The 71,567-nt window shown below is 45.6% G+C and overlaps 2 long non-coding RNA genes across 3 annotated transcripts; both read left to right on the forward strand.

The window, feature by feature from the left end:
- The first annotated feature begins 660 nt into the window (after nucleotides 1-660).
- LOC127020819 (uncharacterized) lies at nucleotides 661-11,726 on the forward strand. 2 transcript variants are annotated; one of them, XR_007767113.1, is made up of 5 exons: nucleotides 661-732; nucleotides 2,508-2,700; nucleotides 10,563-10,693; nucleotides 10,875-10,972; nucleotides 11,471-11,726. It is a non-coding gene; the product is annotated as an uncharacterized LOC127020819 (long non-coding RNA). The 2 variants fall into 2 exon arrangements; XR_007767114.1 differs by having other exon boundaries at nucleotides 2,563-2,700.
- A 7,177-nt stretch (nucleotides 11,727-18,903) lies between these two features.
- Nucleotides 18,904-28,357, forward strand: LOC127020651 (uncharacterized). The gene is made up of 4 exons (XR_007767095.1): nucleotides 18,904-19,093; nucleotides 20,774-21,003; nucleotides 24,665-24,818; nucleotides 28,041-28,357. It is a non-coding gene; the product is annotated as an uncharacterized LOC127020651 (long non-coding RNA).
- Nucleotides 28,358-71,567: the final 43,210 nt, after the last annotated feature.

Here is a 71,567-nt window from a genome sequence, read left to right on the forward strand (position 1 = left end):
CCAGGCAGAAACTTTTCTGAGGAGGATATTTTTGTGCCTGGCTAAGGAGAGACACGAAAAGGTCAAAGAAAATTAAAATCACATGCTCAGAACATTTCAGGGCAGGTGTTTTTCCTACGCCAGAATTGAGTTTTTGGAGGGTGTATCCCAGGATTTATGCTCCTCCTAACATTTCACCTGTTGCACTAGTACTGGAGGGCTAATGATTTCATAACCCTAGCAGCCTGGTTTCTCTGGACCCAACTCAAGAACATTGCTTTAAACACATTGCAATTTTTGCAGCTAGAACGAAGCCTCAGACAAGCGCTCCGGTCTGGCTGCTCATTGCTGCATTTCACTTGGCATGTAGGCTACGGATGAGGAATGCACAGAATTTCCTTTTCCACCCTGTCAGATCCTCTGTCTTGAGCCTGGCCCAGCCCCAAGAGCACAACGGATGCAGCTGGAGAAGGGCAGGTCCAATCTTGCTGCTAAGCTCCAGTGACACTTAACCTCCTCTGCTGTGTGATCAGCCAGCAGCTGGAGGTGGATGCTAATAAGTGGCCGAGCATCAGCTGCTGCCTGTTGAAATGGGTCGTTTGTGAAGGAAGAGGAGTTTCTTTCCCAGGCTGGAGGAGGTGATGGAGTCTAGGGCTCTTGTGGGAGAAGAAGGAGGTGGCCTTGAATCTGAATGAAGGTGGTTTCCTGATTTTGCATCTTGATTTCTCCATTGGTGTTGGTCTACTTGAGCAGGTAATGGGACTGTAGGCTTTCCCTCTGCCTGCTAAAGATTGCTGCCAGAAGTCTTGTCCCAGTGTGAAAACTGACTGCAACTAATTGTAAGTTCTTAGTGTCAGCAGTAGGTGGGAATCAATAGGGAGCTTTGAGCTATCAAATAATGAGACCAGTTAATCCCTCGTGTTGCTCCAGGAAAGGCATGAGGGAGGAACGTTCGCCCTTTGGGGCAAACTGTCTTCTCAGTGACACCTATGTTCTGTGAGACAATGAGGCTTTCCCACAGGTCTGTTAGTTTGGCCTTGGTTGCAATGGGAGCTGTAAACATAGGATCAAATTCTGTCTTATCTCATCCCTAAAAATTATTTTTCTTGGCCTGGAATGGAACATTAACTGGCTTCTTTCCTAAAGCAGCTGTACAGCAAAGATGGGATTGAATGAACCTCTTTCCCTTGAGCTTAGGAACAACTCAAGATGGGTAGAAAACTGCTATTGCATCACTGATACAGAAATAACTATAATTCACACCATGTACAAAGATACCAAAGTCTGATTACTAATAGCGAAGGTTGTACTGGTCAAAAGTATCTTTACTGCATGAGGAAAACAAGTTTTATCCCAAGGATGCTGCTAAGAAATGAAGAAGAGGGTTTGGTTTTGTTTGTTTGTTCTTTTTTTTTCGGTGGAATCATCCCATCAAACAGTGTATAAATTGCTGGAAGAAAGTCAGACTTCAAAAGGCATTAGAAAATATTCCTCTTCCTCCCCAGACTATAGATATCCTTTATTGGAAGAACAGTGCCTTGAAAACAGCCTGTAATGAAATTTGCTCTTTAATTAGTCTTAATTTTATTTATGTATTTAATTTTGCTGGAATGGTTAAAGACTACTCAGGTTGAGGGAATTTCCTTTTCTTTCTTCTGCGTATTTCCTTATCTTAGAATTTTTAGGACTGTCAAACATTCTCTTCTGATTTTGCTAGGAGGTCTTCTTTGGCTCTGTAGAGGTAGGTTTGCCTAATAATGTTTATTAACTTAATCAAAATATTAACAAAGACCTCTTTTAAACAAAGTGCTGGCTAGGCACTGGAATGAAATAACTGTTAACAAAACCTACGAGTTTAAACTAGAAAGGAACTTTCCTCAATCATTCAGCTTTGTGTTCCAAATGGTGTCATTATTTTGCTATTCAGTAACCATATAGAGCTCAATTCTCACTTGAATTTTTCACATCAAAAATCAAAGAGAAATCAAAAGTAATTTCTGGAGATAAGTTTTTCAGGCTTCGTTCTCCAGCAAAAAGGAATCTAATCTTAATTCTCCTACATATCGCTGTCTCTGGCCTCTTGGCCAATTATGTTGGGTTGGATTTAGCTTAACCCAAAGCAATCATCAGGTCACGGTGACTCTGGAAACAATTTTTTTTTTTAAACTGAACTATTTTGTTCTTGTCTTTTCCCCCCAGTTGCTATAAAGCAAAAGGCTTCAGTTGTCTTTTCTCCAGAGAGATCAGCAGCAGCATGCAAAACAAGGACTGTGCTAATGAAATCCTGTCTTGGTTTAATCTAAGCAGGGTTTTCAGTTAAACTCTGTTGTTCAGTGACCCCCCCAGCACAGAAGTGCCCTGGGGATGGCTCAGGCTATGGGACAGTCATGGAGAGATTGAGTCTGGGGGCTGAACCCAAGCAGTGGTATCCCAGTGCTGGCGTTATCCCCAGCTCCTGATGCTTTGCTGGCTGTGATGGGGATAGAGCAAAGGGGAAAATGTAACTCTGTCCTCCTCTGTATCACCAGGAATAGCTTTGTAACATGAACAGCTGCTGCAGTGATGCCTTGTCACCCTTCTCAGGGATGCTGAGCAGGTGATGGGGAAGAGGAAGGCTGCTGCCCCATGGGGCTGCCATCCTGCTGCTTGGCAGAGCATCCCAGGACCCCGAGCAGCTCACGCAGGTTGTGCGTGCCGTACCATCTCATCTGCAGCAGGCAGGTAAGAGCATGGCCCCACCTTACCAGTACGTGGTGTGGAAGATTCCCTCCCAGACTCTGAAGCATATTACAATGATGCAGGATGTACAAAATGGACAGCATTTGAAGTGTTTCCTTATAGGATAATCAGAGGAAGTCATTGTATTAAATAGCCATTTGTGTCATTAGCCTTTTATTTGGTGCTTTGTCCAGACATCCTGTTTGCTTCCCCTTTGAAGTAATGAATATATTTCCTGTGTGCCAGGTCCAATTCAAAGCTCCCATGTAAAAGCAAGGCACTGAGCTGAGATCAGTCGTGTACTCGCTGGGGAAGGACATCTCCAGACTCACCTTGTGTGAGGAGTTTTGGGATCAATCTAGAGCAGTGTTTATTGGTTGCCCTTAAAACCGCACTCCTTGGGCTACCCTGTCCGGAGGTTATAGCTACCTGCTCCCTGTGGTACAGGGGAGAAGTTTCTGGCATTTGAGACCTCACACTATTGCGGTGGGACATTACAGCAACATCACTATGTCGTCCTGACTGGTTCAGAGATCTGGTCCAGCTCCCAGGGTGCACAGAGCAAATGCTGAACCATAATTCTGTACGTTAGGAGGTATCAGGTGCAAAGAATTGGGACCTCTCTGTCTTTAAACCTGGAAAGTTGCAAGACTGCTCCACATCCTTCTCCTTTCCTCCTTCAGTTCTTGCTGAGAAAGCTCCCACTGCCTTTCACGCAGGAAGGATCAGTGTCCAGCTACTTGCTTGCAGTAATTGCTTCATACCTGCTGCCTTAGTCATCCTCAGGGGTTGAACCTGGGATCTCCACAGCTAGCAGCAAAAGCTGCTGTTTCTAAATCTGTATCCGGGAAAAAGAGATGGAGGCTTTGTATATGGGGCCTGGGGGTGGACTCATGACATATGCTAATGAATAGATTATAGCCACATCCAAGGTACACATTAAATACCATGAGGAATGCTGTGCCAGTATGTGGGATCCTGCCCCAAGAAACAGCTGGAGGAGCTGCATAACCCCTTTGAATGCCTCTTCACCCTTGACTGAGGTGGGGAGGGCAAGAGGGAGGGTAACCAACTATTTGTGTCTATCAAACAAGTGCTAGCCTCTTTTGCTGCCGGGTTGGGAAGGGTTAATCAGGGAAGCACAGCCCCTAAGGACTGGGACTGTTGTTCCATGCAGATTGGCTTGTTCTTGTTTCTTCTATTGATCGCAATCACTCAGAGCTGTGCCTGTAACAAACTGCCTTAAATCATTGCAATCATAATAAGCGCACCTTGGTAAATAATGCATGAGATGTCCGTAAGCCTATATTCATTAGAAGAAAGGCGCACATAGAGCGTGGTAATCATCTGGGCTTGAGTGGGGACTTGGCCAGTTGGATTGAGATGTAGTAGCTGCTAGGGATCAGCCCTGAACTGAGTTGGGTTTCAGGAAGGCTTCCCAGCCTCTCAAGATGTTGGAAATATAGGCAGGCTCCTTTTCATGTTCATGAATTTTGCACGAGATGTTTAAAATGCCTCCAAGGTTCACAGCATAATACAGGTTGGGCGGAAGTGGGCTTGTGGCAAGTCTCCAAATAGCATAATAGCAAGGCATCACAATTAATAGTATTGAATATATCTTAATGACAACAAAACACATAGTGGGTAACAAGTTTTGCTGTGAAAGCATCGTAAACAAGTTAATGGTCTGGATATTAGAAGCTTTGTTTTAAAATGCAAATTAAAAATGCTTAGCTTGCCATTTGTCTTGAGGAGCAAAGTGGTGTTAAAACATGGAGCTTCTTTAAGGCAACTTTGCTCCGACTGGGTGTTGGTGTAGTCCTTGGCCAGACCCCACAGCAGGGCAGGCTCAGGTGCTGTGGCCTTCATTAGAAGGTTCCCAGGGCAAATTGCAGGGAAAATTAGTTAGGCAGTAATTTCCACCTCCCTTTCATCCTAGGGAGATGATTGTTTTGTTGTTGTTAAATGACAATGATAAGGACAGTTTGGCTTTTGTGTGGTTAGAAGAGATGGAGGAGGAGGCAGAAACATTCCTGATTATATCAGACAGCTGTGGATGGTGATGGGTCATTTCACTCCATTATGGTTTCTGGCAAGTGAGTATTAAAGGGTGTGTGAGGGCATCGTTTCTCAGCGATGACTTCATTTGGCTGTCTAAACAAACAGCCGTTCCTCACCAGGTGCAAAGGGCCTTGTATTTCTTTTTTCCTCCATGAAGGGAAGAGAAATACCTAAAGTGAAAATAGCACCAGTGGATTGTATCTGCTTGACAGCCGTGGTGGTCTCTACCTCCCAAAAAACAGCAGTGATGTGAGCCACAGCAGGGAAAACTCACTCGTCCATGCTCAGCCCCGATAGGGTGCCTTCATGGCCAGATGAGTGGGTTCAAAAGCCCAGACCCCCAAACTCACAGACCTTCTGTTCACACTGGTTGGCTCTAGGTTGTCTGTATCCAACATGCAGGTCTGCTGAGTAGTACCCACAGTGGGCTGAGTAAGGTCTGAGCTTGCACAGGACATGAAGGTCTTGTAGGAGCAGTTGCTAAGCCCCTGGAGGTATGTGCCGGAGGGAGGGCTAAGCCTCTGATGTGCTTGAGCCATCAGAGATTGACTGGCTCCTCCTAAAACACAAGTGTGGGAACTGATCTTGTGGATGGTGGCTGAATCTGGCCTTGAGAATGGGTGAAGAGACAAACCTGGCGGGTAACTCAATTACGCAGCCCGCTTCTAGCTGTCCCCCTGCACCCCGTCCTTCACTAGTGCAGCTACTGGCTTCTGAATGCTTGCCCTTGCCATGCATCAAGCCCCAGTGATCCCACTTTTCTTGAAGTCAGGAAGCAGAAAACTTGGAAGTGCCAGGAAAACTACTGTCCCTGGAAGGAGATGTCCTCTTTGAGAGTGCCAGGAGATCAGCTGGTTTGGAAGAACATCTCAGCTTCGCTTCTTTCTGAACCAAACCAGAGCATTTTATAGATGCAAACAATTTAAACTTACTTCAGATCCCTAAGTAGGCCACATCTCGGATAAATTTGAAAACCCAGCTCTCCTGTTGGCAACCACATCTTAAACTTTCATTAAACTGCTCTACCTTCATCTCTAAAGCTGTATTTTTGTCCCTGATGCTCTTCCTGGAAGGCTGTTGCAGAAACTCACAGCTGGTGGTTACGGTTAAATATAAGGAAGAACAGTAAAACTTTTCCTCTCTAAAAATACATTTCTGAGTGTCAAGCTCAGTCTTATCTCCAGGAACAGTCTGAAGAGCTTGAGATGATTTTTGGGTCCTGGGTTTTCTCCAGAATCAAATCTTTTTGCTTCTTTCTAGTGTAATTAAAGAAATAAATCCCCCAGCAGCTCAGCTCCACATAAAACGGAGCCCCTTAAGAAAAGTGATGATCCTAGCTATTTTATAGTTGAAAGTACAGGAAAAAAATTATAGTTTAGCTGCATCATGTGTCACAGAAGCAGAATGACAAAGAGAGAAAGGGTCAGTAAATTTTAAGCCGGTCCGGTTAGACTGGAGAAGAAAGATCAGCGAACACATGGGAAAGCAAATAAATGGGGAAACGTTAGCCAGCCTGCCTTCCCCTTCACACTGCGCTGCCTCGGATGCTGCTTGCCTTTGCGATGCTCGTAAGAGATGTGGCAATTTGTAGCCATGAAACTGTCAGTCCGGTCAAGGTCCCCTGGAAGCGGAGCCCCAGTATGGGCATGGGGTGCTGGGGCTGTGTGGTGTGTAACACATCCCTGCTGGCCTGGCTGCTCGGGGAGGCAGCTTTGCCCTGCAGATGGTGGTTAGAGCCCATCAGACTCGCTTTTCTTCGTAACCTGAGCCAGGATTTGAGCTGAGGCCTCCAAAGGTGAAAGGCTAATACTCTCGCCTCCCTCCCTGCCGCTGAGCCCCCTTTGCTTTGTTAAGGCGATGCGCTAACTTTGGGAAATTGCTCCTGCAACCCATAAATGATGAATGAAATGAGAAAGCCCTGCTCGGTGCGCAGGGATAATGTGCTGGCTGCTGGGCTGTTTGCTCTGTGATATTCAGCAAACAGGCTGCAAAGAAAGCTCAGCAAGATCCTGGACAAAGGGAGAGGACAATCAACTGAAAAACTCACTGGGTTCAATTATGGTCTGGAATTTAATCCCAGTAGGTTTGGTAGGGCTTCCCCCCAGGCAAAATCCATCTCGCAAGTAGGTTTCTCTGAGGTCTCAGGACACCGTGCAGAGGTATTAGGCTCATAAAGGGTTTCTTATTCACAGAAGGTCCTGTAGATACCACAGAAGCTTGTACCAATTACTTCTGGGTGAGGCCATAATGCTGGAAGTGAAAGGGGCTGGGATGTCCTTGTGGCTGGGAAATCCAGGCTGCAAAGAAGAGAGGGGTGGTTAAAGCCCATAAATAGTTCTCAACTAATGAAATTGCTGGGTGGGGAAAAGGGGAAAATAGCTCCTTTTTAAAGCAGATGAGGCAAACATGCCTCCCAACATATTTTCTGCTCATAAAACTCAGTCTGGGTTTCTAGGTAACTAGTGGAGATGATACCCCAGGGAGAAGTTTCTAAGGGTTTCCCACAGTTGTTAGATTTGAATAACCAAATGCAAGTACTGGATATCAAACCTTATCTTGCACGGAGTGCGGCTTACTCCATCTCACCTCTCCTGAGGCTCACTCCTGTATGAAGCAAACCTGAAAGCCTGGGAATCCTTCACATTGGGAGACCCACTGTTGGGATCCAATATTCACCAAGTGTAAGACTAAGAGGGCCCGTTATTATGTGATCCAATCCGACCTCCTGGCTAGCTCTGCCTAAATTCCAGTTTTGTTCTCTACGTCTGAGTGTTGTCCTGGGCTCCTGGGGCTGCCCATCCTCTTGCAGAGCCATGTCCCTTGGATGGCTTGTTCACCTACTGGATGGGGATTCAGAGTCTGATGGGCATTCATAAGGTACTGATCCTGCTCCGGATCTTACTGTTTCTTTATTTTGTTTTATTTATAAACATTTTTATTTTATTTCTAAGCAGCAGTTACTTTCTGGAGCTCAAATTCTCTGCTGGTCTCAGGCTCCCCTTCAGTTCTGCCTATAGTCTTGCTGTGCTTTGTAATAAGGTAGTGAGTCAAATTAGTTATCAAAGGCACAGAGAGGTTCAGATGTGGGGATGGATTTTTTTTTTTTTTTTCCTTGCTGGCCACGCTTTGCTCGCAGGACCAGGCTGTGCCTGCAAGCATGGGGGGGATAAGCAGGGAAAAGGGGTCCTTCTTCCTTCCATTGTGAGGGATGGAGCTGGGAGTGACCAGCAGTCCTATTAAAATTATTTTGAATATTTCTCCCTGACTCTTTAAGATAGTTAGGTTTACCCTAATTAGTATTGCACTGGAAATAACCATTTGGATCCCAGCTAAGCCTTGATGTGAGCAGAGGTATTACAATGAAATCAAACTGGATGAACATTTGGTTTACATGGGCCTTTTTCCATACTGGCTCCCTGTCTTTACTGGGATTCAGACCAGTTAATCCAGTGTGTGAATGATTATCTGGTACAATGCTGCAGTCCAAAACAGTATAGGGTTCTTGCCAGTCATAAACTGAATCTCGAGTCCAGGGAAGCCTTGAATGGCAAAGCAGAGAATCCAGGTGGGTTAAATGCACTAGTGCTGTTTTGTGCACAAGGACAACTTAAAGCTAGGTTACAAACTTTACGTGTTAGTCACTGCTGTTAAAAAGCAGCTGTAGAGGAAGTAAACAGCCAGCTGATCATCCCTGCAATATAAGTGGGCCTCAGGATGGAGAAGATGGAGATACTTTTCCTGTTTGCAGCCAGTGCTGCGGTGAGCAGGCAGGGATGCTGAAAGGATGAACAGCACAGAGATCACAATGGTAAATGTTTGAATTTAATATTACTCATATGCCCATGCAAACTGGTGGCCACACATATGAAGGCGCAGGGCAGTGCCTGTATCCTTCCCCTCATGCGGAGGAAGGCGAGCTGCTGATGTGTGTGGAAAGGATAAGGTCAGAGGAAGGAAACGGCACGTGCCTGCTGCCAGAGGGCTAAGCCTGCACAGGCAGGATGGCTGAAGACGGCTGCGATGAAATCTGGTGATAAGTGCATTAAAAGAGGGGAGTCGTTCTGCAGATGCAGAGGTCAGGTGTGACTGTCTACAAAGGCTGAGAAAACTCACAACATCTCAGGATTAATTAACACAGGCTGCCAATCTCTGCAAACACAAGCTGCTCTTGTGTTTGCAGAGTAGAAGGAGCTGTAAATGAAACACAACAAACTGCGCAGCTGACAAGTGAAGAGAAGAGATTGTCTTACCAATCAAATTCTGGAAAAGATTGTCTGGCGAACTAGTTTCAGACCTATCTTGTGAGGCCTGGGACTAGCCAGTCCCTGCTGCTGGCAGAGATGCTGGGCAATCCCACCGGTTGCCCTTGCCTTTGCAATGTGCCATTTGCTGTAGCTGTTCTCCTGGGTCTCGCTCCTGGTTGTTTTGTCCTAACAGCCAATTTTTTGCTTCCCGACGTGGCTGTCCCCGCTCCCAGCCAACTTGCCCTACCATGCCAGGAAGGCCAGGCTGGCCTTCATTGTTCAGGGTCCCCCCACAAAACGCCAGGGAGTTCACAGGATGGTCTGGTATGACTGAGCCTTTCTCTGACCTCGTTCTTGCTTTGGTATACCTGCCCTGTCTCTAGTGTCTTGACTCTTGGCATGCCTGAACATCCCTTTAGCCCAGGCTTGTGGTTTAGTACAATCCCAGATTTCTCCGTTTCCTGATATCTGCTCCAAAACCAGTTCTAGTTGGGCTCTAACCACTTAGGCTACCTGCAACATTTTCTAGCTTAAATGATAGTTTGAAGCCCACAGGAGCTGCTAATGTCTGTTCAGGTGTTTAGCAGAGGCTGACTTGTGTTGCAAGGAGAGGACTGTATGTTCTGTACATCCCTCCTGCCCTGAAGCCATTGTTTTATCTTCAGATCTATTTTATTCCCCTCACTAGATGCTCTTTGGGAGGACAGATATAAATTAAAAGCAAATTATGCAACCTGATACCATCAGTCAACAGACACCTATCTCTGCCCACATACCCCGAACAAATGAAACTACCATCGTATCTGACTACAGACTATGGAAAAGCTGAGGGGGAGGTTTGAAGGTCAAAACACTCAGATGCTGTATCCATCATGCATTTGGGCAGATTTTGAATAGTGCTGCATCAAGCAACTGCCTTTCCCTTTGCAATCATGCTTGGAAACATTGGCAGTTTCAGGTGACAGCTATTGGATCAAAAAGCAGAAGCGGTGGCACAAAATTCCCTTCGGAGGAAAGACGGATGATGTGTGTTTCGGTTCACTGTACTGAGTACCTGATTCAGGCTGGGATCTGCTTCCCGTTACAGGGAATATTCTCTCCTGTAGCCACTGCTGCAGGTGCACAGACCTTTGGAGAGTGCTGACAGCCAGGCGAGGAGGTCCAGATGATGGGGTCCCGGACATCCATTCCTCCCTTATTGCGGGAAGGGGGTGCACGATGCCACTTTTCTCTCTATATTGACACCAGGTACATAACCCCCCTGCTCCCCAGGACTTCAGCTCCACCTGTGCTGGAAATTAGTTGGCTGCATCTCATTTCCAATCACCTTTTGACCAGCAAGAGATCTGGTGTGTCTGGATCCGTCCAACACCGTGCACTCCAGCCAGCCACCCCCTCCTCCCAGCTGCAGTTCACCATCACCTGTGTAAATGCGGCTCCCCATTAAGTGCATGCTTGCAAAGCTTTAAAAGACTCCAGACACTGAAACTCGACTGCTCGGGGCTGTGCTGCAACCAGCTGGGTGCTGTTTATTACCCCCAAAGCTCTCTCTAATTGCAGGAGCTAGCGAGGCAGCGCTGACCAAAGGGCTCGGCTGCAGGCTCCTGTTTCATCGGAGGCGGCTGAGCGCAGCAGTTATTCTCTCCTGCTTTCTTCCACACGAGGATTTTGTGTCTTGGGATGAGATACAGGTCTGGCTGCTCAGTGTGAGCTCTCAAAGCTTGCACGAGAGCCCACATCCCCCCCTTTCCTCTCTGCCTGCCTTTTACTTGCAGGTGGTGTGGGGCTGACCCCATCCTGACATGAGGGATGCTCCAGCTGGTGTCCATAAAAGAGATCCCCCATCTTGTGCTTCTGTCCTGTTCTCTACAGAGCTGAAGAGTTAAATTTTCCTCTGAAAACCCACTGTTCCTCTGGAGAAGGGTGAGGCCAGGCCTGTCCTGAAGCTGAATGCTCTCCCGTGGTGGAAGGTGAGGCATAAAATCAGGCAACTGGGGGAGCTAATGGAAGATGAGAGTGAGCTCAGGGGTTCAGCTTGAGGGTCCCATGGAGCAGAGACCCTGAAACAAGTGTCCTTGGGGCTGGGGACAGCCTCCTGCATGGTCTGCCCTCCGTCGGTACCTGCTAAGCTTCTCCATTCCCAATTTAGTTGGTTATGCACTGAGAAGCCATCCTTGTAGCATGTCACCATTTCTGGAGATGGTGTCACTTCCTCATGTTTGCTTCTATGGCCGTGCAGTAGGAGCAGGAGGGTATTTCTTCTGCGTGGTTGAGAAAAGCATCCAAGCTACTGTCTCCTTCATATGGCCGAAGAGTGCTGATGGATGCAGTGGGTGGGAAATACCCAGATTTTCTTTAAGTCACCAAATTCTCTGCTCTCAGTGACATCCAGATAGCACTGCAGTAACTGTCTGTGTAACTTTGAGGCACTCTTTGTCCAGAGCTCAAACAAACCTTTTGCATTTCAGGTTGGCTGGATAACTTCTCCAGTGACAATCTCAGCCCACAAATAAGGCTTGAAGGATATTACTGCATTTCCCAAGAGCGCCCAGCTTTTGAAATGCCATTTCCCCTGGTATTAGGAGTTCTGGAAGCTGAAGCCAGCGAGAAGATCAGTATCTTTAACTGTATCATGAGGATTTCTTTTGGGAAAAGGCATCTGTATAACGAATTGTCATGGGCGCACGAATGACGTGTTGAAAATCAGCTGAGGGGCAGAGTGTATGGGGGAGGGTGTGTCTCTGGGTGTGCTGAAAGGAAATGTTATCTCCAAATTGCTCATTAAAAACTTCATTTTAATGTCCTGATTCAGATCCTGTTTATTCCAGTGCAATCAGGAGTAGCTCCCCCGAAGCAAAGCTTGTGCCTGGCGATACGGCAGTAGCAGCCAGCGGGGCTGCAGCAGGAGGCATGTGAGAGCAGAGTCAAGCCCCGCATCTTGGACTCCTTATTGTTTTGGAGCACACAGCAGTTTTAACTTGACCTCAAGAAAAGCCCCATTTGAGGGAATTTCTCCATCGATATTGAATATAACCCCCAGCTGTTGATTCTTTGGTCTACCTGGCTTTGACCATCAGCTAGTCAGTCCTGGGTCTGCTGTTCTCGAGATCCAGTAACGCTGCTTTGGCAGATTTTTCGAGGCAGTTCATGAGTAGTCATTCAAACACTGTTCAAAACCCTCATCTAATAAGCTAGTAGCAAAGCAGCTTGCAGAGCTGTACTCTATTCCAGCAACTCCCTTTGCCAGCTAGAAATTACACTATTTTCCAATTTCATTATTACCTCTGTTTTTTATTATAGCATAATTAGAGTGAGAAAACTGGAAAGGAAGTGGGGATTGTATAATGCAGGAAATAGTGAATTAATACCTCTACCATATGATGGAACGGTGCAGAGCTGTGACAGTGTCAGGAAAATATAGAGCAAATAAAGACCGTGCTGGCTGGATGAGGACAAGACTTCTCCACTTGCTCTGAGGAGTATTAACTCGCAAAAAAGAATTATTTCTCAGAAATGCAAGATCTGCATTTTCTTTTTGCGTGCACATGTGCCTGCTTGTGAATAAAGCCATTACAGGGATATGGAATATGGAGGGGAAAAAAGCTTTTATGGTACATAGATGGGCTTTAGCACATCGGCAAAAGAAAGCTCATTTATTGCCTGAGAAGTCGTGTCAGGGCATTTTAAGGAAGGGGCTACATACGATGATAACAAAGAATTGTCTATTCCTTACCATGTGGTTCTCCGGTGCTAAATCCTGAGAAGTGTTTATTAGCTCTTGAGCATTTATAACTACCAGCTTCAGTGGGCTGGGGTCTGAATAGGAAAGTGCAGCTCACGACAGCCAGGAATGTGAAGGGGTTTGTCTCTTTTATTCTGAAAGGGCAGGCAGCACTAAATAGTGAAAAACACCCTGTTTTTTTCTTTTCTTTCTTCCCCCCCCCCTTTTCAAATGACATCTATATTTTCAGGCTTGCTGACCTTACGATGACAGACACAAATCAGACAACCCGTTATTTACTGTGCACCCTGAAATTTCTGGCGGAGCATGGAAATTCAGTCGTTATAACACATGGAAATGGCATTGCTTGCAGTTTCTGCGGATGCTTGGATAAAAGCCTTTGTAAAATGTATCCCTTAACACCCCATTTTGTTTGTAGTAACACCAGAAAGTAATTAAATACAGGTATGTATCATTTTTATTTTGATGCTGTCTTTTGAGAAGTTAAGTCATTAGTTAGGGTAAACAACTACGCAGCAGAAACCGTATGTATCTGTTGTACAGTTGTCAGACCTCAACAAATGTGCTTTTAATAACAGCTTGTTATTCAGTTTGCTGGATTGCAAATAGATGCAGGTTTTAGAAACAACTTCTTATTTATATACCTTCTGATCATTTTGAATGCCTGACAGTGCCACAATAAAGATGCCTCTTAGCTGAGTAAATGTCTTCAAAGGAGCTGCAGGCAAACTGATAATGGAGGGGAAAACACAAATACCGGTTGGAAAGCATCAATGGGGAAGGAACAGTGAATTTTAAAGTATAAAATCTGGATTATACATTTCTAGAGCGTCTTGAAGCTTTAAACTCTTACAGCCTGTTGAGAGCAGAATGATCTCTGACTTCCTGCGAGGAGGCCAGCGCCGGGGTGGAAAGATGCAGCTGCTTTACCAGCACGGAGCAGCTGGGCAAGGCTGGAAGCGGTGCGAAGAAGCATTTTGCATCACCTGAAAATGCAAGGAGGAGGTGGAAGGAAGCCGGTCGTGGTGACCTAGCCTGCGATGAGTCCCTGGAAAAGCAACAGTTCTTGGGCATGTTCCTACTGCGACTGCAGAGATCGGTGCGGCAGGCTGGGGCGACCCCCAGCAATGCTTTGAAGGTCCAAGAGTTATATAGGAAAATTATGGGATGTGAAATAAAATACTAGGTGATCGATGAAAAACATACATTTATTGAGATGTAACAGTCAATTGCATGGCTGTTAAACAGCTATAACTACGTATTAAATAATCAGTTCAGCTGGTATTTATTTAATATAATCGCAGCCTATTAAACCTGAATTAAGTACAGAGTTAAGTGTCTCTGGGACACACAGCTGAAAATGGTGCCAGGAACATATTATGTTGCCTGAAACCCTTTGTGGAAAACTCCCACAAACACAGGCTTTGCAAAACTGTCCTTCACTTGACAGGGGAAACACAATATGAGATTTTTAATTTTGACCTGAACTGCGGCAGAGTTATCTAGCAACTTTTACCTAGACTGAGACTTAATGTAGATGCATAATTTCTGTAGATCAAAAATACCTGACTGACTTTCTGGAACTGTTCCTTTACAGATTTTTGCATGGTTTATTTTACTTTACTTGCACATCTTTGCTCCCCTGATTGCCTGATACTTATGCAGTTATTCACACCAGCACAAAGTGAGTCCAAAGTAAATGTAAAATGCTGCTAAATCAACATGGAATTTGCTCTGACCTGGCTGGGCTTACAAATGGGAGATGTGACTAAGGAGCAACTCTCACTCTGGAAATGTGAGGTCAGAGGACCCAAGGGGACGTATAGTCCTCAACTCCCAACAACTTCTCATTTTCTTTCTACCAGCTTATGGAGGTTTGTGCCCTGGCTCACGGGCATGGGCCATCGGTGTGGTTTACTCGATGTCTGTTCAAGTGCTGCTCTGAAGGGTACTGGTGCCAAACACCTTGGAGCTAGCGCACAATAATACCTGGGATGAAACTCATATCTGTTACTTGGTGAAATTGCTGCCATTGATGTTCTGGGTTTGGGTCAAAGTATCTCTATTTTTGCTTACTTTATGCCTCTTCTTTCTCCTTTTTAGTGACAAATGAAACCAAGAAAAGACTCCTGTCTTTCAAAATAAATATCCAGACTGAATGCCACATAAACTGCATATGGTGTACGTTATAGATTTATTTTCATGAGAGCTTGCAAAGAAAAACTGCTGAAGTCAGGGCAGACCCTCACTTATCAGCCCTCAATGCCAGGGCTGTCCGTGGTATTTTACGTGCAGATTATTTGCAGGTTTTTTTTACCGGGCTTTGTGTCTTTCCACAGCTTCCTGAGCCGATATGTCATTTCACCATTCCTGGGGTGTGGGAGTGCTGTGGAGAGCTGACGGCAATTTATTCTCCCCATCAGAGATGACTCCCTGGATAGTGGCAAATACAAGTGGAGAGGAGGCGAGCGAACCCACGCGGGGTGTGATCCTGCCTCCCAAAGTCTCTCCCATCTTGCAGCGGGGGCAGAAACAAGCCGGGATTGCGCTAACCGGGCAGATCCCGGTTCCTGTGGAACCTGAATGTCTCTCTGTAATGAATGCTACCGCCGCAATCCCCGTTCCCCTCCCTCCGGCTAATTAGCCCGCGTTTAACACCCAGACAAAACCCTGCTGCACCTGCACTGCCTTGGGAAGCACAATGCTGGGGCAGCCAACAAAGCGGCATGGCAGGGACCCCAACGCACTGAAAGCCCTGCCATCCCTTGCAAGCACTACTTTGAAAAAGGATGATAGAAAAGGGAGGGGGGAAGAGGAGGAGGAGATTCACTCGCTTGGACTTTTTCACTATTGGAGAGAATGGGTGAAAGCCCCACAAAAGCGGCTTAATAAAGAGGAGAGAGAGAACAAGGCCAGAGGGGAAGTGCAGGGCAGGCTGAAAGGAAGGAGGGCTTTCCAGGTTGTATTGTCCCCTTCGCCCTCCAGAGATCCTTAGTCAACGTCTCAAAAGCTGTCGATGACATCAAGTTGATTGGTTTTGCCCCAGCCATTAAAAGTAGCCGCTGGAGAATCAATGCGGCCATCTTCCGCGCAGGACCCACTTGTTAGGAGGACAAAACGAGTCTCATTCATGGGCACTACAAAGGGGTGAGCTCTGCTTTGATGTGGTGATGGATGGCCCCTTCACCTGTTTCTTTCCTTTGGAGGAACTGTGCGATGCATTTTCATCCAGCTCTCTGGCCAAGTTCTTCTTAGAAATAGCTGCAGTTCAGCAATAGGTGAAACCATTTTTGAAAAAAATACCAAAAAGTCTTTAATGAGAAGAATACAAATAATTTTCTACCTTCCATCCAAGGAGGGTAGACTTATTCCTCCCTGGCCCATACACATATGGAAGGAAACCTTATGTAGAACCTGTGGTTTTTTACGGCCGGGTGGATGACAATTTGGCTTGCTTTTAGGACATGACTTTTAGAAGATGCTGCCACTTTGCCATAAAGAGCGGTTAAGTCTCATGTGCCACGCGGCGGGATTCAGGCTCCCATGCTGATCGCTCTGCAGTTGATGTAGGCAGCCTCAGGAGAGAACAAAGTGGGGTGCGTTGCTCACAGTCACCTGCAAGACTACCTGAATTGCTACGATTGTTTGTGTGATAGACAAGCTGTGCTACAGGAGGGAAACCAGAGATGGGATGGTTAAATGACTTCGTTGAGATTGCTGAAAGAGTAAGTGTTGAGGATGGCTATAGATCTCAGGAGTTTCTTACTTCCAGGCCAGTGTGGCCATATCTTTAGTCATCTTTTCTTGTTATTATTTGTACAGGGTGGAAAAAGTGGAGCCCACGAAGCCCAGTGGAGATCACAGGTCTGTTGTGCAAGGGTGCTCTATCTCTCCTTGCCTGAGTTAGCAGTCCCTGATCCACAGTTTGGTGCAAAATTCCTGAGAGAGATCTTACTGGAGAGAGTCAGTTCCCTGTGAATGAGCTCTCTGACTTAATGATTTACCGTTGTTTGTGCTTAGGAGGTCTGGGACACCCTGAGCACATCCACATCACCTTCACAACATCACCAGGAACGCCAAGGGATCACGGACTCGGGTGGGTTGTGTGTGACTGACCAGTCGCAGGGTGATGCCCATGTTGGTGGGATGTCTGCCATCTGGGACTGCAGAGCAAACGGTCAATTAGGAGATTGCTCATAAAAGCAGTAGTAACAGTCATTACAGGCCTCAGGCATAACATGGTTGATCTCGAAACATGAGCAGAATACATTCAGGCTTAAATAGGAGAGTGATCAGAAGGTCAGTCCCAACAAGCATCCCTAGGAGTCTAATATGCTGGACGTAAATTAGTATCATCAGTTCAAACACCTCGAAAATTGGAAGTAAATTACTTCAGACACTTAAGACAGGTGGTATCCATGCACCAGGCAGAGCCAGAAAGCCCATCTCAGGCAACGCCGGTTCCTCCCTCTCCTGTGAGCTGGACTGCAGCAGTGAGATGGTGGGACTATTGCTTCATGCTGATGTGAATTCCCTGAACCTCCTGGAATAGCAGACGAGAGAAGGGAAAAAGAAAGTGATTTTCACCTGGGAACGGATGATTTTTCTGGAAGTACTGCTTCAGTTTCATCCAGAACACGAGCAGCAGAGAGAAAAACTAGTTCACTAACCCAGTCTCCTGCTGCGTCCTCCTACAGTGATATAAATATGGCTGGAAAATGTCTGTACTGTTTATTACTTTGAAGTCAAATGTGCACCAGTTATTTTCAGAAACATGGGAGAAGGAATGCTTTCTGGCTGGCTTTGAGTTGCTAGGTCATCTGACAAATTTCCCTTTGCCTGTCCCCCTGCTTTTATATACACATGGAAATGCAGACATGGATATTTTAATGTATATATTAAAACTAGACCAAACGTTGGTGTGCTGTTTGGAGATGTGTGGCATAGAAATAAATCACTGAGGAGAGCAAGGAAGGAACATATGCTGCTCCCTGGCAGCTTTGGTTTGCTCAGGGCTGCAACAACCGAGCAAGACACAGCTCCTGAACAAACAGGTAGGCAGGTGGATGCAGATCAAACCCTATGGGCAAAAAGACCATGCACTGTTTTCCTGTGGGTTTGACAGGGGATTTAAAGTGTGTTTAGGGAGTAGCTGGAGGGGGTTCAACATAACGCTGACAGCTTCAAGTGGGGAGAGGGCTCGTGGCAAGGAGAGGGGAGAGGAGGGCTGGTTTCTCCATTCCCCAGGGCTATGTGGTTGAACAGGGGCTGCAGCCCTGGGGGACTCTGCAGAGGAGGCTGCTGTGGACGCAGTGGAGGAGAGGACATAGAGGACAACTGGGCCAGCTCCCTGCCTCGCCCAGCCGTGTGAAAGTGTCCCAGGACATCAGCTCCAAACAGCCAATCGAAGTGAATCAAGACTTTAAAGAAAGCATGAGGTTAAAGAAGGTTATTGAGCTCTTTTGTTTCCCGTGTGTCAGGTTGCTATTATTTGCTTTCTGACCCTTATGATTAGGTAAAACAAAAAAAGCCCTTGAAAAGATTACTTAGGTCTACCCAGGGCCATGGAAGTAGAGGTGCTGTTCTCACAAACAATGAGATATTGGACCTAGCGCATAGCAGAAGGCACTAGGGACTGATCCCCCACCTGATGCCACCAAGAGCAAGCTAGCTCTGCATGGGAGCACCCCACGCTTTCCAAATCTCTGCCTTTCCCTCAGAAAGCTGGTGGTGTCCTGTCTGCGACGTGGGGGCAAGGCTAATTGCATAGCTCGAATGCTAGGAGAACGGCTATGTGCAAAGCTCCCTGAGAACATGGCCTGCTCATTACACTCATTATCATTATCCGTGCCTTTCCAGACACGCAATGGATAGACAACCACATGGCCTCGAGAGGGTATTGCGTACAGACCTGTGCACTGATAGAGAGGAGAGCTGTAACGGGGAGGAGGGCAGGGCCTGGGGGTTGTCTTAATTGAGTGTTAATGGGTCCCAACTGGGAGACAGGCTCAGCTGGGTGCCAATTACCCTAACTGATAAGAACCTCTGATTGGATCCTTGGAGGAAGCTAGTTCCTTGCTGAACTTACTAAAGGGAGGCTGGAAAAGGAAATAGCTGTTGCTTAAAAGGGGGAAGGTTTTAGTTATTGTTTTTTGTTTTTGTCATTATGATTTGGAAATTTGCTATGAAGCAAGTGGAAGGATTGAAAAACAAAACCAAGAGACCTGGGGTGGGGGAATGAGGCTGCAGTGGAGCAAATAAAAATGCTTAGAAGAAAGTTTCCCAGGACAGCTAGGAGAAGGGAGCCTTGGCAGGGCTTCCTGATGGGTGTCTACTTGTTCGACTACTGGTAAGGAAAAACTAGAGCTGCATCTTTCTGCTTCTGCTGTGGCGCTTCCCCAGCAAGCAAGCGGGGCTGGGGGGGGGAGTGCGTGGAAGCTACAGGCTGTAGGGAAGGTGCTGTTATGGCTCTGGCTCCCTCCTTGCTTGGTTGCAGCTGCAAGATGCAGAGCTGTCTGTATGGCTTGCAGGGGCTGGTGTATGCTGGAAGGCAGGGTCCCCAGAGGCCTGCAGTAAGATATGGCTCATCTATATGGTAGGATGAGGACGCCTATTTGAGCTTGGGATCACTCTGTACTTGCTGCTGTATGAAGTATCGGGCTCTGTGTCAGTGTTGCGTGAGAAATGGGGTCAGGGGAGAGCAGCTTTTTTTCTATATGTCTCTGAGCATGCTGGCAATACTGATGTGAATGACAGGTTTTGCTTTAAAATAAGACGGTTTCCCTCCTCCTGGGACCTGGTTATTACAGCTGTTGCTCACAGTTGGAATAGACGGGTCCAAAGGAAATAGGAACTTCTGGTTGTCTTTGAGTCTGTCAGAGTTAACCCTTTGCAAATAAGAAGGAAACTGGGGCACGGAGAGGTTGTGCACCAAATGCAATCCAGTAAGTCTAAATTAGATCCATTCTGCCAGATAAATCAAGGCTGAAACCACACAAGCACATCTGGTGGTGGAGACTCTTTGCTGTTTATTTTGCTTTTGTGTGCTGAAAACATTAGAAACTTTTCCTTTGCTTACCAAATTGATCCATGGCCCTGACTTTCTGTTGAGAGATAGTACCTTCGGTGTCTCAGTCAGAGCCCTTTAAATCCTTCACACAAAGGGTTTTCCTTTCCTGTAGGAGGGAGGAGTGTAGCAGGCATTGTACAGCCTTGCTGCAGTGCCAGGCACTGGTAATAACCTCATTAGAGGATCCCCTCTTCCTCTCTCTTTTTCTCTCTAGGACCATAAAGCACTTGCAGATGTGAAGGCAGCTTCCAAGCATGGCTCACCTGCTCTTTGCAGTGCTTGGTCTTGATGCAGCTCCAGGGAGCTCTTTTGAAAGGCCTTGTAAACGTATCAAATGGATGACTGGATGTTTTTGTTAGGGTGGCTGTATTACCTCTGATTCGGTTTTCTGGCCTAGGCTTTGTTGCATTGTTAAAGCTTTATTCTTCTATGAGCAGCTAAGGTACCTGGGCAGACCAAAGGTCTAGTTTGCCCAGCACCCTGCCTCTGAGGCTGTACTTTCGTACTGATTAGTACTGGCTTTGTGCATTGGACTAGTCAGTGATACATCTGATCTGGGTTACCTGTTGGCATGTACAGAACTTGCACTGGTTTTATGCTTGTATGCTGAGGAAGCAGGCATGTAGGAAGTCGGATGCTATTTAATGCAACACAGAATGCAACATAGACACCTAATCTGTCAGAATTAATCTGCGAACATTTTAGGAGCTGGAAAAATGAGTTTTTATTGGAATGGTACTCTACACCATTTTTTATCATGTCTTTGAGCTATAACTGGGCAACAAATGTTGGACTTGATGTATTTTTTGAATCACAGCCTTAGATGGGCAATATTAGATGCTTTTGGAAAGAGGATCAGAAGGGAGCAAGTAAGGAGTGATTCTCCTCATACTATTCTCTCAGATGATGTTAACCAAACAAGACTGGCTATAACCATATGAATTTTATCTGCCTCTGCAGGTGAAGAAGGAAAAGTACAACAGACATCAAGGAAACCAGCACAGTCTCATCCCTGAGTGCGCACTGCTGACTTATCAGCTTTTAAATTGCTGACAAATGACAAGCTCCTGTAATGATCCAGTTCAGAGGGTGTCGTCTTGGAGGAACACAGGGATGCTCCTGGCAGGGTCATTACTGGAAGTCGTTAATCACTGATTTGATATTCAAAGCTGATGGCGAAGTCAAAGCAGGTCAGCATGCTAATGGTCATCAGCGGTGGCAACGACCAATTTCCACAGAATTATTGTCAATGCAGGCAGCAATAAGCAGCTCAGAAAAAGCAATCTTTTATTTTTAAATGAGAGCCAGTATGGGGTGGGCTGTAGGGGCAGAATGAACTGCTGCCTGACAGGAGGCAGATTTGCTTCTAATTGGGAGAGGCGAGCAGTCAGGTGAGATGCAGCTGTAACTCCAGGGGCAAGCAACATTTCCCAGCTGAGACCATCTGCTGTCACTTTCGACAGAGAAATTAAACAAGGTAATGCTTCTGGTTAGCATGAGGGAGCTGGCGTGTGTCATGGGTGAGCATCGGCTGGGGGATGAGTCTGTCCTGCTGACTGGAGAGCAGTCCTTCCTCGACTGCCTGCTCCAGTGTGGGAGTTTGGCAGAGCTGTGTGTCGCCCTGTTTAAAGGTGGAAAATAAATGCTGGGAGCTCTTGAAGTCATTGCTCAGCCCTTGTCCGGGAGCACGCTGTCTGGGAAGACTACAAAATGCCCTTTTGTATCCAGTACAGCTGTTTTCTGGCAACCCTAAAGACAGCCCAGGAACAACTAAGGCAGGTTCATGATGTGTTTTCCCCTAGTCCCACATGGTGGTATGGAGGTACCATCTGGAGCACAATTGGCGTGAACTGTTGGTTTGCTAACATGGACAATTTGCTGTGGACCCTCTTGTTTGTGTCCGGTAGTTTCCTGCTCTGTTAAAGCAGCTGAATGTGTTTTCCATGAATGTGAGTTTAAAAGTATTTTGATATTTAGTTTTATTTTTTAAACACCTTGGTGAGTGGCTTTCCCTCAAACGTTTTCATTTGCTTTCTTTAAAAGAGAAATGAGAGCACTGATTCTCACTGTGAGCCAGAAGCGGTGCTGCCTGGTTATGGTTCAAAGCAGTGAGAGGGTTCTCCACCCTGCACTTATTCCTGTGCTTGTGGGTGAGGAGCTGCTGTGCTGATGGCTGTGCAAAATTGGAATAAAGAGGCTGTCCCTTGCCCTATAAATCTCCCCATCTAACTCCATCCTGTTAGCTCAGACATTTTTCTTTGGGAAAGAAAGATTCCAGCATCATGTTAGGGGTTACTCATTACTCTGAATTATTGACTCAGGGTATGTGAATCTGAAATCTTGAAATTATTTCTCTACAAAAGCATATGTGGTGTGAGAACAATACCTCTGGAAATGGAGAGAGCAGGACAACAAGCGCTGTTTGATCACACTGACCTTTGCCGAAGGCGGGTTTCCATCTGGGTATGAGGCAGGATCTTCATCACCCTTCACTTCTCTGCCCCTGTGCTCGAGTGGTCTTTAGCTTCTGCAAGTTTTACTGAAATGGACACACATGTACTAGGAATTGGACTTGAGACCAGCAATTAATTTCACATAATACCTTTGTTGTCCCTGACTTGGACCAGATTTGAACTAGTGACCTGGAGATGAAAGTCACCATAGTCCCTTAATAGTCCCCTGAGGCGGGCAGGCGGCCTTCTTGCTGGCTGTGCTAAAAAACCATGGCCAGGCTATTTCCCTGCCTCCCTCAAGTTTAACCCTCTCTCACCCCCCTTCCTTCTCCCCACCTCCTCCAGCTCTCCTTTGCCTGCTGGGCATGACCAGGATAAAAGGAAGAGCAATGAGAGCCATATGCGAAGCCTTTTAACCCCTCTGCAATGGCCTGTGGTGAGTCTGGCTGGAGAGTGAGTTGTGCAAGTCCTGGGGTCCTCTGGGCTGCTTGAGCCTCCAGACATGGCTTTGAGGGCACTGCATCAAGTGGAAATATATTTGCTGGAAAAGAAATGGGAGCGTTCAAGAGTAGAAGACCTGTAACTGGCACCCAGTTGTAGAGCACAAGGCTCTCCCTGGTTCCTTTCATTCTTTATCTGATGCTCATACAGTCTTCACCCTGCTCTAGTCCCCTGCTTCTCCCCATGTGGTGGCAATGGCTGCTGGGATGAATTGGAAAGCAAATTCCCAGCATCTGTGGTGTTGCAAGTCTGAGTGCAAACACAAGGAATTATCCTTTCCCATAACACTATCTTCAGTCCTCTTCCTAATGTAGACTAGGAAAACCCCTCTGGCCTTGCATCTTTCAGACAAGATGTAAGATCATCCATTTTCCTGTCCTCCGTCTTGCTGAGCCATAAACCTGGAGCTCCAGAAGCCAGTGTAATACTGACATGCCCTCAGGCGGGGACGTAAATTGAGTGTGGTTGGGTTTCACTCTTTAGCCAAGAGGTTTATAGCTGAAGCTATCTTGCCTTGAGGACCTTTGGAAATAGTACTTGAAATGTATTTCTAAAAGAGGATTAGCCAAACCTGAATGTATTCCTGAACAGCTCCAACTGATCAGAGCAGGCAGGGAGTGCCTGTTTGCATGTCTCTTACCTTGACTTATCTTTGGCCTGTCTCCCTGCCTCCTCTTGATGTCCCAGGGCTCCTCGTCTGACCCTGACTTTGCAGGGGAAAGGCAGGAGTGTGATGTTCTAACTGAAATCCAGGCTGGGTAAGGAGTGAATGGAGACTGTTCCCATCTGATGGCCAAGAAGTGCATGCCCTTGTGAAGTATCAGTAGCTGTCATGCTGTTCCCACCAATGTCCAGGCCTCCTCTGGGATGAGAAGTAACCCCTCAGCACTGGTGGGTGGTCTTGATTCCACTTGCAGCAGAGGTGCCATGTTTTGGGCTGCATCCTCACCACTGAGAGCCGGATCTGCTAAGTGCCAAGTCTTGTAGCTGTGGTTGCATGGTGGGGAGGTGGGGTTCTCTGAGGTGTGTCTTATGAAGCCTAAAATCCATGTGAGAAGAAGGAAAAGTGGACTACATCCTAGGAAAATATCTCATTTTGGTGCTACCCAGGAAGTTTCTTGCTGTGGTCTGGTGAACACCAAGAAGCGATGGGCGTGCTTTGGCAGCAGAAGGCGGCAGTGAGGTTTGTGCTGCAGAAAACTCCCACCTTGGAATGCAAAGGATTTTATGGGCACTAATAAATCAAACCTCATGTGTTGACTCTAAAAATGCAATGGTAACGAACCAGCCTGAATTTACAGATAAGGGGAGTGGAGCACAGAGTAATGTGCTCATTTCTCTGAGGCTGCAGGACCATCCAGCAGTATGGGTGGGATGATACCTAGGAGCCCATCTCTCCTGCATAATGGCCTTTCCTTCAGGCTCTTGCTCCTCACCACAACATACCCAAATATTCTCTTCCACAATCCCCCCTCTGATTTTCGTCTAGCAGTACTTGGGGTACTTGTTAGTACATGGGGTACTTGTTAGTTTTCTTTGACAGGTTCCTCAGAAAACCAGGCTTATTGTCATTAGCCTGGCATTCTCTATCCAGAGGAATGCCTCTTCACTGGAAAAAAAAGAGTTCTGGAAATTAGAAAAATGCTGAAAACTCCATATATCCCACTCTGTCTGTTCTCCAGAGCTGTGGCTGCTCAGCAATCCCCTCTTTGAGGGCTGGCTGCCAGATTAGTGACATGAGTTCGTTAAGAGGGGGAACACGTTTCTGCAGGTCCCATGCTGAGGAGTGTGCAGGCAGGCGGGAGCTCTGCAAGGCCTTCCATGTCTCTCCACCAGCTGACACGGAAACAGGAGAGGCACCCTTTCCCCAGCTAATATTTTTTTTTTTTCCCCTCAGTCCTCTCCCTCTTTCACAGATGTCTTGAGGACCTTAAAAAGTCTTGCATGTGGGCTCATGGCCCTGATGAAGCAGAAGCTGCCTGCAGGCACAATAACCCCCCTCTTGGACAGCTGGATGAAGACATCACTCATCAAGCATCAGCCATCTCCAGGTAACAAATCTCTTGCTCCTGCTTTGCAGGAATGTCTGCAGTCACACGCTCGCACCTGAGGCTGTCAGCCTTCAAAGCCCCTTCTGCTCCGCACCCTGTGCTCTCCCGGGCTGACCCCCTCCCCGCTCCCCCGGGAGGAGGGAGGGTGCACATATGTGCTGCTTTGGGGTCTGGCCACGTGCAGCCTGCATGGGCTCCAGTCCCAGCCAAGCACCTCCCAGCTCTCAGGGTGGTGAGGAGATCTCAGCGCAGGGCAAAAGGGAATCGGGTCCTGTAGGAAGGGAACAAACTTCCACTTCCATGCTGGAAAGGGTCGTGAGGATCCGGCACTGCCCTCCTCCTCGAGCTGCTCTGCAGGCTCCCTGCAAACCCCTTCTCCTTCCTGCCTCCTCCCATCCACCCAACTGGGCTGCTCCACTCAGCCCACATTGCTACCTGTGCCTTCTAATCTCCCCTACTATATGATAATGGTATTAATAATAATGAATGCTTTATGCTAATCTTTTTTTTTTTTTTTCCCCTGGGGGTCACAAAGTGAAATGGGAGAGCATGAGAAAGGATTTACGTGAATGTGAAGGACATTAGTTCAGGAGGTTGGTCCTGGTCAGTGAATTAGTGTCCCTTAGTTTCTTGCCACAGGGAGGTGATGAGATGACAACTCGGTCATCCTGCTGTCACACAGGAGAAAAATGAAAGGGTGTTCAGCAGCAGGAGTGAGGGCTGGCAGTCCTGAGAAGGGACCATGCCTTCCTTACATTGCATGACAACAGGAGATGGGACCAGCTATGAAGGCTGTGGCTGAGCTGTTTAGAAACAGATTTGGGGTTTAGCTCCATGTCCAGAGAATTTTGGCTCGTCTGCTCCATCCAGGGATCAGGCAAGAAGGTTGTATTCCCCTTGTGTAACAACATGAAGTGCAGTAAAAAGGAGTATATTTTGCCTTAGAAATTGTGTTGCAGTAGATTAGAGGATTGACTTGTTAAGCTTTCTGGCTCTCCGTAGGGTTTTCGCTTTGTGTGGTGTCAAAAGCAAATTTTTTCCGAGTACTGTATCTGCCTTGTGTGCTGTGCTGTACATGGGGAATGGGGTCTTTGAAGCACTATTATGTTTTTTTGCTAGAGAAGCCTCTCCTTGGACCAACAGGAAATATTTCTGCAGTCCTTGCCATGTGTCCCAAAGCATGAATTGCTTCTAGCACATGGGGAGGGTGCTGAAAATAGCAGCATGCAGACCTTTCTTGAAAAAAAAAAAAATTTTAAATGGACACATGGTAAGCACCAGGAGAGAGGCAGTGATGGAGCCCTTCCAGGGAAAACAACCCTCCGTTATGGGTCATGGAGTAAACACAGATGTCTTGAATTGTAAGTAGCTGGAGGAAGCAGAGCAGAGCCATCGCGTGGTTTGCAGGAGAGGGTTTGCCTTACGGGCAGGCCTGCTGGCATGTTGGCCGCAGTGTGAGACAGCAGAGCCCGACTTGGAAATTACCTCTGGAGATGGCACGGCAGCCCTGCATCGCACTTGCCAATCGTCCTGGCCCCTTGGCTGCCCGGGAGCAGGTCCCAGGTTGGCTTTCATCCTGTCCTGCAATCTGAGAGCTTTCTGCCTCCAACTTTGCCTCCCTGCTCACTGTACAGAGAATAGTTTTGATTTTTGGCTTGAACTTTTGGTAGGGGCAGGGAATCTGTGGCACAGGAAAAAAGCAAGCAACTTGGCCGAAATCATGCCTCATACATGTTTTTATCAGAGCGAAGAATCAAGACTTGATTTCCCATACATCACTGGGCAATCCCACCTTTGCTCACAGCCTTAAACCTTGAGAAAGAGGACCCTTAAATCAAACTCATTGTGGGTGGGAATTGGGAATGTGCCCTGAGAGCAGAACAGAGAGGGACTATCCTTCCCACACAAACCTGGGTCCTGCCACTGGGTTAACCTCTGCTGCAGGAAAAATTGTTTATATTTCAGTTACTTAGATATGAAAAATAAAAGGAAGGAAAAACCAACAATGACTTTAAAAAAAAAAAAAGCATTAATGAAGCAGCGACAAATAGCTGATCCACTTCAGGGTGAGCGGTCAGGGAGGAGCACCGTGATGGGGTGTGCAAGTGCATGGCAGTAGTCTTCCCTCCTGTGCTCTTGTGAGCTCCTGGCTCCGAGGGCTTGGCCAGCTGAAGGCTGTCCAGCACTTTTCACCAGTTGTCCATTCATATTGCTTGCGTCCTTTGTAGTGACAGAAAAAGAAGGGGAAAATAAAATTGGAAAAATACAGGTGAGATATTACAAGGGCATCATCCTTTTGTTAAGCATATACTTGGACGTCTCTTAGCAAGGTTTCCTTTTGAAGCTGAATTTGACTATTTCTTATGGAAGGGAAACAAGAGTTGCAGCTGCAAAAGTGCTGTGCAATGAGACGTGGAGCAGCTCAGCTCACTGCAGCAAAAAGGGACCTGGATTCTGACCTCACCCGGGCTGCAGGCAGTTGCAGGAGGAATAAAAAGTAAATCTGGGCTTATTGCCATGAATAATATGATGTCTTTACATCCTGACCTAATTGTATTAATTCTTCATGGCAAATATCATATGGAGGTGGCTGATTAGTACCTAGCAATGAGAGTGGTATTGGCCATCTGGTGTGCTTGGCTTGGAAGAAAAAAAAAAAACCATCAAGATGAAACAAAACTGAAACACATAAGTCTTTCAAATAATGAATTAGCCGGATTCATTAAATTTCAGTTCAGATTTGTCTCTACTGACACTTGTGTATGGGCAGGGCATGAGGCGGTTGCTTGGCTGTATCTAGGAGGAAAGTGACCCCTCCAAGCTGACGATGTGCAGTGAATTGTGAATTTTGCAAGTAAGACTCCATAAGAAACAGTGGTGTCAGCTCCGTTTTACCTGACTTACTGTCAGGTTTGCCTTTCTTCTGGGCAACCCTATGTTAAGTTTCTGTGGGTCCTTACCCAGGGAGTGCAGCTCACTTATAGGCAAAATTAATTAAAGTCAATCTCTTTCCTTCCATGAGTTAAAGCAGACAGGGAAACTGATCTTTTTCTTACGTTTTACCTAAGCTTGGAAAAAGCATCTGAGCCTGGTTTGGCAAGGCAGTCATATAAATCCTTTCCTTTAAACTCTGCATCTGGCTGCACAATGATAGGCAGCTCAGACAAAAGACCTGTCTGTGCTTTTGCTCTTGTTGATTTTTTTTTTTTTCCTTCCTTCCAGTCCTGGGAAAAGGTGGTATGAGAGAACGGCACTCTGCATTGACCTGAGGAGCACTGCGGCTTCTCTTGGGGTTTGACAGCAAAGATGTCCCATGAGATCTACCAAGTCTGAGGGTCCTCTTCTGAGGCATGCATGCTTACTAAGTGAGATTTGACTGCAGATGCTAAGATATCGGGACTTTTGCCGAAGAAATTTTTGTTGTTGTTGGAAGTAGCCAGGAGGAGCCCAGCTTGGTTCGGAAAACAGGGTGGGAAGCTTGAAATGAGTACTAGAGGGCTCCAGGGGGATGACAAAGTGGCTGGGTTCCTTGGATGGGTGGGGAGAGCAGTCAGGGAACCTGGGTTTGAGTCAGTGGTTTCCATCTGTGTAAGGGTTGGCCAGAGGTGAGCTTGAGCTTGCTCATCAGCCAAATGTCCTTGCTGGACTGGCCACTCGTGAAAGACCTGGGTGCGCCAAAAGTTTGCTGTGCTCTGCAGCGTTTCCTCCTGGAAGGTTTTGGGGAATGGGTTTCATTTATTTTTGTTACCAGGGACTTCCCTGCACTGCACCTCTGTGGGCTGGAAACAAGTGAGTAGTGGCAAGTTTGTTTGGATGGTAGGGCACTGGAACGGGTGGTGGAAAGGGGATGAGACCTCTTCGCTGAGATTGTAGAGACCATGTCTGTATGCTTGCACCCCACAACTCAGCTAATTCCATGCTAAAACTCTGGAATCAAGGAGGTCTTGAAGGCAACATCAAGGATGGTAAAAAGTGGTGGATAAATTTCTCAAGCAATTGAATCTGAAATATTATTCAAGAAGAGCTCACAGAGCTTCGCTTGAACAACATATGCTGCTATAGACTAGATTTAGGTTCAAATGTACAGACTATTATTCCTGTGGTTTTGACTGTTGGTCAGACAACACATCCCCTGTGTTGGGATGCTGCAACATTTGTGCAGTGGTCTGAAAGTTCAGTGCCACTGTTGTGATGATGCTAAGAAGGGAATAGGAGAAAGCAGGCACGCCATGAGGGCTGGTTCTCACCTCTTGGAGGGGGTCATCTGTGCGGTGTTTCTACCTTGAGGCATCAAAATGGATGGTTTGGGGTAGTCCATTTATGTTTTACCTAAAAAGTCACCATAATAAGCATTATGAAGAATCACTGCAAGTTGCTGCTGAGTTGCAGAAGACAAACAGTTAGGGAAACATCTTTCCTCCCTTCCCCAGACTCAGCTTCAGTCCCCACTTCTCCTCCCCCCCTCCCTAGTCTCACCTCCCTGTGTCTTCGCAGCAGGACCACATGCTCCCGAGTGGCTGCAGTTTTGGGGTGCAATGGGTTGTTTTCTGTGGGTTTAAGAGTGATTGGGAAGAGGCAGTGTTTGGCCCAGGGTGGTTCACAGCCTCCCCACACACAGGACACCCTGCAGCCCCAAACCCTGCTGTTCATGCCTGATGAAGCGTCACATGTGAGCATCATCTTCAGCCACAGACTGAAGGAGTTATCTCTGATAACAAAACTGCTCTTCTGACAAAGAAACAGGGCCCTGGATGTTCACAGAGAAACAGAAATGTGAAGTTACTCACTGAGCAAGAGCAGCACTGTGAACCGGCATGAGAGCCCTGATCCCTTGGTCCCAGGTATGGTTATAGGGAGGAGCTGAGTGCCTTTGTCTTTATGCCCTGTTTACTATGTGCATAATGAACTCTAGTTTTGCTTTTAATTTAAGCCTGCCCTTCTTCCCCCCTCCCCAATAATTAATGATCAACACCATAATCCAGCCTGATTGCTCGACAGACCAGGAGTGCTCCATAACCATGGCCTTTTTAACAGGCTCCTTATTAAGTGTGCTCGCTAGGTAAACAAGCTGGGGGGAGACTGCTGCGGAGTAATATATTTCCCAAACACTCGAGAGTTGCCAAAGCTGTGGACCAAAGTATGTGTGTTCAGAGCCATGAGAGAAAGTCATTTGTCACTGGCTCTCCTGACAGATGCTCTTAATTGTCCGCACCTTTCTCTGAAGGATGAGTCATGGTTGCACTGGGAGAGCCGCAAGGGTTTTTCTTCCTTGGGTTTCAGAATAACTGTCAGTGGTAGATGTATATGGTTATTGCAAAAAGCCCTAAATTTGTGATATTCATGGAGGAAGCAGGTTCCCAGGACACAGCAAGCACCTTGTGTCCCCTATCTAAACGGATGCTGGAGGTTTCAACCTGATGATGTTGCAGGATGAAGGCTCATGTGCTGTGGGCTGGGACCGTGCAAACATCCTCCCATCTTCCCAGTCCTGATCCACTGTGACTAGATGGGGTCTTTCCCTGGATTTATTTTGCTTAGGATTATAATGGTGGATTTCAGACTTCTGCTGTAGATATTAAGCTGGTTCCAGGGAAGTATTTCATGTCTGTGGCTGCTGATAGTTGCAGTGAGCTGGGGTGCGGTGACCCCGGCATGTCTCTCACTTGGACTGCAGGTTTTGTTCTTCTCAAAGGTGCAGGGCTGCCACTGAAAATCTTGCTGTTGAGCGCTGAAAGGTGGCTGTCAGGCTGTGGGCAGCTAAGAGTTGGAGTGAGACTTTCCTATTTATTTTACTTAAAGGCACAAACAACAATCAGGCGGGAATCACTTTTGATCATTCACAAAATCCGTCTGGGTTTTGAACCAGTGACATGCAGGTCAAAGGCTTCATGCCCTCTTCAGTCTCCGGAGAATCGAGTCTATTGTTGTCCACGAACTGCAGGTACAGCCTGACTTTCAGCGACTGCTTGCTTTTGAAGCCAAGTATGCGGCTCCTGAGTGTCCCCTCATTGTCACACTTCAGCTTTTCATGTCATATTTTCATTTCATATGGCTAAAAAAGTGGGATGGGAACCAGCAAGCCACACAGCTTGCGATGGGCCAGAACCAGGCTCCTTCATCCCTCAACTTCTTCCCAAATTGTTGTGGCTTGGGTAAAGCTCTACCTAATGGCAGATCTGATCAGGCTACCGTCTTCTGCAGCCTGTCTTGGAGATCATCTCATGAAATACACACCACAGGTCCTCCCCATCCCCTGCCAACCTGTTTCTTGTGTAGCTCCTATGTATGAACCTGTGATTTCATGCCCTGGGGAAGCATCTTTGTGATTACATACCCAAAGGTGGATGGTATGTTGAGGCCAAACTTGTATGTTATTCAGTTTTTTTGGATGGACGGTGTGATGTAATGAACAGTTAGGTGTTGTCTCTGCACTGCTGCTTTCAGTGACAGCACTAAGGACAAACATTTTGCTCTAGGATCACTCCATTTCCCAGAGAAGCGGTTCTCCCTCTATTTTTCCTATGGACTCCTGATGTTTGTTCATTACTAATCTAAAAATAAACAGCATCTTGCTTGAAAGCAAGCCTTTGCCAGCTGATTATGGGAAACCGAAAATATACTGAACTCTGATTCATCAGGGCATGATAAGATTTGATCCTTTTATAACTGGTATGTGGATGACTGATTGCTTTATAAATAATATCATGTGATTAATATGACACATAAATTATAATTAATAACAACATTCCTTGGGGTGGGAAGGGTGAATTCAGCCAGACACCTTTCCCACCTCATCCCCATCTGAAACAACATGTCTGTGGCAATAAAGCAAGTGTTAAAAGTACACCTGGCATGGCACAGCATATAATAAATGCTGCAGAATGAGTCACCAATAAAAAAAAACAAGCTTCCATTGATGAAAAAATTAGGAGAAAGATAATCAGCAAGTGACATCAGCTGCAACTGACGGCACTGTGCAAATATGCATAATTATGCAAGCAATTTGCTTAGCATTGATGGTATCTGTTATGAGGTAAAAACATCCTGGTGCGCTGTGGGAAGGTCCATGCAAAACACAACAGGGCCAGTGCTTGCTACCTTGATTTAGAGCTTCACTGAACTATGGATAGTCCCTGAAACTGCTTAGCCTCTGGGGAACTGCAATGGTTTCTGCTACCTGCATTTTCCAAGTGTTTGCTACAGCTGTGACCAAAGCAGAGATAACTCCCACCTCCAGGGATCAGCAGACTAGGCAAATATATACTTGCATTTATTTGATTAAAAAAAAAAAAACAACAAACAAAACAGCACCTTATACCAACCTTAATATATGTTTGTTCATTTGTTCCAATGTTAGCAGGACCCAAACGTATTGTTTTCAAAATATTCTTGCTTCTCTCCAGCAGTTTTACTACTTCCAAATATGTTCTGTGCCCCAGCTCAGCAGTAGGTAGTTATTTAAAACAATACATTTCTCTTACATGCAGTGCTTTCTCAGAGGTCTTGGCTTGTTCAGACTTTAACACTAGGTTTTTGCATGCAAATTTGATGTGTCATTGTGGCATACTTAGGAATAATTAATATAGAAGGGTTACTTGTAAATTAGTACTAGGGACAGATTTGTGAACCCAACCCCAGCAGTGTTTTTCCTTTAAACGCTCGAGCTGATGACAGGTTTGATGTGAGAGTGTCAAGTGACATTTACTAGCCAGGAGTATTTATATTTTGGATGTGTGTGGTGGGAGATTTTTTTCCCCTCACTTTTTTCTGTTCCCAAATTTTGCAGCTGTGCTTTGATTTACATGAAGCGGACAGAGTTGCAAGTTTACAGTGTTCCAGTTCCTTCCCTCATTAGAAACCAGAATGGCAATTCCAGCAACCCCCCGGGAAAGGGGTTGCGATATTTTACGTACAATATGAAGGCAGCTGAACTTATCTCATGAAATCTTGGCTAAGATACGGCAAATATAGATATATCTGCTATAGCGTGAAGCTTTTCTCTGTTAAACATGTCACAGAAGGCTGTAAATACTTTGGGAGTGCAAGAGCCAGCTCTTTTGCTGCCCAGAAAAGCTGGCTGACTCCTTATTAACTGCAGTACCTTTCTGAAAGCACAATGTAAAATATTTGGGAAATTTTTGTAAAATGTAAAAAAAAAAGAATTGGAAAGCTGCAAATTGTCTCTTAAAAGCTTGGAAGGGAGGGAAGCCCTCCTGTTTCAGGATGCAAACTGGCTTGTTACAGAAGGAGACTGGGAACAAACCTCCCCTGAAACAGCTGGGGCCGATCCCCATCGGAGTCAGGATGCAGGACCAGATGGTCAGATCTCCTTTGACAATTCTATTTTTTATTTATGTGAAAACACACTTTTAGTTGGGGGGAAAAAAACCTGTGACCAATTCTGCTGTGAACAAATGTAATGTAAATCTTCTCTATTCTGAGAAGTTCACTGACTGTCATATCACTAGGAGTATCAAATAAGGAGCAAGCAGATCAGGAAAGGAAAGCATCAGCTCTTTTTTGGCTTTCAGGGACCAGCAGAAACACAGAGAAAAATTGCTGGTAGTTGATATATCGACCTGTTTTCATTATAACTTCAGTGTTTCTTTCAGCTGAAAGAGAAGATATGATATGTCTTGATTAAATGAAATGTCATCTGAGTGTTGAATTAATTACGTAGAACATGGACAAGGACTTGGTATTGCATTAATTTGGCTGCTCTGGAGAAAACATCAATAGGCTGTTTGCGAATTATAACTTTATACTCTGTCATCTTCTATGTAGGAATCTCACAGCTCTTTGCAAACACTGATGTATTAAGCTTGGTAGAGGTAGGAAAGCATTAAAATTTCCCTTTTATACAAGCTTGAGTAGCACTAAGAAAACTTTCAGGCTTTTCCTCTGCAGTTCAAAGGCAATGGGAGTTTGATATGCAAAGGTGTGTAGGACTGGACCCTAAATAAACCACTAAAAGCCTTTCTGGTGCCTCAGTCCTACTGAGTTGCACAGGACTGGCAGAAGAGCTGGTAAGAGGAGACCAGATTTCCATGGTTTTCAGAACTGAAGTTTTTAAATGAGTATTAAGCCGTTCCCTGCCTGGTGGTTTATTAAGAACCAGCCACAGCTAGGGTTTGGCAACGATCAAGATCATTTTTACAAGCCCATGTTGACTCAAGTGAGTTGTCACATACTGCTCTCTGGGAAAAGGCAATCATAACTCAGGAGGTTCTGATTTGAAAATTATATTGGCAGATACATTCTTTTTTAATATATTTATGCATACTAAAGTAATAGTGAAGATAAGGTGATGGGAAAGGTGAATCAAAGCAAAAGTCTGTTTGAGCGGGATCATGTTTTGTTTCAGAGATGTGCTCAAAGCAAATGTGAAGACACTCCCTGGACTTGCCACCACGTTTAATAGGTCATTTAGGGCTCGAGGAGGGGCTGAATCCGACCCCTGGAATTTTGTAAAAGTGCTTGAAACCTGCCTTTTTGAAAGACCCCATGGGCAGAGATACAGTGACTGATCTACCCACAACATCTCAGCCTTGATTTGGGTTATACTAGGGGCAAGGCAGGATAATAGTGCTGGTTCACTGCCTGCTCAACCCTTCACCTTCTCATAAAGATGGCTAAGGCAGATTCTGTTATGTATCTAAGCGCAGAGCCCTCCCCAGCCAGGTAGCATATATAAATAGCAGGCATCGTTACTGGCAATCGTTGTGTGAGATTTTATAGTGCAGACGTAGTTTTATGGTTATTATTTGTTTTTATGGTTCATTGGATCAAGGCCCCCAATTTACTTCATAGCTCTCCAATGTCAACAATTATCAGGCAGCTGCTAATTGGGGCTGGATCAGAATCAGCAGCCTATCGCTGAAAATCTCCGTGGGTGACATTTCTGACACCCCTGAAATCAATGGCAACAAGCCCAACGACACCAACAAAGCCAGAAACTTATCCCGCTCCCTCATGCCCATCTCCAATGACAGCTCTGCAGAACTCAGAACGAATCCTGATTTCCGTACTGATAAAAGCTAATGAAGCATGGAGGAGCGTCATTAAGTCATAAGCAGTTTTTGCATTAGTGGCTGGATGTAAGGAGGGATCAGAGGGGTTGGGTTTTTTTGTTAGTGGTTGTATAACTGAGTAGGACAGTGATCTGGAGAATTCAACCTTTGGGTAATGATGAGAGAAAGATAAAAGATAAGGGAAGAAGCAAGAATGATGGCATCGTTAGAAGAAAAGGGAAAAGAGTAAAAATATTAACTTTTTGGACAACGTTTCTTAAATTTCAAATTCCTACAAAAGTAGCAAAAAATGGAAAATAAAATGTAGACTTGGCCACAATTTGGTTCCAAAAAAACCCCCCAATGACAACAAAAATGTTAGGCACAATTTTTGGTCTCAAAACTTCTTTTAAGCCTTTAGTTAAATTCCGGTCTTTCTACGCATCTTCTATGGGACAAAATATTAAAAAAATAGTGTTCGCCACCCGCTCTAACAGTGGCAGAAACCAACATGTGCTACGTGATCCTTGCTGTCCCTGTTGCCCCCTGTCCCGTTGCTTTCAAGTGGCAGAGCCTGCAAACCTCGTGACAGCCGTAGTGTAGGAGGGGCGGGAGTTTGGTACGTCCAGCCTGCCTCTTCTGCAGGCTTCGGTGGCAGATCACGGTAATTTTTCTGAGCTGTGCAAACAATTGACATATGTGCCCTGAGAACAATTGAAAAATGTGCATTTGATAGATTTGTAAAAATAAGGCACTCTTGTTCTGCGGTGTTTTTCTGTCTGAGAAACCACTAAATCTATCGTGCTCTGCTTGTGTGCCATGCAGGGAGGTTGCAAACCCTCCAGCACTGATTCCCTCAGCCCTATATTTCACTTTCCTTTTGATTGCTCTGTCATTTTAAGACTTTAGATAATAGGCCATTATTCTCAGAATTGCTATTATATTTTATTAATAGGACGGGGGGGAAATTTATTGTCACAAACTCTGAAAGATTTGCACTTGGAGCACTCACAGCTCTTGAAAAGGGCAATTCATTTAGTTGCCTCATTTGATGGATGTAGACTCTCATCTTTTCCTCCCTACTTTTCCAGGTCCTACCAGCATTTGCAACCCGTGCAGGTAGGTCCCCTTGGAGGTCAGTGGCAGGACCAGCAGTTTGGTCTTCTGGTCTCCAAGCATCGGCCAGAGCCGATCCGCTGCCAGCCGCAGCAGCGGGTTACGGTGATGGAGGCTGGGTTAGTGCTGGTGGCTGGAGCCCAGAAGATCTGAGTTTTCCTCTCGCATCTGTGCGTGTGGGTGTGTGTACACGTACATACAGCCAGAACAAGTCTGTTCCTGTTTGGGAGATCAGTGTCAGAAGTGTATTTTGTAAGAGCTGGCCAGGCTCCTGTTTCCACATTACTAACCAAAAGCAGTTAGCTGTTTTTTTGGGGGCCTCTGCTTTTCCAAATCAGTGCACGGCTCCGTCTCTTCCTGTAGAAAAGGGAAGGGAAGGACATGCTCCAGAGCCTTTTTTACAAAAAGCCTCTCCGTGGAGGTGCGTTAGCAGTTTGTCCCGGTTTGGTGGGGCTGGGCATTATGTGACAGTGTGGACATTGTGTGACCGCAGTGTAAGGGAAGAAAAAACCTGTGCTGGGGGATGGGGACCAACTTGCAAAAAGATTTCTGCTCCCCTGGTGCTTACAGGAAAGGAACAAGTATGGACACGTTGGATCTAGCTGTGTCTCTCCCTTTGTCTCTGTACAAATCATACCTTCTCCAACCCTCCAGAAACTTAGAGCAAGGAGGGTTTTTGGTTTTTTTTTTTTTACCCCAAAGTGCCTGAACACCTGAGGCTGAAAATCCTGTTCTTGCTTCTGTCTCCCCTTGTTGTTCACCCATGCTGGGTGTCTCCTTAATTAATTGTCCTTGGCGGGGGGTAAGCTACTAATTGCAGCGTCTTGCAAGTGTCCATAATTTTGTCCAGTGAAAGCATCTTCTGGGGGTATTTTAAGCATCGTTATGCAGTTAGGGATGGGGAAAGGAGTAAGGTGTGTTGGGTGAAAGTGGTTTTGTGAACCCCTTGGTGGCTGCAGGCATGTCGGTGGCTGGCCTGCCTCTGCTAGCAGGAGGAAGAGGAGGGGGGAAGGAAGGAGAGCATGACTTGCTCTAGTCAGTGCATTAACCCATTCCGCTGCCTCCTGAGTTGTGGCATCTGGGGTGGGGGTGACACAAACAGCAAGAGGTCACCCTCGGGGGAAATGAGACACCTGGGGGGGGAATCAGCTTTTAGTTACTAGCCATTGCCTGTGGTTTTTTTTTTTTCTTTGACACATTTTTCTCCAGCTCCATTTTCTGTCAGACCCAGAAAAAATGGTATTTAATCTGCAGATACAGCCTACAGCTGGAATAAATGTATGCATACCTGCACCTTTGACTAGGTTTAGGTATTTGTTGGGAGGGGGAGCAAAACTGCTTCCATATTCTTGGATAAGGGTCATGCATTTTATGCAAAGGAGGAATATAAATTCATAGCTACCTGTTACAGATGTGGCAGCTGGTCTTATTAGACTTGCTTGTATCCTAAATGATCTGTTGCAGTCATCAAAGTGCTGGTGTACAGTCTGAAAGAGGATGTTGCAGTCTGGCCTGTGACAGCCGGAGCACGGGGGGCCGTATGAATCACCCATGGCCAAGCTCAGTGGTGGTGGGTGCTGGAATATAACTGTCCTGACACCCAGCCTCTGCACTGAGCTACTGGGGCTCCTGCCTTTTGCCTTATTGATGCAAAGACTTCAATGTCGTAAACCAACATTGACAAATTGATATCCCATATGGAAGGATTTGAAGACCATCTTTCCTGTAAGAAATGCTCCCAAATATTCTTATTGATGGAGCTGGAAATAGAAATGGGAATTATTGACTCCCTGTTCAATCTGCAACCAACAGATTCAACTGTTGAAAGAAATCAATTGGGAAGTCAGCGGGTGCTTTATGATAGTTTAGTGGTTAATTTCCAACATTTCTAGTCATACCCTTTCAAATCTCAAGCTTCAAAAATCCTTGACTGGGCATGAACAGTATGGTTTGGTTTTCAGAGCTGCTGAGCTGTTAAGAATATTTTGAAAATTGGAACAAGGATGTTAGATGCCCAAATATATACTCAGAAGCCCAGGTTTAAGCATCTGCATTTGCATGCTTTGTTTCTACTATCTGCACCTTTAAAAAGTAGAAAACAACTACCATGTTGCTCACTACCTATCATTAATCCAAAGAATTTGAAGATAGTTCATTTTGTTATAAATCAGTCATTTAGTTAATTCTGTTTGTTAATTCACTTTGTTACAAATTATCAGGCTATAGAAATTTTCTGTAGATTAACACAATAAATCTTGCTTTGGCACTGTTGTTTTCTGTTACCGCTGTGTAACCCACAGCTAGCAGCAGTCAGATTTATTTTTTTTTCCATTTTGAAGTTTTCTCTGGTTGAGTCCAGTTCTTATGCAGTTTCTTCTGTCTCTGCTGACTCCTCAATTTTTAAGGTCCTGTCACTTCTGGGGATGGGGTTCAAAAGGTCTTTGGGGAGAGCTGGTTTGCATCTTGAATGCAGGAGCAAGTGTTACAGGTCCCAATTTGCAAACAAGGAACTGCTTACACTAATTATTTTTGTTGCTTATTTATATCTTGATAGTTACTGCAATCCAATTAAAATCATTGCCGTTCCTTGCAGGTGGCATATTTCTTCATTTGAATTTCAGGAGACGTAAACAACAGTAGCTTGTGGAGAAGGTCCTTCTGTGATGGGAAAATTCACTTTTGAAAATTTACTGTGAAATTCACTTTTGTTTAAAAAAAGAAAAAAAATGCAGAGACTATGGAGTGATCACAAACCTCCAGCAGTGGAGATTTAAGATGGTAAATATTGTAAACCTTCTAATAACCTTTATATCATGACTCAATTTTAATGATGTTGAATGAATGAGATCTTGAATTACCAACAATTTCTGAGAAAATTGTCAAGAGAAAGCACATCTATGCATGCTGGGACAAAATGTGTGTTAGAAAAAATATAGTTTTGTTTTTAAAAAAATATCACCATTGTCTTTCAAGTGGTTCCTGAGAAAATTATCTTTAAATAACTGCGGGAAATTGGCATAATGATTTAAAGTCGGACTGGAAAGTTGCACGCTACATGTGGGTCCTACCAGCGAAATTAGAAGTAACATATACGCTGAGCTATGAGACAGATATTGGTTTAATGAAAGGCATAACGGTGACACTGCATGAACTTAATATTTAGCCAGTGACGTTTACACTTCGCAAGAGCCCAGGGGAGGCAATTAGGAGGGCTGCAGAAGGAGGGAATAATTTTACCTGTCAGGTTTGTAAGTGGGCAGCTCTTTGTATGTGTGTGCGTATGTATGCATATTTGTCTGTGTATGAAAGATCCAGAAACTAATGAAATAGAGAGGCTTGGCGGGGACTGTCAAGCCTGTGGTTAGAGGTGGGGAAGGAGCTATTTCCAAACCCACAAGATTTATTTGTGGAACTGGTGGGTAGGTGGGGGGTGAAGTTAGCAGACTTCAGCCTTCAGGGCTTTCATCTGCTTTAAATTCAGTTGAAGAAATTGCTAATTGTCCCAGCAAGCAGGTAAGTTACCCACGTACATCTTACAGATGACTTCATTATATTTTTATTTAAAATTTGTTCTCTGCCCCCTCCCCCCCCCTTCCCTCCCCGATTTCTCAGAACGTGACTGGAGAGCGGTAGGTGGAGGAGGCTCCAAATTCAGCGGTTTCAGCTCACGGGTCTCCAAATGGCACGGTTCTGCCCAGAGTTAAGCTGGCAAACCAGAGCTTTCCTTTTGGGATGGAAAATTAAATGGTGCTAAGCTGGTGTTAAGAGCTGTACAAAAATGGTCCTTGCTCCAGGAGCTTGCAAATACCAGAACTGCAGTGCAACACACACGCGCTCCTGCGCTTGCAGGAAGGTTTGGCTGAAATCTGATCTCAACTTCGTGGTCACCTTGGTCTTCAGCTAGTGCTGAACCCCAGATCTTTCGTCTCCATTGTTTTGGGAAGGTGTGGATCTACAGTTTTTCATGCCCAAGGCAGATAAAGCTGATGAGGGACAACAAGAGCACAGAGCACCAAAATGCCAAATCCAAAGAGCCATTTCAGTGTCAAGTTCTAAATGATTTTCCATTCTCTCCGAGATGTTTGCAGGGTGATTTTTTTGTTTTGTTTTGTTTTTTTCTCCTCCCCAAACAAACCTTTTGCCCCATCTCAGTGCTCACTTGAGGCACCTCTAAGTTCCTTGGTGTGGAAGAGGGTGCTGGGGACAGCACTGTGGACATAACCAAGACTTCCTCATCGCCACGCAGTTGCCTGTGCCAACCAGCCTGAACCATCTGAGGTCCCTGCCTGAACTGCTGGCTGGTGCAGCTGGGGCCAACCCCTACCACAGGCGCTGGGAGGGATTTCAAAACAGGGGCTGAACATCTCAGGAACTCGGCTCTTGTGCCCTGAAGCAAATAGCAGTCATGGGTCCAGGTGCCATTGCTTCTCTTCATCACCCACCTAGGTACCTGCCCTGCCTCTGCCAGAAGTTATTGGCCCATGTCAGCTGGCAGTGTGAATACATGGATCAACTGCTGCAGCAGAGAAAACTCATCATCAAGCAGTGCTTAGAGCTAAAACACTACTGTGACTCTGAGGCAGTTATTTTTTGCGGAATATGTATGCACTAGAGCTTAAAAACTTGGCTTGAGCCAAGGGCGGAGAAGACGCCTCACTTAGCCTGAGGAATGCTTTTGACAGAGACATGTTGTTGCCATATCTCTTGGCTGGGGAAAAAGTTGTACCTTTCCTGCAAATTGAAAGATTTCACTGAAGTCCAGCTGCTGTAGGAACAGCTTGTCTCTTGATCGCTTTTTCGGTTTTAAAACCCATCTCTAGTCCAGAAATGAGGAGAAAACCTAAAGCTCATTCAAACAAGCTTTTTAACGGAAAAAGTCACGTTAAATCTAAACCAATTTCATGATCTTGTCTGAGTCATGACTTTTCAAAGACCAGCGACTGACGCTGCAGTTAACTGTGTTAGCAATGCTCAGTACTTATCTATGAGTAGAAAGGTGATGGTGGGGATGTGGTGTTATTTTTCCAAGGGCCTGATCGTTTAGCTGTCTAATTTGGGAGTCAGTCTCTGACTGACTCTTATCACCCTTTCAGCGGGGCAGATAGCAGCCAGCGCATTACTCACCGTTACCCCATAGATATCTGGTTTCTGAGTATGTGTTACAAAATGCGGCAGCCGAAACGGTGAAACCTCTCGGCACCAGGCGCGGGGAGGTGGCTTCAGCCCCATACGGAAAGGGGTGGATGGATTTGTCCTCGTCACCTGCCGCAGAGGCTGCGAGAGCCTCGGTGGCTCTGATCTGTTGTCACTCAATTAGTCACTTCTCCTGGGGATTAAAGGGTGGGGAGGGGATAAACCGTGATATAGGAAAATTCCCTAACTTACGTTACTGTTGCCAAAACTGCAATAATAAGGGCAACTTTATTGTAGTTAGAAAAGAAAAAAAAGTCCTTCTCTATCTTCTCCCTGACAGCTGGTTATGAGGCACCAGGAAGGGATTTAACCTCTTACTAGCACTTTGCAGCTTTATCTTCCGCACGGGGCTTCAATGTGCTTAGCTTGTGTAAGTAATTATTATTCCTGTTTTGCAGACGGAAAATAGAGCCACGCAGTTCAGAGGTGCCAACAGCTCCTTGCTGGAAATCCAGCATCCCCCTGGTTTTGGGTGAGTTAGTGGTACAGCGCAGAGTGCAGCCTGGATCGCCCTGCACTCATCCACATTTACCCCTTAGGATGCTCACATGTACTGGACTTTGGTGGTGAGTCTGGACATGCAGCAAATCCTCCCACCCTTGGGAGCACTCCCTGTTTTGGTGCTGGGAAAATGCTATAAGATCGTGCTCTTAAATGTTCTTCCAGCGTAAAAAAGGGAGTTTTCAGAAGATGGGCTGAAGCTTTCCCTGCAGTTTTGGAGAATGCACTAGGCTCCTTTCTAGCAGAAGTAAACTTCCTTTTGCTCTCGTTGGGGGTTTGGGGGAAGGACTAGATGGAATGGAAAGTGTTTGCCATTTCCTCCAAGTACGGTAGAGAGATTTTAGGATTGCACAGAGCTCTGATACCTGCTATGCCACGGTGCTGAACTTGCTGAGGGTGTGACAAATACATAAAATACATATTGCACATAAGCTCCCTGCAAAGATGAAGAAATGTTGATAGAGATTTTATTTTTGGGTTTTTGTTGCCAGTGACAGAAATGGTTGTTTGTAGACAGTCTTCTGACTTGAAACAAAACAACAAAACCCCCAAAACCACTCCAAAATAATTTAGCGAGTTCTCTCTATGCCTTCTGATGGACCCTATGGATTTTCAGATCTATCTGCTCGTGGATGCCTGTGATGTGCAAAGAGTGAAAACGGACGTTGCGGAGGTTGGAAAGGCTGGAGAGCCGTGGGCAGAGCCGTGAGGCTGGGTTGGTAGGAGGCAGGTGCAGGTTGCACTTGCTCATCGTGAGGGGTGATGCATGCCACCCTGATCAGTGTTACTGAGGAGCACCTGTGGCTTTGTTTCATTACCCTTAAATTTGTCCCAGTGCAAACTGGCCTATTAACCGGGAATTCACTGGTTTGTGTGTATGTGTGTAGCGGGGAGCAGAGACAGAAAAGAAGTAATATTGAGTCAGCAGTCAAGAAGGATCAAAGATTGGCAGTTTTTGACACACAAAAGGGTAAGTGATGCTGAACTCTTTCTAGACTGATTCCAGTTGAACACAAAGCATTTTAACCTCTTAATCCTCACTTCTGAGTTATAGCTCAGACATTCAGGGCTTTGTGGCTTTTTGGAGATTCTCTCCTGTGTGTGAACCCAGTCCCAAGGAAATAGCAAGGCACCCTTGACTGTTGCACAGAGCATGTTGAACATTGAGCGTGGTGTTAATCTTGCAAGCTTTTTGTTTTTTTGCCTCCCTTACTGACCGTGAGGGGAATTCATGGAAATCCTTACTGAGAAAGAAGCAAACCTAAAGTAACTGTGGATGAAATATCTCATTTCCCATTTTGATTTGTGGAAGCTGAACCCAAGTTGCACCTCACTCTTCTGAGGAGACTCCTAACCTTCCTTGTGCTGTCTTCAAGGAAGCTGTTCCTGGGCTCTCCTCGATCATCTTCCCACCTTAGCTGTTCGCTTATCTTCTCACCAAATGCTGAAAGGTTCCTCCATGCTTCCCAGTACGTGGACTGTCGTGACTATGAATCCGTATCTATTGGTTGTAGATATGAAGGCACTATTTTGTTTTGAGCCTTGCTTGTATTATTTTTGGTTTGCATATTTGGGCTTGACATAAAACCCAGCGGAGAGACTGTCACTCAGCCAAGGCCATTTCTGCATTCACTGCAGACGAGCGTGGTGCTCCAGGGAACCAGTTTTATTCCAGGCTTTGCCAGTGATTCATTTCTGGATGCTGTCTGCGTGATTCCCTCTGGGCCTCAGTTTCCTGTTCTGTAAAATGGAGATAATACCCTTTTATGGCACAGGGCTGCTTTGAAGCCTTTAAAAAATACTTCTGATGTGTTTGGATGAAAGTTTCTATAAAGCAGATTTAAAAAGGCATGCAGCTCTCATTGAGGGGTTTGTATGAAGTGATCAGGACTCCAGAATTACTCCCCAGGATGAATGTGTCTGTGTCGAACCCTCAGACAATGCTGAATGCTGAAACAATATTCGTGTAACTTTTCTAAAAGCATCCACTGTTGGTGCCCGTGGCAGGGTTTGCTGCTATTCATTCTTTTTGTTTATTTTATGTAAATCCTTTTTCCTTTGCATTGAAAACACAAACAAAAAAAGGGGATGACAAAAAAATAAAGAATTTTGCTCTGTAAGCCCCATAAAATTGATTCATCTCGAAGAAGTTTTTAACAGCGCCAACCCTCTGCCTATCTGTCCAATTTTAAAAGAAACTCTCTTCTTTCTCCTGACTGTCATATTATGGGGGAAAAAAACCCTGAAAGCAGAAATGAAAGAGATGCAGAATTTTTGTCTCCTCGCTTTTCTCACTCGGGTCCCTTTATGTGTGCTCTCCCACCCCCCCCTCCTCCATCGCCCTCCCTCCTGCTCTGCCTCAGTTCCCATTGAAATGTCAAATGCAGCAGTTGTCTGCAAGTGAAAGAGGGGCTCCCTGGTGGGAACAGGCTGCCCTTCTAACCTGAAGGCCTCGGCTGTTCTCTTCTCCCCTTTTTGGTGTTTCCCATCCCACTTTCTCAGCAGATGTTGTGTGGGGCAGCACAGGCTGTAAAGGAATGAGTTTCTTTTCACCTGGCCATGTGAATGGGCTGGCACAGAAACGCTGGCTTATTCTCTCAGACTCTGGCAACGGCTTACACAGAAAGAGATTGTTTCTGAGAGCTGTCTTTTTCCTTTCTTTTTTTTTAGAAAAAGATAGGGGAAAAAAAGCTGAGAAATGCTGGCTGTATTTTAAGCTTCCTCCTTGGGTGCCAAAGGAGTCCATAGAGTTTTGTTGCTGCTACTTTTGTTCCTTTTATAGTTTCAATTCAAGCCCCAGGCTTTCAGTTCCCCTTTGTCTTAGCCCTGCTTTTCCCAAGCAGTTGACATGAGAATCGGTTCAGCAAGATGGTGGAGGTTCATCCAGGAGCGTTGCCCGGTTTAGTCCAGGGCTGTAGTTTTTGACTCTTTCAGCAGCTAAGTGGTGGAAGTTTGCAAAAGAGTGACATTTCACATGCTTCTCCAGGGAAAATATTTAGTTTCGGAAGAGTTCTGCCTGAAAATATGTGACAATGGGGTGCAAAAATGCTCAAACTCTATCCTAATGTTTGAGGTTTGTCACTGTGCTATTTGAGATAGGAGAGGCACGTTAAAGGTGGAAGAAATAGAGGGTGTGTGAGTTTTCACCCCTTGTCCCCTTTTTGGCTCCCTGAATATCTGACTTAATGTGGCTGGTTGTCCCCTGTAGCCTGCTCTCTCTCCCTCACCAAGACCTTGGGCATCTAGGGTTGGTCAACTGAGCTGCACCAGAGAGGTACCTAGAAGAGATATTCCCCTCCCCTGCGTGGATGTCTTCGCTTGGCACCTCCAGAGCACTGTCACTTATCAAGCCCACTTTTGGCCATGTCTCTGTGTTCTGAGCCTAACTCATTTTATTAAGACTTGATCTATATTCAAGAGCAAATTACGTACCTGGGATCGTGGATCATTTGATCCCTGAAGAGAGAAATGCACGTGCTGCTGATCCTGAAAAATGGAGCTGTCGTTTACTGATTTAATGAGTAAATAATGAGCTATTCTGAAATACTGTAGGGATATTATGCCAGTGGTTCTCTTTGGGTATTTATACACATTTTAACTCCAGTTGTTTTTTTGTTGTGTGTGCATGTGGTTTTTTAAAAATCTGAAGTTTATTTTTGCAGTGGTGCTTGGAAAGCTGTAAATGATCCACAAGGAATTAACAGACAAAAGTCCCTGGCTCTGCTCCACCCTGTTGAAGTCGATGGCAAAACTCCCATTGACTTCAGTGGAAGTAACAGCTAGGGCCTGTGAAAGTAAACAATAAATCAGTTTTATAATCAGAATATCTTTCTAAGTCCTGTTCTTAGTGTTTTATGTGGCTGAGGTGTTAGATGCTTGTATGATGATGAAAGGCACAAACAAATCACAAGCATCTTCTCAGGTGAAATACAGACCTGTGAAGGTGAAATTTCTAAATTTGAAAGCTCTGGGTAGGCTTCACCTTTCAGGCAATATTTTGGAAACCTGCACTCAAATTCTGTTAACAAGAACACATGCAATGTGTTTGAGAGGTTGAACTGACTCTCCATCCATCATGTAGCCAGCAAGTGTATGAGAACATTTTCCCTTTCCTATTTGTAAAAAGTGCAGTTTTTGGAGACGTGGGACTGGAGGAGTCAGCAAATTGAACCTCCTGCCTGGACAAGTGGACTGTCGCAAATCCCATTCAAAAAACTAACCAGGAGGCGATGGTTCATCTCCAGCCAGATATCCTGTACATGTGATGCTTGTGGTTAGAAGTTTGCAGAAGCATTTTTCCCTGTGTCTGTTCTGGCACTTCTATCAGTGTTAAAACTATTCTGTTAAATCATAGGATGGTATAAATAACTCAGAGGTATAGTTCTTATTTAGCCTGTTCTCTCAGTGGACTCCAAATGATTTCGTGAAGGAAACAAATATCACTATCTTACATTTTACACGGGGGAATCCAAGACTCTCTGGCACGGCCAAATATGCAAGGATAGAGTTCAGCCCTTTCCTAAGTCCTAGTCTACCATCTTATCCCCTGCCTTTTAAAGGCTTTATCCCTAAAACATGTCTTGAGCTAAGGGCTCTGTATTGTAAAGTTTTCCTATTGATTCCTTCCCTGGAGTTTGTGCCTTTTGGAGGAGATGGGGCATTGCTAATTGCTTCAGCTGTTCTTGACTGTTACAGGGCACTTGAGCAGAACTATGTAGCCAGAGTGTTTGTGCTTTGTAAAATAACCCTTCGGCCTTGCAGAACGGAAGGATTAACAAGTTCAGCCTTCTTGATTTGTTTTGAATTATTTTGTACGCGATATTCATCTAGGGTACAACATAGCTGAAGGTAAGGCAAGGTTGTCACTAGATTATTTGAAGATGAGTGCCATGGAAATAAAGCGCTATTGTTGCTCTTCGAGTAATGACACTGACTGAAATAAAAGACATCTGGGTAGGAAATAGCAGGCTGCTTCCAGGGAGCATCCATGGTGTACCTCAGATTGCCATGAATGCTAGCCCTGCTAGGCAACCAGTAAAGGGAGCTGCAGGCAGCCGTAAGCCAGGCCAAAAAGAGAAAAAGAAAAAAAAGACTAACCCTGAGAAAAAGGGGTACGTTCTTCCTAATTGTGCTTTGGACTGGAAGTCTTTTTATTCTTGTCTTTTGTTGCATTTTTCCTCTTCCTTTTCACACCCCAGCAGCAGCCAGTGGGTCTCGGTGCTGGAGAGCGTTGGGTGGCCATATCCCACCCCTCCTGCTCTGCCTGACCTTCAGGTGGGTTTGGGGCTAGTTGTAGAACTGCAGCACGTCTGAAGGGTGGGCTGTGCCACACGGCATGCAGCCATGTGAGCTGGGTCAGCCTGCAATGTTGACCGTGACCCTTGGGAAGGCAGGGTGAAACCCACCATCTGCTGCAGGACACAGAGTCCGACTCTGGATGTTGGCAGAGTTGCGGTTTCACCTAAGGATAAACATCCAGCCGTAATGGACAAGATTTTCTGAAGTGGCTGGTGGCTAACATCACGTTCAAAGTGTTTCCAGCCTTTAACAGATACCTCTGAACAGTACTTTGAGGAAGGCAGTGGTGGACAGAAAGAGGAGAAATAGTGTGCCCGTGGTTAGATGTGAAGTCAGTGCAGTGGGGGGAATTGAATGTGACTCTCCCCCGCCCAGGCTATCACCCTCACTTCTGGGCCGTCTGTTCTCTCACCAGTTGGTGCAAGTAGGCTAAACCTCAGTTAAAATCGCAGTGTGAAGGACAACAAAAAGGAAGGGTTGCTCAGAGGAGAGAGAAATGGCTTTGGGCAAGAGCTGAGGGGAGCTGCAGAGCTGGGGAGCTGGAGCAGCACAGGGCAGCGGGGTGAGAGCGGTGGCAGCACCAGTGGAAACTGCTCCGAGGCCATGAGGAAGTGGGACCAGGAGCTGTCTGGGCAGGGAGAGAAGCTCCCCGTGGTGATGGTCTCACCTTTCAGACACATTTCTTGCTGTCTGTTTTGTCTTTGATGTTTCCCTGGGATCTCTTCCTTTATTATAAGATATGGACTGGCAGCAAATTGGTTCTCAAATATTTATCAAAATTCTCGATTTGATTAATCAAAATTTATCATATATGCCTCCCATCTTTAAACACTTGGGCCGTGTCACCAGAGCAGCGATACCCTCTGGAGATCAGGAGGTGCTGGAAGTAACCTGAGGCACCTCTTGCCTTTTAGCACAGGCTCAGGGCTGAAATGCAGGGAAGGCTGCTAGCATGGCCAGCTGTAGCTCAGGAAGCAGCCTCAAGAGGGAGAGAAGGCTTTCTCACAGCCTTTTATGACCAATGTTCAAAGAGAAATGCCTTTAGAGAAGTAAAAGGCTGGGCTTTCTGGCTGTATAAAACTCAGCCCTGCAAATCTGTTCTGTGGCTATTTTTTCCTTGATGCTCCTCTTCTGCCTGATCCTTCCCTTCGCTCCTGCTGATGACTGGGGACTACTTGCTAAACCTGGGGACTATAAAGCTTAGCCTGGGATGAGGAGTCTCACCTAAATGGATGCAGGTCTGCGCCTTTTCTTCTCGGTCAGAGATGCATCATCCCCATGTGCGACAGGACAAATAGACTAGACAGGAGGGGAACGAACTGATTAGTTCCCTTGAACTGAAGGATGCCCTGGCACTGTTTGGTTAATCACTGGACAAGGCTAGCACAATTGGACAAATGACCAATATAATAAATAACAAATGGAAAACACTCTACTTCCAGCAAAGGAGCTGGCAATTTAAAGGCAGCAAGAGGTTTGCAGCACCAGCCCTAGCAACAAGGACAAAAGTCATCCCAAACACGTAAATGAAGCAGAGCTCCAAACACGTGAGGCCAAGCAACCATGAACCCGCCGTATCATGCTGCTAATAGGAAGGGGGCCTCCATTAACTTCTTAAAGGGTGATGCAAAAGCATCAGAAGAAATTTGCGGTGTATGTAAAGAAGCCTGTTGCACCATATCTAATTGCCAGAATAATTATTTTCTGCTATGCACATTACCAGGAGCAAATTCACTGCAGTACATTTATGTGTATTTAATTATCATCAAGAGTTGGAGTTGAGGGACTAGATTTAATATGTTCGCAATGAAATAGCCAGAATTTGTGTGTGTATTTGCAGAGAACTCGTTATTTTACCACAGCTGGATTTGTTTATTTTAAATAAATCATTATGGCAGATACAGTTTCTGCGTGTTTGCCCATTTGCCGATTTATCGTAAAAATTGTGGTTGCATTTATATGGGTGGTTTCTATCAAACACACATCACCCCTCTTGCTTGCAAGCTGCATGTTTCTGTATGTTTTAAGGAGGAGCTCAATGCAAAGAAAAGACCTTAGTTCATGTATAAACCCAGAGTAGAGGAGTCGGAGGAATCAGGATGACCTGGATGGGTTAAGGTTTTGTAATGGGCCGTGGGCCTTCATACTTGTAGGCTGAAAACTTGAATTCTAGCTTCACCCATTTGTAAGCAAAAGCTGTTATTGTTCAACGGTTATTTGATGATGTGCATAAGGCAAGTTAGTGCTTTTGGTTTCGAGTGAATATTTTATATTTTCTTATCACAACAAGAAACAACAGAAGTGGACGTGGGATGCAGGATTACCACTTCTGAACCTGAGGTGGTTCTTCCCCTCTTAAGCTTCAGACTTTCTGGACCAGAGCTTTACTAAAGATATTTGGATATTAATGCAAGGCTCAAGTTATAAGAAAATACTAAAATTGGGAAGAAATACTTTTGCCACTTAAACTTTCCGTTTTGGTTGTTGTCTGTTAATGGAGCTCTTGGAAAGAAAGATCTGAAAGCCAACAGTGTAGGTGGCTGTTCAGCCAAGAAAAATCATGTTGTGTAGTCCCCAGGAGTGGTGTGTGTGACCTGGTCCTGTTGAAAACTGGGGTTCTGCAGCTCTGGAGATGCTGCTCCATAACGGTCCAAGCTCTCGTCAGGAAAGGTGATTGTTAGAGGACTGATTTATTTCCTCAGTCTCCTGCCTTGTAGCTTTGCTTACCTTGATCTGAAAGCAGCAACCTAGATGCAGTTGGCTTCTGCTTAACACCCAACTGTTTGTTGTGGTCACCGTTTCAAAAATAAGGAGGGAGTCTCCCAAGCTGGCCGGTTCACTGCGTGCCATGGTGGTGCCAGGTGAAAATGCGGTTGCAATGCAATTAGAAACACAGACCATTGCCAAGCCTTGCTTTGTGTTTCTTTGTTTCCTCTTGTGGATACCAACTCAAGTTACAAAACACAATAAACCAGGGGTAACAAAGGGTCACGAAGGTACCGTGCTGTGTCACGAGTGGTGGGATGGGGCTAGCTTCTGGTGACATCTCCATGAGTGTGCCCACAGGACCCTTATTCGCAGTGTCCCTGAGCTGGTTTGTGTATAATTGATGGGTACCCTGAGGTTCTGCCTCCCCCTCCTCCCCAGGATGTCCTTTTCTGTGTTAGTTTATTTTTTAAATAATTAACAGACTTTGTGACTGCCTGTCTATCTGTCCCCCTGGAATTCCTCTCCAGCTGCTCTCATCCCTCCCCACAGCCCCTCCCTCTCCTCCCCAACGTCCTTTTCCTTTCACTGTATCTTAGAGGGATGCCTTTTGTTTTAACTTCGTGCAATGAAACCTCCAAGCACTTTTTGCATGAGACGCCCTTTGCTGCTTGCTGGTATCCTGAAATCTTCCTTTCCCTCCCAGATGCACAAGGGAACCTTCCGCTCCTGAGAAAGAAACTGATTTCAGTCTGAATAATTCAGTGCAGGGTAACTCTCGTCTGACGGGCACCTTCTCTCTCTCCAAACTACCGTTATAAATTGCCTGGCCCTGTAGCATGAAGGGGTGGGTGCAGTTGAGGATGGGCCACCATTCCCACCCTGTTTGTCCCCTCCTGCGCACCCTCCCTGTGGCCGGCGGTGGCTGCAGCTCTCTGTGGTCTGATCCATGCATGGGTTGGTATGGCTGATGTGGACATGAGGTTATTCAAGCAACCCTGCATGCATCTTCTGCAGCTGTTGGTAGCAAGGACAAGAGCCTCTTCCCTCTCTCTTCCCAGTGCATCCGCCTTGCTAGGGTGCTAGCAATGGTACGGGCAGCAGAGAAGCTGTAGCACATCTTCATGCCACTGGGAAAATCAGCTATTGAAGGTGCTGGCTTCCCTTCTGCTGCCACGCTGGCCTCTGTTCCCACACAAAAGTCCTACTAATAGGAGAAGAGAAGCCCCAAAGCACAGTAGAGCTACTGGAGATATTTCCTCTATGTTTTGGGCTTTGTATAAGTGGTCAGCAGCAAGGGTGGATGCTGTGGCCCTGGTGGAAATGGTTATTTCTGTGCAAAAGCCCAGGATCCCAGGCAAATGCTGGTTTCTGGGCATGTATTTGAGAGTGAGAAATGCTACCATTATACTTGTTGAACCTGGAGCTCTTCTCATTGTCAACAGAAGACTTTGTCAGATTGTTCCTCTTCTACCTCACATGAAGATCATCTACTTATTTTAATAATTTTATAAATAACCTTGCTTCCCGTCTTTACTTGCCTAGGCTTGCTGCTCTCCAGATCCACATTTTAATTGACACACAGCTTGTGGCGTGGCTGGAGGCTATGCCAATAATGCACATATTCATGGCATGGCAGGCAGATAGGTTCCCCCCCCCCTCCAGACACCATCATTAAAAGCAAACATCAGACAAGCAGCAGGCTTTGATGTGGGTCCTGGGTTTGCAGCCTCAAAAGAGGAATCTTTGGAGCCCCGTTTGCACTGTTCCTTGTGCCAGACATTGCAGCAATGTCGTAACGGCCAAGGAACTGTGTCCTCAGCGCGGTGGAGGGAGTATTTTGCAGTTCCTCAGCAGACATGGTTGTGCTAGAGAGTAATCAAGAGCAGCCTGGGCTTTACAGGGACGGGTGCTGTGAAAATAATAATAATCAGGGACGGGGAGTGGGGCAGGGAGGGTGGGTGATAAGGGCTGGGTTTGGACCATCTGAGGCACTTGTCAGAGGACATTAGCCCTGCAATTAGGAGAAGCTGAAGAGGAGGGAAGGGAAGACAGCAAGAGAAATGCTGCAGCGGGGAGGGCTTTGTGTCAGCGTACAAAGCTTTTTTTTCTCAGCAGGGCTGCTGGGATTTGCTCAGGTCTCCTCCCAGATAAATTAACTCAGTACAACACCTGCTCCTTTAATATGGCCAGGCTACCTCCACTGCAGACCTGGCCTTTCTTTCTCTCTCTCTTTTTTCATTTTTCTTTCTTTTTTTTTTTTTTTTTAAATGACATGGAAGCAGCCTGTGAACTCCCTTCTCCTGTTTTCTTCCCCCCTAAACCACCCTTTCTCATGGAGGGTGAGATTGTTTCCCCCAGAAGAATGACTGGAAAAAAAAAACCCAGTTGAAAGATTTAGAACAAAACCCCACCAAAAAAACCCCCAAGCTGGCAAGAGGTGAAGGGTATGTAATTGCTATTCCTTATGCAGCCCACTAAAGCTGCATGTTTTAACCATCTGAGGACAGCAGGGAATTTTCTCTTCCAAGAGAGTCAAATGTGGGGTTTGCATTTTCTTTCTTTTCAGGAGGGGTGAGGGGAGAAAGAGGTGGACTTCATTTTCCTTGGGATTAGCTAAAGCTCCTTCCACTTTTATGTTGGCAACATGAGGTTTCATCAGACCTCTGATCCTGCACTGAATAAAAATACAGCATTACCATCAAACTGCAAAACAGAGGGCTTGAACTAAACTGGATTAAAGCGTATTTGAGACAGCATTCTTCGCTTAATGGAGTGATGGTTTGGGGGGCTGCTGCTGCGGTGCCCAAATCAGCCCACGTCTGTGCTGGACCATAAGGGGGTCCTATTCACTGCTGCTGACCGGAGAACCTCAGGCTGAATTTTCTTCCAGGAGATTTGTCTTGATGCTCAGATGCCCCATTGCTGCAATTCTGTGGATTTATTCTTGACAATGCACCATTGGCAACAGGCTCGCTAATCAGTAGGGTGCACCTCATATTCACAGAGATGTATGTATGAGCTTTAGTTGCAAATAAATGCGCTGAGCCACATTTGCTTATAGTTTGGTGTTTGTCTTTCCCATATGAATAAACATCCCTGGCTGCTCGTCTCTGTCCTGCACACACTCTTGAAAGCACTTTCACAGCCTGTTTGCCACCGTTGGCTCTTGGTTTACTCTTTGGACACTTTTCTTGCCAGATTTTGCAGGCTTTTTCTGACCTCCACTGATGGTCCAATGTATTGTGGATTTAATGGTATATTTTACAATGGAGCAGAAGCCTGGGAGAGTCCACTCGTGCCATGTTGTGTGTTGTGCCTCCTGTCTCAATGAGTGCCTGCATACTTGGATGTATCCCCATATGTCCAGTAATGAGCATGGGCTAATTGCCTAGGCAGATAGAAAAATAGATAGGTAATTTGTAGCTATTTAATTTTACATTAGGCAGAGGGATGTAGGGGCAGAGGCTAATGTTGTTGGCATTTCTTTTCAGGGTTGTTAACCAGATATGCTGCCTCTGGGGCATAACAATGCCTCCCTCGGTAGAGCTCTCTAATACTTTTATTACATTCTTATTAATTTAGCAATGGCCTAAAGTCTGCGAGGAACCTTCCAAGGCATGATCCCTGCCCTGAGGACCTTACAGACTAATTCCAAAGCATGATACAACTGGGGATTACTCAGTGAGGGCAAGGGCCTAATGGAGTAAGAAATGGTCTGTATTGGATAAATGGATAAGAATGAATCAGTGGAAGAGTTAATCATGTCGTTCCTTGAAGGCGTGCGGGGATAAGCAGCTCCTTAGGAGGTCTGTGGTGTGGCTAGTTGGCTTAGCGAGGCCTTTCCAAGCAGTGAGCATGGACGAAGGTTGTCTTTCATCTCCCAGCTCCATTTTGCACCAGCTCCACATGGATGGCTGCTCTGGGAAGCAACATGCTCCAAGTGCAAAGAAGCTACGCGAGTAAATGATCTGGTCAACCAAAGCGTTGGCTGTAACCTCCAAAAGGGGACAGGTCCTGTCCCCCCAGGGACGCAGAGAGTTCTCACCCCATTTCCCCTCTTAGTCCTTTAGACGCAGAGGGCTGGGGGAGTTTTTTTGATTTGGAGTGAAATTGCAAAGCTGTGTTTTTTTTGCCACGGATTTCAGTTCTTGGGAAGCCACAAACTGACGGTCCCAAACAAAAGAGCTATCCAGGAGGCTGGAGAAAGGGCCAGAGGGGAGCGGGGAAAAGGGAAAGGGCTTCTGCTCAGGGGTGGCCGAAGGGCCCCCCCGCATCCCCCAGCACCTGTCCTCCTCGTTTGAAGCCTGTAAGCTGCCCAGCGCGGCCAGCGGCTCGTGGGACAGATGGGTCTGCAACAGCTGAGGGAGCTCAGGGCAGGAGGATTGAAAGCGAGACGGCGAGCCCTCCCCTTGGTGCCTCGGCAGCACAGGCTGGTGTGAGCCGGTGGGGAACATTTGGTGTCCATGTGGCATCTGGCAGCAGAGTTTGATTCTCTGGCATTTCCTTTGGTGAAAGGAAGAGCAAAGCAATTCACTTCCAAGCAGCTGCTCTGCTCCGCTGGGAGGGAACAGCATCATCCTCCTCCCTGCCCCGGCCCTTCAGCAGGGTGCTACAGCACAGTCCCCTAAACTAACATCCCCAGCCCCAGGTAAACATCCTTTGCCCTCATTTACTCTCTCATATTTTTTTACTACTGAGAAAAGAAAAACTCTCTGCATCACTTGCTTTAAAAACTAGTTGCTGTGACAACTGGACGCCGGGTTTAAAGCGGCTGGCTCCTTCTTCTTGACATCATTGTTTGACTTTCAGTTGCTGGAGCAACAGATCACTGGGAAGAACCAGTGAGGTCGAGGTTTCTCTTTCTTTCTTACTCCACGTTGCTTTTCTTTGGGGCCTGAGAGCACCAGCGATGGTTTGCTTTTCACTTGAAGACACACACTGTTAACATATGATGGGAAGATGTCAGGCAGTATTAGAAGAAATGGAGGTTAGGTCAAAGGCTCATTACAATGGGAGAATTCCTACAAAACTGAAAAAAAAAAAAGAGAGAGAGAATGAATGAGTCATTATATTTCCCAAGATCAGAGGGTTAGAGAAGATGTGGCTCCAGGACGCTTAGTGTTAGGCTGTCGCCACGTAACATTTTTCTACCAGTTGTTCTGAACCCCAAGTTTTTCCAAAGCAGAGACATAGCTGGGGTGATAAGCAGAGAATGTAAAATGCCATCAGATATAACTATATAAGTCAATACCATAACATAGCTCCCTCATGTCCTCTTAATGAAATGTTACACTTATAGCTTCCTTCCAAAAAGTTTTTCTCTCTGTCAGTGTCATCTCTGGCCACGGAATAGCTGTTTAACCCATCCCAGACAGCTTTCCTCTGCAGTGGAATACAGGAGGAGATATGGGACAGCTATTTACTTAATTGCTGCTCTCTGACAGTTACGTGTCCTCCACGCTGATTGTCCAGGGCTCTGGCTATAGCCACAGGGGTGGTGGGAGGGTGCTGCCAACCAGATGCACCAACGTCACCCTGTGCCAGGAGCGCAGAGGGACCTTGTCCCCGTTGGGACAAGGGTATCTTGAAGGTGATGCACCGAGACTTCAGTAAGCAGAATACTGTCCTTTATCAAAATGCTTATAGCCAGGAATGCTCAACTCCATTTTCCTAGGCTGAGACTGTCTCCACTGGTTTTATGCACTGTGGTGGCTAACAGCATCCCAGTCCTAGCTGAGCTCTTTGGGTGAACAAAAGCCGTGTTCCTGCACAGAGCTCTTTCTTTGTGAGATTTGGCTGGTTTTCCTCTGGGGTTAGTGTTTGCAGAGCTTGAGGTGACAACAGCTACTGGCTTTTAAGCTGATGCTGAATTTGCAGTTCTCTGGGTTTGAGTTTTGAATTTCTTCCTGGCATGAGGCTGACCAGGCGTGGTGTAAAGGCCAGAGCAAGGGGGAGGCTGGAGGTAGGATGATGCATACACTGGAATACAGTTTTGGCATTATGCATTAAATTAGTAATAAGTGAAATGTCAAAGCAGAGGCTGGTTTTTGGCAAACACTTCATGCTGAAAACCTAAATGATAAACTACTGCTCTTTCAGGAGGCTAAACATGTCCTTGATTACCTGACAAAATATCCATAGGATTTCAGTTTGGATCAGTAAATCAGGAGTGGCCTTAAGTGATGCTGTTGGATGGAATAGGATAAACGAAATGTAAAATGCAGTTTTTAATAAAAATGCAACTGGAAGTTAAAAGTAAATTTTGAAAACAAAATTAGAGAAATACTTTAAAAAAAAAAAAGTGAAATCTGTTGGTGTCAAGGTAAAGGAAACTGTCATTAAAAAGTACTTAAAAAGCTGAGCTTTTCTTGTTCTGAGAATTCCTGCTGATGTATCTGACTGTCCAGCACATTCCAGGTTTCCATGTATATATAAAAAAGTGCAAACCTTTTCACAATGAAGTTATGGTTTCAGTATTACACCCTCATTGCCCACAAAATACACAGATTTCAAATTAACAAATATACATGCCTCAAAGTCTACACAATGTAAGCCACAAATATGCATGCAAGAATGCTGGTTGCTAGAGTTTGGAGTTAGCTATTAGCGAACATTTGTATGGTGTTCAGATAATTTGTTCTTAAATGCCACACACGTACCACATGGTTCAGATGTGGTTTGAGGAGCTATAAAATGGGATTTCAAACTGGTTCTGTCCCTACACTTAAACCCATGGCTCAATTAGGGCTCAGATGCATCTCAGCTATAGGGCTGGCGTCCTGAGTCTGGGATATTGTGACTAGCTGGGTTTTGTGGAGGCTAAAAGGCATGGATGCAGCTGCTTATTAGTGAATTTGTGCACGTGCCAGTCTGCAGTGAAATGTACTTGAAATAACCTATCCTAGATGCCTCTATGAGGATGATGGCCCTGATGATTTAGCTATTTCGGTTCCAGCTTGAATTATTCATGTATTTGAAAACACTCATGAATTATTTGTGTTTTCACTAAATATATAATTTAAAACCCCAAATCTTTCCGACAAAATATAAAAACGAAATTTATTTATTTATTTTTGCTGCTCTGAGATGCTGCCCCCACCCCGAAACAGCCCTTCAACTGTAGGCTTGTGGGGAGCTGCGGTGTCAGGGCACAATGATGTCTCGGGCATCACCATCCCTGCCTTAACCCCTGCCAGCAGGGGATCAGCCCCTGATTCAGCAAGAAAAAGGAAGACTCTTATAAAACTTAGATCTAACCCCAACTTGTTTTCTTAACTTCTGGGTACTAGGTTTTTGAGAATGGCGACTGTCTTGCAAACGTGGGTTTAGGACTTAGAATCTGCTTTCGCAAGCTGATGCATTTGGATTTAAGGTGCCCAGCACTGGATCAAAAGAGCTTGATCCCTGCGATGCAAAGTCCTGATCTGGTACAAATTCACAAGCTGATTCAAATGCATTCAGCTGTTTTGGTGACATAACTTTACCCTGGCAACCTTTATGCCAAGTCCAGTACTGTCTATCATCTTCAGGCTGACATAATGTGGCCAACTAATTTAAAACTGGAGCACATCATATCATGTGCTCAGGCTAATTCAACAAAAATGTGTTTGTGCTTGATCCAGATCAAATCTGTCCTGCCACGAAATCTAGGAGTACAGCAGATGTGATATTAATAGACATGGAACCACAGCCTAAGCCTCTCCCCCTCCCCAAACATCTGCAGCAGAGGGGGGATGCAGCGCTGGGAGGAGGCATCCTATAGGGACAGCACTTCTGCTCTCGTTTAACTGTGTGAACTTCCCAGTGCTTACATTAATTTTAAAGAAAGTACTTTGGCATAACTGACATAAAATCTGGTCCCTTCACCTCAAGGGATTAGTTTCTTCCAGGGGAAGTCTGAGTAGCTGCACTCTTATGAAGCATCTTAACATACGATGTAGTTTTGCTCTTTTTTTTTTCCTTACAACTCTTTCATTGCAATAGAACTCCTTTATCTAGCTACTATATAAGTAGTTTTTAACCTCTTTGGCCTTCAGATTGTCTGAAAGATCTGGCTGGGCAAGAGGCCTTGATTTCACCTGGTTGCAATATTGCCCCGCACTGCCCAGTGGCACTGCTGAGCCCTGTTAAAAATTGTCTCTTCCATTTCATTGCTTCTGTGAGACCGAGATCTGTGCTTTTCCCTGGTTAAAAAAAAAAAAAAAAAAAAAAAAAAATTGCCTCATAGTTTTCCATCAGATTCCCTGGTCTTTTTTCTCTTGTATTGACTCTACATTCCACTAGAAATCTTTCACTTTCGCGGCTTCTGTCATAAGAATTTAGATCCCCCCCATTAGCTGATTAATGTGCTTTCATTTTGTCTTAAGTACGAACTGCTTACGCTGACTGCTTGGGGGGGGACGGGTGCGTGAGTGTGTGTGTGTGTGTGCTCAACAAAAGCCTTTTCTCTCTTCATCTCTATGTTCTGGGACTGAGGCCAAGTTGTGATTGTAATAATGTAATCTCTTCTGAATACTTGAAGTGATGGGAAAAAATGAGATTTTGAAAATGAAATAGATTAATCTATACAGCTAGAGGGGGGAAATCATGCATTTTAATTAGCTCTTGAGAGTAATTTTCCTTAAAGTAGTACAAGCCAGGTGTGCAGAAGTATTCTCCTGCCTTGAGACTTGCCTCTCCTTCTGGAGTCCTTGGAAAAGATGGTGACAAGTGACAAGTTCATTCGGGATGCTTCTGTTGAAGGGATTGAACATAAGGCAACTTGACGGGACCTGATTTTTCAGAGGTTGCACTTATGGAACTATCTAAAAATCAAGCTGCTCTTCCCCTAAAAATGTCTTGAAAATTGAAGCAGCTGCTCTCTTCAGCATGCAGGAGGACTCTATTTCTCTGTGTGCTTGTGCACACGGGGGAACGGTGATTTATCAAGTTATTTTATTTAACTTTTGTTCAGGATGAGATCATTCCCTAGAAGGTGTTTGCAGTTTATTACCTTGCTGACTGGGGCTGCTAGCTGTTCTGCATGCAGGAGAGCAGAGAAAGAGGATACCACATGCTTTTCACCGGCCAGGGGCACAGGGCTTGTATTGGAAGAGGAAGGTTGACCCGCTGTAACTCACCGTATGCCTGCTCCTACTCTGCCTCCTTGTGAAATGAAAATCGCTTGCCCATGGCATGGTGGTTGTGCCTGTCCTCACAGCCTGGGCTGGGAGAACACACCCAGGTAATAGCCATCACTTGGCTGATGAACACCATCTATTAAGCCAACATAATCCAACGACTTTTGATTGTGCACCAACACTCTTCAAAAACCCTTCTTAGTTGTGAAGCCACCTAATATTCACCCTCATTTCCTTTTTTTAATGGGGAAGGGTCAGTTATCTGATGTTATAGCAAATACAGTGTAAGTGGCTGGGACTGGAGAAGTGTTTGATTCCTTGACAAAGATGTTTATTGACTGATTGAGTCTGGTCTTTGCCCAGAGCCTCCCCCACTTCCCCCCCCCCCCCGCCCCATGCCAGGTGCATAACAAAAATCTCCCATCCTGGAGTGCTAACAAGCTCTTCAGCCTCCTCTTTCAGCCCTGATCTACAACCCACTGCAAAGGACACATGATTTTAGAGAATGTGCTGCTTTACCTCAGTGCGAGTTTTATATCCCAGCTAGGCATACTGAAATTTTTCGTACTTCCTTTTCAATCAGTCACTTTGGCATCATAATGGCTTGGGTTGCTCTTTTCTTAAGTCTGTTTTAATTCTTTACCTTTGTATTTTAGCAGCAAGTTGCCTCGAATTTACAGTTCCTGTTGAATTCCTCTATGAATAGCACCTAGGTTTCCTACTCTGCAGCTGCAAACAAGGTTTAAAAGCTTTTGGGATTTCTTGGCAGCTAATAACTCCCAGACTTCAGCATAGTTCATTTTCGAAATGTTTCTCATGCTTCAATCTGGACAGCGTTATGCAGGTCAGGGAATCCTGTCAGACTGGGGGCCAGGGGAGGATGTTCCATCAAAAGCTTTTTTGGCAAATTAAAAAAAAAAAAAAAGGCCAAAAGGACCTTTAGGAATACTGCTTAATATCCTTTCCATCCAAAATAGGAAAAGCACCTGTAACTGATGCCAAGCACAGGACAAAATAAATAAAAAAAAATCCCCAAGCAAAGACCTCCAACTGGAAATATTTCCTGAATGATCTCACTGAGAATCCCGTAAGTGGCTGGATCAGTTTTAGGGAAAAGGGAACACGGGCTTGAACTCCTTACTGAAAGACAAGAAAAAGCTTCAGGAAAAAAAATGAGCCAAACCCAGATGCAAGCCGTCAGAGGTGCTAGGATTTTTTTCATTCCTGATTGGGACCTCTTGACATTTACACAGAAAATGTCATAGGGATACAGCAAGACTTGAGGTGAGGAAATAGGTCTAAAAAGTGACATAAAATTATGCTTTCAGCTTTCATCCTGTGCCCACCCTGGTATAGAGGTAGAGCTGAGCAGGGGCAGAGCTTGAAGGGTGAATATTGTCTTTACAGACCTGGTATCAGTACATGAGGGATGTGGCATGTGATGGGTTGAAAGCAGAGGACTTGTTTCATGTCATCTTGGACTTAAGCAGTTCATTCAGCTGTGCTGTACAGTAAATGCACATGTGTTTGGTGTGCTGCCCCACAGAGACAGGACCCTTTTAGACTTGTGCCATCACCTAGATTTCAGGCTCTCCTTTATTACAGGCTTGCACTGTTAGCAAGAACAAGCTGCCCCATCAAACTCATCACCAAGTTGGGGTTTGTCCTTAACTATGAGTGGATCTTTACTTGCATTTGACCGAGAGTCAGATACTGTCTCTCCTTTTTAATGATGTGTCTGCAATTAGTATTTATTTTAGATTTAATCAGTCAGTGCATGTCAGCTAATACCTCAATAATTATGATCTTGCTGTCAGGGAGGAAGGAAATTAAACCTCAGGAGGTCACATCAAAACTGTGAATCTGATGTCAGTGTAACAGGGGTCCTGGGCAGGACCGATCGTATGAATGAGGGATAGGTACTCAGCAGGTTTAGAGGCAAGGTCCAGAGAAAAATGCACAAGATTTTTTCTGTATATTTGGGCCACACCGAGTCACTAAGAGACACATTTGGATGAGTATTTTCACTTAGCAAAAACACCTGCTCAGAGCTGGATCTTTATTGTCCAGAATTTCTGTGATTCATTCTCCGCTTCACTTCTACTCTTCTTAATTTTATCCATTCAAAGAGGTTAAACTGGATGTATCTTAAGATGCAAAACCACCAGTCTTTGCTTCCAGCTGCACTGAAAATATTGCACGGCATTTTCTTGTTGAGGGTAAGAAATGTAAAACAATTGGATCATGCAGATCAGATGTTTTCAACCTGTAAATTGCAAATGTATTTGAGAGGCCTCCCTCCTATTTTAACTGCCAGGAAAAAGAGTCTTGAAATCTTTCTTTTCCATTGCAACATAGGATCATGAGATAGAAGAGACTGAGACCTGCCAAAATAAATCCTCATTGAAAGCTTGCTTGGAGCTTTAGAAAAGATTTGAAGAACTTATCTGAGTTGAATTAGTTTGCCTAATCCTAGTGATAATTTGGCTGAAGATGTTCACTCCTCTCAGATATACTGCAGGCTGCATGTTGTAGTGCTTAGACACAGGCTGAACAAGAATAGAGAGTCTCAGTGAACTTCCATACCACCATCTGAACACCTTCAACTTGCCGGACTGATGCATTTCATCAAAGTGGACTTTTCTGTCACAATACAATAGCCGAATGCGAGGTACGAGCCTGCAACTGCAAGTGTGTTTAGAAAGGAAAGTAATGCATATGCCATATGGTAGAAATTGATGTCTGGTAATAGATGTTTCATATATTCCAAGAACATCATTTGCTCCAAACGAAAATTCATACTCTTTAACTCTTTTTTAACCTACAGCTTGTTTTTTAAGTTGAGGTCTTGGGTAATTCTGGTTCTGTTTTAACGGTTCTGCTTTCTCTGAGATTTCGTAGCATTCGTACAGAGCACTATACCCTTCCTCTGCAAATGCTCTGTGGTTTCAGCTTCACGTTGCCCTTCATCCCCAGTGCCCCTGCCGGGAGGGCTATGCAGCGCTGACAGCTTTTAATGAGCTGCAGAAATCCAGGGCAGAGAGGGTTGCTTTCAACGGTGGAGGGTGAGCTTATCTCTCTATTTACAATCTCAGAAATACTCTCGGGTCCTGGGAGATGAAGGGCCTGTGCATGTAAATGGAAAAGACAATTGCAGTGGTGTTACTGGCAAGTGAAGATGATTGAAACACCGTGACAGAACCGTCCCCTGGCAAAGCTCTGGTTGGAGAGTGCACTTCTGTCCCAGGCTCAGTGTGCTCCAGGACCATGCCCATTTCATTGAACGCTTATTTAGAAGAAACAGAGGAAAGAGGTTCCAGCATTATCGCATAACTCAATATTTCAATGGGTTTGGAGTTTCATGTTCTGATGCTTCATTTCAAAAAAACCTTTTTGTTTTAAAACTTCTATAGTACTCCGTTGTAAAAAACTAAGTTAGTTATTGTGCTCTTAAGAAAAAAAAAAGGAAAATTACTAAACAATTTGTAAGGCTCAGAGCAAGGCTGAATCTTATTTTCAGGAGAGATGTGATCCTTAAGCACTTGATAAGAATGGCATTGATAAGTTCTCTCTGGATAATTTAAACCTGACTTGGTTCAGCAAAAGCAATGCCTCACTCTTTTTGGGTATCTATCTTCAGTAAAAATCACCTCTGAATCATCTTTATGGAACACCCTTTAGGAACAAATGTAGAAATGCAGCAGTGTCTGGGGTGGAGGATGAACAGTGTTCAAGACAATGCTGGCACTGCTCAGGACTGAACTTTCCTTGGCTGGAAATGAACAAAAATACCATTTTTCCCTGAAGCTCTTAGGGGCATGCAAGGTAGCAGAGTATGCTCAGCGGGTAGTTTAGGAAGAACCATGCAAGTAGTGGCACTGGAGCACTGGCTGGGGTCTCCTCAGAGCTTCATACAGTGCCTTATTTAGGGGGAAGTGTTCCCCACTGCTCCCTGACCCCTCCAAGCTTGTCCAGGAGAAGAGGGCATCTACCAAAGCCCCATCCCAGCACTGCAGCCTTGCATGGACATCTTCAAAGGCAGCAGGGCTCTGGGTTCCAGACCTGGCATAGGATGGGCCAGCAGAGGTCTTCGCCTAGGCAGAACAGTCCTTCGGCTGCTGCACACCCCAGAGATGTGTGTATATATATAAATTTATATATGTTGTGGTTTAATCCCAGCCGGCGACTAAGCACCACGCAGCCGCTCGCTCACTCCCCCTCCCCGGTGGGACGGGGATGAGAATTGAAAAAAAGTAAAATATGTGGGTTGAGGTAAGAAGAGTTGAATAATTGAAATAAAATAAGATATAATAATAATAGTAATAATAATCATAATTGTAATGAAAAGGAAGATAACAAACAAGAAAGAGAAATAACACCCAAGAAAAACAAGTGATGCACAATGCAATTGCTCACCACCCGCTGACTGATGCCCACCCAGTCCCCGAGCAGTGATCGGCACCTCCCGGCCAACTCCCCCCAGTTTATATACTGGGCATGACGTTCCATGGTATGGAATATCCCCTTGGCTAGTTCGGGTCAGCTGCCCTGGCCGTGCTCCCTCCCAGCTTCTTGTGCACCTCCTCACTGGCAGAGCACAGGAAACTGAAAAGTCCTTGACTTAGGATAAGTGCTACTTACCAACAACTAAAACATCAGTGTGTTGTCAACATTATTCTCACACTAAATCCAAAACACAGCACTGTACCAGCTACTAGGAAGAAAATCAACTCTGTCCCAGCTGAAACCAGGATAATATAAAATATGTATATGTCCTGGACACAGTTATACTTTTCTCCCCGACGTGTTTCCTTTTCTTCCTCACTGTATATGACTCTGATCAAGCTGTGTAACTGGAAGTGCATATGTGTGGAGGTCTTGTGAGGTCTTTTAACTCCAGTGAGGCAAAGGACCATGTGGTTCAGACCCCCATCAAATAGGGCAACAAATGTTGTATCTGACGAAGACCAGGGGGGCACGTCATCGGTTCAAAGCAAGGGAACAAAAACAGAGCAGAGAATTGCAGCCAATGTGCTGGGAAACACTCCAAGAAAATAGCAAAGCTGCCTCTTTGTGTGGACGAGACACGTTAACTGGACAATGGAGTGAAGAGACACCAACAAAGAACAGAGACCTTCATTTGCAGAGAGAGACCTTATCCGGTGTCATCTTCCTTCTGGACTGGTGCGTGCATGTTTTGACTGGTGCCAGGAGAAGGTGCAGAGGAAGTCCTGGCATTTTGTGACAACCCTGAAGACTGTAGTGCTCTGCTTTGTGACACACAAATCACGTATAGCAACAGAGTAAGGTTTTCAAGTCGTCTTTTCCACCATTTTATGAGACTCTGGCTACAGCAAAGAGAAGAGAGTCCTGGGCCTCTTCCCATGGATTGTTTGGATGTTTTACTGGAACAATATTTGTGATGCACAGACCCACCTTTTTTCCCAGGCACGAGGGGAAGAGAAATTTAAGGAGAGGGAGAAAGGAAATTGCTGGTAAGAAGGAGAAAGCCTGCCTATTTTTTACTTTATGAGCATATAAGCCGCCCACAGTTATATGAGGTATAGGTGTTGGCTTGTCAATTCTAATATGGTGAAAAGGTGCCTAGAATGATGGATGGTCTCCTGTTAATGGAAGAATGGTTTGTATGAATGGTAGTAATAAATAGATATGTAAATCTCCAGCAAACTTAAAGGCACTTTTAGCTGCCTGTGGAAGGTGTTGTTGGTTTAAAGAATTTTTTTCCCAATGACTGTACTGTTTCCTATCAAAATAAGATCTCTACAGGGAAGAAGACTGTGAAGAGTGTTCCTTGTACTGAGACAGTACGTGATCAAACTTTCTGTATGGTTACGGAAAGAGAGACATGCCCTTAGCCTAAATCTTTTAGCTGGCCATTTAAAAAACTTCCTCTACAGCAACTGTCATAGACACCGGCACAGATGATGAGCTGCATCCTATGTGTCAGAAGATCTGGAAACTGGAATGGATGAAGGTACCTGCTTAAAACCTGTGTTGTGCTCTTAGGTGACTGCCACAGGATGGAGAGCAGCAGGGAGTTATTTCATGTTCTCCTGAAGAAGCTAGACAGGTCTACCAGCAGGAAAGGAGGCGGCTGCTGGAAAATACCCACTCCTCAAGACATCAACTGGCTTTTGGCCTACCTGGTGTGACCTTCTGCAATCACTCTTCTAATTTCTACATTGACTTAACCAGTCAGTCCAGTCAGTGCTGGCAGGTTGCATTTTCATGTCATTTTTCTCAACCCATGGGCCTGGGATGAGATGAATATCTGTCTCACAGTGGCACAAAGAAGAGGAGCTTCCAGGACTTGCAGCCTGCAGATGTACAGATAAAGATGAGAGGACATCTGGTCTCACCCGCAGTCTGTTGTTAGCCAGCTGCGGTACCAGAGAGACAACCTCTTGGCAGAGGTTTCTAAAGTGGCTTGAAGTGGGGAGGAGGGAGGGGTTGCTGAGGATTATACGCTCTTATTCTTTTGAAAAAGCAGGAGGGTCCTGGGGAGAGGGCTGGGTGAGAGAAGCTGCCAGATGTGAAGAGATGCTCAGCCAAAGGAAAACTTCCAAAGGCTGAATCTGATTTTCTAAGAGGAAGCATGCAGAGGTACTCCCATGCAAAACTTCCATGTGCATCTCCAGACCGGTCTCTCCTCAACACTGCTCGCAATAAGAAAAATTTTCAGGCTAGTGGTACCCTTCCCTGCCCTCAGCCCCCACCAAATGCACATATCAACCAAAGATATACAAGTTCTGGCTTTTTTTCAGGTTCTTGTTATTTAAAGAAAGAATCATCTCAAATAAGGACGATCTATGATCAACCTGTAAAGATACTTCAAGGTTTTGCTGTATGATAAGCACAAATAGAGATTGACTATCTAAAATTCACATATCCCCTTGAAGCCCCCAACTCAGAAGTACAAATATCTCCCACACACAGAATTACCTAGGGTCAAATTCTCTGCTGGTGTAAACTGGCAGAAATCCATTGAATTCTCCCATAAATCAATTTAATTAAAAGTGTCTTCTGATATGTCTTTGTTTAGCAATAATGTTCATTTGAGAAGGTGTTATGGCAGGAAAACAAATCCCTTCTTTACGTTCCCTCCCCCAACCCCCTGGCTCAATTTTAATGTTTTTAAAAAATATTTATTTTTTAAATCTGGAACAATAAATGTATTGTTCACAAAGAACCTTTTGTTCTGCCAATACATTCGCTCAGAAGAACGCTTATCTATGGTTGTGTATTAGAGAGGGAGGAGAGAAAGAGCCGGTGCAATTCACAGGTATAAATTGTCCATATATGTAACGAAGATGAGTTCACTTGATAAAACAAGACCACCCTCCCTGCAAAACTATACCTGAAGCATAAAAAAAATAATACTTTTCTGAACTGCTGAAATAATGTGATTTATTTAAGAACTTTTTTTTTTTTTTTAGTTTTTCTACAAATCTGACTATTCTACTGGGACAAACCCATTAGGCCCAATTCAGCAAAATGCTCCAGAGCTTAAAATCACCAGCAAATCACTTAACCACACGCTTAACTTTAAGCAAGAGCTTAAGTCTCAGGCATTCAAACCATTCGTGTGTGATTTATTCCCGGCCTTTTGGAAAGCAGAAGGAATGCAACGTGGCCAATCCACAGCCGATAAGGAGGCAAAACTGAAGTGACAGACTGAGGTGTTGGGAAATATTTGCTTGACTCTGAACGTGTGTATTGGCTGGAAAGGCTTCAGATGTTTTCTTGAACTCTGTAGGGAATCCTCATGATTTTTTTCCTGCTTTTCACATGGGCTTTGGTCAACTCATGGGCTCCTAAGCCCCAGGTGCTCTTGCTCAGCGCTTGCACCGTGACAGCATGTAGCATGCAGGCTTCAGGACTGCTTTGGGAAAAAATTAGGACAGATGGCCAGTCTGCTAGATTGCTATCGTTGTCAAGGATCAGCTCTCAAACAGGTCTCTCTCCCTTTCAGTCTTCAGTGCATCTGTGATTTTAGATTACCTACACTGTATGGTGTATATGTCTTCAGCGTTTTCTCACCTTTATGTCATATGGGATCTCCCAAAACCCTGAAATGTCAAATGTCACTATGCCTGTCCTTATTTGTCATGTGCCAAGATAGTCCTAAAAACAAGTCGTGCTGGAGACTGTCTGTCCAGTCATTCTTTTAAGCATCTTTGTGATCATTTCATTTCCATATTCAACCTCTTTCCTCTGGTGAAGGAGCCATCCAAGTTGTGCACTTAGATACCAGGTAAAAGTGCATGTCCCTGTGCAGCAAAACGATATGGTATATCTGCATTGTACTTTCTTCTTGTTTTAGCTTACCCGGGATCTCTCCCTCCTCATCTCCCTCACCAGGGAGGAACTGTCACTCAGCCATCCTTTCTTTTCAAAGCACCCCCCAGGTTCACAGCCCACGAGGCAAGCAGGTGCTGTAAGGAACGGTATCCTCCAGTGGTTTGCAGCAAGAAGAAAGTCCTGGCGTACTGGAGACTAAAGAAGAAACTTGGGGAAAAATCCAGACATTGAACATATACTCTGACTAGGAGACTAAAGATATAATGTGCTAATGCAGGGATTTTCTTGGAAGTACGGGAGGCTTCAGCTCCGCTCTGGTTGGCTTTGGTGGATGGGCTCCAGTCCTACCTCACAGCTCACCACTACCTGTGGTTTCTCCTCCTAGGTAGATAAGGGCTACATATTCCTTGATCATCCCTTTTGCAATCCTCACTGAATACAAATGTGCAGTTCTTTCATGCATGAAAAAGAAGGTTGTGTCAGTGCTGCTATAGTGAGACCATCCACTGAAACCATATTTGCTTTATTAAATCCATTTTTCTCTGAAGTTTCCCCATCATATGCTGGCTGTGTTGAGCTGATGAGACCTCCTCACCTCCTGGGATGTTTATAGGCTTTAGTAAAGAATTTGATGGACAATTTCATCCTTCGAGAGCAAGGATTTAAATTTTAGCCTGCATTAAGCAGGGATATATTGGAGGACAAACTAATATTTCTTACTTAAAAGTCTTATTTCATTTGATCCAAAGCACCTTATTTTTCAGAGTTAAACATTACTGCTGGAAGTAATTTTAAATTTGCACAACAGTGAATCCTAAGAATAGTTCTGAATTGACCTTAAAACGTGTATGTCCTTTTGGGGACTGAAAGAGGAAAAAGAATCAGAAAGGGAGAAAAGAGAAAAGACTGCAGGAGCTAAAATAGAAAAGACAATCCCTTCATCACCTAAATAAAACCCACTAAGTGTTGAAATGAGGTCGAAAGATATTCGTTAAGACTGTGGAGTAGAAAGGCAGCAATTATTTCTTTGGAAAGTCTCTCTTAAGGACTTAAGTAGAACCCTGGAGGAGGCTGCCTCCAGCTAGAAGGAATTGCCCCTGGCTTTACCAGGAGTGAGGGAAAGAAAGGAAGCAATTACCCACTGAACAATGGCGCATTAAGACGCTCCTTTCTGTTTTCAAAACCAAGCTCCCTCCCCAGTGTGTTTTCCAGCTGGGTAAGAGGAGGAGATGGCCTCCTGGGGAGGCAGCCAGCTGCAGGCAGGGAGCTGCTCTCTGCGGGCAGGGAGCCGCTCTCTGCTATCTGGCAGGGCCCCGGATGGCTGGGCAAGGGCTGGAGATGGAAGGGAGGAAAGTGCTGTGGGACCTCTGAGGTTTGCTCCTTCTTTCAGGACCAGGTAGCTGGAATAGGGTTGTCCTGTGGACCCAGTTTTGGCAAGCCTTTCATCATTCCTGTTCCTCTCCACGCTGTCTCCTCCCCACCCACCGACTCCCTCAGCTGTCCTCCATACCCAAAACTCATCCAGAAGCTTCTTGCCAAGAGGTCCTTGCGTGCTGCTCCCTCCTCAGTTTCCCTGGTGGTTTACCAGCTGGCCGAAACGCTGAGAGCACGATGCGGTTTTGCCACGTCCCCATTTCCCTCTCCTTTCCCTCCGCCCAGGATGAGGATGGACAATGCATGGCTGCCCCATGAAACCAGCCCAAACCTCGCTGCGGCTCAGAGGAAGCAGAGGGAAGATGGGCTGGGGGTGAAAATATCACTTCAGGCGGATTTGGCTCAGGCCTGGGAATTGGCTGAAGAGGATGCAGAGGTACCTGACTGACCAGAGGGAAGAGGTGGGGGACATAAATCCTCCAAAGCTGGGGCTGAGCAGTCGTGCAGCCCTGTCCTACAAGGCACTGGAGTCCCTCCGCTGCTCTGGAAGTTAGCAGGAGTTGGGGAGGATCAGCTAAACATGCCAAAGAGGCAATCCTGAGCCCATTTAAAAAAAACACCACCTTTTTTAGTTAAAACCCAAGCCAAACCAATGCAGACCCCCTCTCAAACCTGCCTTGCTGTCAGAGCAAATTGCAGAGTATCTTGCATGCAGCAGAAAACTGCTGGTTTTTAATGCATTGCTACAGCAGTGTCCTTGGTGGGGTAAAATAAATCAGCGGCACACACGGCCCTGTGTAAAGGTCAGCGAGAGGCGTTAAAGACAAGAGGCCCTTCCAGCCTCCACCGCTGCTTCCAGGGCAGGCAGTGGAGGGAGGGACCGCTCCATTAACCGCCCACGCGGGAGCACTAACGGGGTTTCAACACACACATGTGCTCTCAGCCGCTGCGCTGCACGTTCGCCTTCCAGGAGCGATGGGGTGTTCACCCACCTCCGTCGCACTCGAGTGCTTGGCTTTGCAGGAACAACCCTGGGCATCGGTGTGTCGGGCTGAGCCCGGCGAACAGCCGGAGCCTGGTCTGTTTTACAAGGTCTGTAAAGCTCTCGTAGGCGTTGGCAGCCCTCTCTGCTCCTCCTCTCCCCCTCCAGCCACATCTCCCCCTCCTTCCTCAGCCAGGCACCCAGCCTCGGCCTCTGGCCCCGGGGCTGCGTGCAGCTGGACGGTATTTTTGGGCTGCTTGGAACAGCAGATTCCCACCGCCTTTCTCAGCCAGCCTTGTTCCTCTTTATATATAACCTTAAAACCTTCTTCCTGTTTCTCCTCCTGTTGCCGTATTCTTACACTTTGCCTTCCCTGACCCATTTCTGCACTTTTTCTTTCCCCATCCTTTTGCGGTTAGGTCAGAAGGATGCTTTCCCATCTCTAGGACACTTATTTCTGGTTGTCATCTGTGAGTAGTGTTTCGCCTCCTTCCTCATGACTCTGTCCCCAGCTCTGTATTTCTGCCAAGGTCACATGAAGCACGTTATGAAGGCATTTCTGCAGCCAGGGATTGGTCTGCGGGCTGAGTGACTGGAGGGGTTTGCTTATCTCGGTGGAAACCACCCCAATGCCTCGGTGATATGCATGCGTCCTCCACACCTGTCAGGCTGCCAGAAGCTGCTGCCTCATTCACTTGTGTGCTGCCTCGCATGTGTTGGAGGGCATTTTCCCCCTTTCGTTCTTCCTCTGGATATTGCTGACTTCAAAGGGATTTTGTTCTCTATATCTGTAGGTCAAAACACTTGAGCACATGATGCGAGCGGGGCTGACCCCTGTAATGACGGTGGGTCATGAGGTCAGCAAGGAAACCGGTTTTGTTCTCTGGTCAAAGGGAACTTGTTACAGCCCCTCTTGGAGCAGCCTCTGCAGGAAGAGGTATAATGAGAAAACCAGTCAAGGTAGGGCTGCAATGCCCCCAGGGACTTCAGTGTCCATCCAAGCTAAAAGAACTCGATGGCTGAAACATGGACTTTGAACTCATCTAACGATCTGACCTTGATGCTGTCTTAGACTGAGTGAACCCTTCTAGACAACACCCTGGATAGTGGTATGGATGCAGCCACTGTTGGGCATCTGTGATACAAGTCCCTGATGTCTTCACAGTCTTTATAGCATGTGTCTATTCAGCTCATGAAACAGTGGGTCAGATCTGCTCTTGGGACTCAGGAGCAGACTTCTTCCCCATCCATGCTGTGAAGCCTGAAGCTTGCACTAACCTAGTGCTTAGTGGCTTAACTACCACCTGAGCCCTGCTTTGGGGTTTAGTGGTGGAGGAGACCTGAAGATAATGAGGACTTTGGGTAGGTCTGAGGAGGATGAGAGCAGGGTCACAGGTGAGCCTACCTGCAGGTGTCCTACATTTAGCTCCTCTCTGCTCACGTGGTGGGAAGGTGGTAGCTGGCAGGGTGGGTGGAAATAATGAAAGTTATGGAGCTCAGCTGTTGAGCTGATGCCCCTGCTCAGAGAGTACTTATACCCACCCAGCCCCCAGGAGAGCTTTGGCTGTTTTGCTGAGGCTGGTGGGACCTGCGAATCATGGCTCATCCTCCATCAGTTCACCAAGGTAGGACTAGTGTTATGCTTTTGCTAATATGTTATTTTCTTTCACTTGAGGACAGACCTGTTGCTCTGTTCTCCTGTCTCACCTATGTCCTACTCATAGCTGGGAATAAGGAGCGGAGCCGTGCATGGCTCACCTCTGCATGCTCCTCTGCCTGGCAGTCTGTAATCCCGACAAAGCACCATCTGGGCTGTGTGTGAATATCCAACATGACAGCACCTCAAATTCCTAGTTTATGCTTATTAATAACAAGCTGTAAAAATAGCAGTCAGACAAGATGAGATCATAAGGCAGATCGTGGGATGCCATATGCTGTCTGTTTTACTGAGCAAGCCTCACACAGAGGAGACCTGTGCTCCCTTGCCAGAGCAGGGTGGGACTGGGGGGCAGCAAGGGGTTGTATGGGCTCCATCCTTTTTGGGCAAGGCCCATGGTAGTAGAGAGGCACTGCTGGCAATTGCTGAAAACCTCCAAGTCTGAGGAGCATCAGGTCTGTGGACAGG

Source organism: Gymnogyps californianus, chromosome 11 (assembly GCF_018139145.2).
Source record: "Gymnogyps californianus isolate 813 chromosome 11, ASM1813914v2, whole genome shotgun sequence".
Lineage (NCBI taxonomy): Eukaryota > Metazoa > Chordata > Aves > Accipitriformes > Cathartidae > Gymnogyps > Gymnogyps californianus.